The sequence below is a fragment of the Mytilus trossulus genome, chromosome 9 (genome assembly GCF_036588685.1).
Source record: "Mytilus trossulus isolate FHL-02 chromosome 9, PNRI_Mtr1.1.1.hap1, whole genome shotgun sequence".
Taxonomy (NCBI): Eukaryota; Metazoa; Mollusca; class Bivalvia; order Mytilida; family Mytilidae; genus Mytilus; species Mytilus trossulus.
In genome coordinates, this window is record NC_086381.1 from 32,574,705 (window position 1) to 32,645,449 (window position 70,745).

The 70,745-nt window shown below is 32.5% G+C and overlaps 3 protein-coding genes and 1 long non-coding RNA gene across 6 annotated transcripts; 1 reads left to right on the plus strand and 3 right to left on the minus strand.

The window, feature by feature from the left end:
• Positions 1-335: 335 nt before the first annotated feature.
• Positions 336-12,838, minus strand: LOC134683823 (peptidyl-glycine alpha-amidating monooxygenase-like). Of its 3 annotated transcripts, XM_063543128.1 has the most exons (14): positions 12,735-12,838; positions 12,164-12,267; positions 10,428-10,485; positions 9,005-9,098; positions 8,147-8,229; positions 8,021-8,041; positions 6,870-6,947; positions 6,178-6,226; positions 5,757-5,824; positions 4,793-4,873; positions 4,419-4,498; positions 1,813-1,866; positions 1,232-1,281; positions 336-625 (listed from the first exon to the last, which is right to left on the minus strand). In XM_063543128.1, exons 1-14 carry the CDS (start codon positions 12,775-12,777, stop codon positions 451-453), a joined length of 1,038 nt encoding a protein of 345 aa, XP_063399198.1. In that variant the 5' UTR covers positions 12,778-12,838; the 3' UTR covers positions 336-450. The 3 variants fall into 3 exon arrangements, with proteins under 3 accessions (XP_063399198.1, XP_063399199.1, XP_063399200.1); XM_063543129.1 differs by lacking the exon at positions 8,021-8,041 and having other exon boundaries at positions 8,126-8,229; XM_063543130.1 differs by lacking the exon at positions 12,164-12,267 and having other exon boundaries at positions 12,735-12,783.
• A 1,097-nt stretch (positions 12,839-13,935) lies between these two features.
• Positions 13,936-19,279, plus strand: LOC134685584 (plectin-like). The gene is made up of 2 exons (XM_063545402.1): positions 13,936-14,052; positions 15,515-19,279. Exons 1-2 carry the CDS (start codon positions 14,010-14,012, stop codon positions 18,904-18,906), a joined length of 3,435 nt encoding a protein of 1,144 aa, XP_063401472.1. The 5' UTR covers positions 13,936-14,009; the 3' UTR covers positions 18,907-19,279.
• Positions 19,280-23,291: 4,012 nt separating this feature from the next.
• Positions 23,292-52,648, minus strand: LOC134685585 (vitamin D3 receptor-like). The gene is made up of 7 exons (XM_063545403.1): positions 52,564-52,648; positions 49,516-50,184; positions 47,818-47,962; positions 46,690-46,922; positions 29,138-29,366; positions 27,338-27,562; positions 23,292-26,719 (listed from the first exon to the last, which is right to left on the minus strand). Exons 2-7 carry the CDS (start codon positions 50,164-50,166, stop codon positions 26,478-26,480), a joined length of 1,725 nt encoding a protein of 574 aa, XP_063401473.1. The 5' UTR covers positions 50,167-50,184; positions 52,564-52,648; the 3' UTR covers positions 23,292-26,477.
• LOC134685586 (uncharacterized) lies at positions 30,615-35,180 on the minus strand. Its single transcript, XR_010101313.1, has 3 exons — positions 35,108-35,180; positions 32,153-32,240; positions 30,615-31,456 (listed from the first exon to the last, which is right to left on the minus strand). It is a non-coding gene; the product is annotated as an uncharacterized LOC134685586 (long non-coding RNA).
• Positions 52,649-70,745: the final 18,097 nt, after the last annotated feature.

The window sequence follows — 70,745 nt, forward strand, 5'->3', positions numbered from 1 at the left end:
ATGGCTGCAGTGCAGGCGATTTGGTGTCACGATATCACAGTAGCATGGGTTCGAATCCCGGCGAGGGAAGAAATCAAATTTACAGATCTAACATTGTTGGGTTGATGTTTAGACGAGTTGTATATATATTTATATACACACATGAAGACTCCAGTGCATTTTAAACTCCATTAAGAAAAAACTACAACAGTATACGAAAACAGTTGGACAAAAACTATCATGAATATGAAATTAAAAATGCAGAAGTTGTTTCATGACCAAAGTAAGTAAACATAACCAAAGTGCTTTACAAATCATGAATATTTGTTGCATCAGAGCTAACAATAATCAAAATGTTCATAATAGATAATTTATTAATATTAAGAAAGAAATAATCATACACTTGTCAGATAAATATATTCAAACATCTACAAAAATAGTAATAAACAAAAAGAAGTTGTTATCGCATGTCTACATGTTTACTTGGCGATTGTCTCCACAAATTCCTGAGGTCGCCTCGTGGTCGCAAAATGAAAATTTGGGATGCTGAGTCATACAGGCACTTGATCGTTTAAAACTGTCTTCATGTTTCAATTCGTAACCCAATTGAATATCAACATTACACATCTCTTGACCATCAGATTCCCTGCAAAGTAAATCAAAACTAGGTTAAAACAAAAAACATTTCCGTAGAAACTCGAAAAGTAATAGGTTGCGTATTTGTTCAACAGAAATTTCACAATTTTAAAATATGGTTCACATACTTCCGAATAAAGGCTCCTGGTAAATTGAAAGAATTGTTTTTTTTTTTATTTTAGTTCGGTACAATTGGCATTAATATATTCGCAGTAATAAATGCCCGACATTGTATGATATTATGGACGCCAGCATGAATTAACTGACTATAAAAATAAAGAATATTTGTAACTCAACTGAAAACACAGAGGTTTTTTTTTGTCGCAGCAAAAGTCGTGTCTTCCTTTGCACATTCGTTAATTATCGCTTGAAAACAACGTATCACTGGATAAGACCTGTCACCAAATTGCTCTTGTTTTATCTTTATATAAAATGGAGTTGTCATTTTTATGACCTTTTATTAACATTATTGAAGAAATGGTACCATTGATTTTTATGAGAAAAAAAATCTCATTTTTTTATAGTGATGTGAACATTTTTATTTCATTCAGTTAACATTGATGATTTCGAAAAAAAAAATAATTGAGCTCTGCTTCTAAAATGTAATTAACCTCACCCGAAACGAACTTGCTTATTATCTTTTGGGATATATAAACACTTTGCAGCCTACAAATCAAAGAAGAATGTAGATTTATACTTTTGTAATATAGCTAAGTTATGCAAAAAAAGATATATTCAATCAACCTGAAATAATTTATAACTTCTAAAAATTTACATTACCTTATAAAAGTTGTCATATAGGTTGAGCGTGTCTTTGCTTTTTTTTACTTAAAAAACAAATATCATGCTTTTCTGATCAGCGTAACCACTTAGATAGTTCAGCATAAAGTAGAAGTTAATAGCACCATACATCAATCAAATAGTGCCAAACATGACAGTTATACTAATAATAAACTTTATAATAAAACTACAACTCAGATGAATCTAAAGGGAAAACAATTCAAACGCCTTGCAAAATGAAAAAAAGGTGTTTTTTTTTCAAAATGAAAATTTAATGCTTCGGGATAATTTATGTTTTAATTCTAATCTGATAATCAAGCTAAAATATATCCTCTAAGGAATTATATTGATGATAAAATTTAAGATAAATGAAGTTGAATAGCAGAATATCTTTCATTAGCATATCATATATCTTACCAGAACATCTCCCTGTCGTACATCAATAAATCCTCCAGGTACTGGTACCAATACCTGTAAAAGGTATGTCGTGTAAGAAATATTGCGGGCAATATACAACTGTGTGTAACTGTTTTAAATATTGTCTATCTGCTTTTAATCATTTAGAAAATAAACCTATGACAGGAACTTATGTTTAGTGGTTGTCGTTTGTTGATGTAGTTCATTAGTGTTTTTCGTTTCTCATTTTTAGGTCACCGGGAGTTGATTTGATAACTTGGCGTCCGCCATCGTCCGTCGTCTGTCTGCGTCAACTATCAAAAATCTTCTCATGTGAACCTAATGGACCGAATACCTTAAACCTTTAACTGAATGTCCCTTAGGGTGTCTAGTTTATAAATTATATCAGAAGTTTTGATCGATCGACGAACATGGCCGCCATGTCTAAAAATGGAACATGGTAGTCAATTTTTTTGCCTTATGTCTCAAAAACGAAAGCTTTTAGAGCAAATCTGACAGGAATAAGATTGTTTAACTAGTCAAAATCTATCAGCCCTGAAATTTTCAGACGAATCGTACAACCCATTGTTGGGTTGCTGCCACTTAATTATAAGTTTTAATGAAATTTTATTATTATCTTGAATATTCTTATATATATATATAAAACTGTAAACAGCAATAATGTTCAGCAAAGTAAGATCTACAAAAAGTTTCATGACAACAATTGTCAATTGACCCTTGCAGGAGTCATTGCCCTTTAAAGACAATTTTACACAATGTGTTTATTAAATTTGCCAACATTTGAAAATCTTCTCCTCTGAAACAATTGTGCCTAATACTTGTTTCTTTATGAATCTAGTTAATGAATTGTATGCCAATTTTATATCCATCAACAAACATGGCCACCATGGCTAAAATAGAACATATGGGTCAAATGCAGTTTTGCGATTTTATCTCAGAAAATACAGCATTTATAACAAATCTGACATGAGATAAAACTGTTCAAAAATTCAATTCCTAACAGCCCTAAAACTAACATGACAAACCCAGCAACCTATTGTTGTGTTGCTGCCACTAGATTGGTTATTGCAAGGAAATTTTGAAGTTTTTTGTTGAATATTATTGACGATAAAGATAAATTGTAAATAGCAAAACTGTTCATCAAAGTAAGATCTACAAACAAAAATTATGACCATAATTATAAATTAACCCCTTAAGAAGTAATTGCCCTCACAAGACACACGTATCTTGTTATGGTTTTTTTCAACTTTGAAGTTCTCCTCAAATGAATCTAGTATAAATTTACTTTTTCATTACCTTGTACGTGAAGGAAAATAGACACTATGGCTTGAATGGAACGTATGGGTAAAATGCATTTATTTGCTTTTGAAGAAAATATGACAGATACAATGGACATTTAAATGGCTTGTTTAAGCCACTCATTAACATATATATAAAAAACTAAATTAATTTATTGATGAAAGATTTGAGCAAACAAATAACAGGTGAGCGAGTCAGGCTCTTATGAGCCTCTTGTTTATTAGGTAGATAAGAAAATTTGGTTTTCCCGTTTGAATTGATTTTTAATAATAATTTCTGGGGCTTTTTATAGCTGCTGTTTGGTGTATGTCAATGCTCCGTGTTGAGAACAATACTTTGACCTATACTGGTCCATTTTTACAAATTGTGACTTGGATGAAGAGTTGTCTCATTTGCATCAATCCCACATCTTCTTATATCTCTATACATTAAAAGCTATGTCTTTAACTATTCTTTTTCAAGGGTTTCACATGTTGTACCAAGTATGTCTACTGTGATCACTTATTACTTTTTTTTGTAGTTAAAGAAAACATACTTTTATTTTCGAAAGCCAACATGTTCAAACTTCCCCATTCCTTTAGTATTAATTTCTGCTTATTCAAGAAAATAAGATACATGTTTGCCTTTCCTTTCTTATACTCGTAAATCGTTGTTTCAATAAATATCTAACCATGTATTTCCTTTTTAATACAATATGATTGACACACAGAGCATGTGTCCACGGTTAGAAATGGCCGCACCAAGTCATTAATAGGATAGATGTTTTCCATTCTTTTCATCTGTTTTAGTCTTTGATTTTGGCATTTCCATTTTGAATTTTTTCTGGAGTTTTTTATTCTGTTTTTCTTGTTTTCTGTTTTTGCTTGGATCTAATAACACAATTTTCTGTTCTTGTTAGTATTGTATCAGCCAATTAGATTCCTGCTTTCAATTCTTAAAAGGTGTGTCTCATAAAAAGTAAAATCACAAAAATACTGAACTCAGAGGAAAATCAATTTGGAAAGTCCATAATCACATGGCAAAATCAAAAAACAAAACGCATCAAAAACGAATGGACAAGAACTGTCATATTCCTGACTTGGTACAGGCATTTTCAAATGTAGAAAATGGTGGATTAAACCTGTTTCTATAGCGCTTACCCTCGCACTTAAATAACAGTCTCATTAAATTCTGCTACATTAGAACAGAAACAGAGGATCCCTTAAAGTCTCTAAAACAGATTGTGGTATCACCAGCTCTTTGTCAGGGATTGTGGACACCTGATATTGATATTATTTATATTGGTTTATATCTGTTAACATTAATACCTTAGTTTTGCCTTGTGTTAACTGACTAGCCAGTAAAGTCCATGTACCGTTTCGAACTCTATACGCATCAGCCATATATCCTTTAAAATATACAATTGATTAAATGAATTTAAAAAAAAAATACTATTACTATATCCTACAAATTAATAAGAACAATTCCAGCACCGTGGATCTGACCGTAGAAGAAAATAGGAACAAGTCTTGTGTTTAATGAAATTTGTGAAAACACGATTTTTATTTTAATGTTTCCTTTTGTGGTCTAACTATTGTTTAAACAGTACAAGTATCGCGTACAATTAATGATCACAACATTAAACTGACTAATTAATATCTTTCAGACTTGTAAGATCATCCATAACGCGACTTTCACTTACCAACATGATGTGTATGAACTTGAACAGCATATGCAACAACGTCAGGCTTATCCCAACGACACGCTACCTCAGCAAAATATCCTGTATTTAAAATGTATGTATGTAATAAGAAAGCGTAGTTGAGAAAGGAAATTATGTAGTTATCCATGACACAAAATCAGTACATGCACTGTACAAAAACAAAAAAAAGGTAAAAGAACAGAGCTACAACTGCGGTTATTCGTCTGATAGTCACAGTGAGGTCATCAACAGGGAGAAAGAAAAATATCACCTCATTGCAAGCTAATGACAACAAAAAAGTTTATGAACTGTTTCGAGTCCCGGTTTGTACAGAATTGTTTGCAAACTGACGATTACACCACATCTGTAAATTGAAGAACAGAGTAAAGGAATTATATCAATAAAATAAATCGGTCAAAGAAATCAAGCATCTACCTTCATTTATCTTTTATCAGTAAATCATAGTATTACTTTTATTTGAATGGAGATTTATTTGAATGAACACAAAACTAAAAACACAAGAACACAAAACTAAAAACACAAAACACAAAACATTTATCTGTGTTTGTCGACTACATCAGTAGAATATATTAGCAAACATATCATTAAATGATAATCAATGATTACTCTTCATATTTTTTATGCGTTTTATTATGCACAAATATATGGTCTACGATAACAGTTTTGAATATTTTTAAATACATTCTTTCATGCCAAAGGGTACTTTTATTGTAACGTTTATGTTCAAGTTACAGTTGAACATAATGTTCAAATACAACAAGGAAGTGCTCCGGTAGTTTATACAAGAAACTGAACTGGTTGACATTAATACGAATACAATTACATAAAAGTAAACAAAATACTGTTACAGTAGCAATAATAGACACAAATAAATGAATACTAGCAACAAAGAAAAAAATGTAATCAATAAGAAAAAGAAATTCAGATGATAAATAAAACATACCCTTTTCTTTGTTGGCGGGAATAAATCCGTCGGTCAACAGTAAATGACTTTGGAAGTTGTATTTTGTTCTAAAGGATAGAAAAAAATACGTATACATTTAAGTTATAAAATTTTAGTTAAGTTTAATGTATAACAACCCATACTGAAACTTTTTTGTTACCACTCAGAAGTTAATAGAGCCAAGAAACATTGGATTTTGCATCATGTTTGATTACTGGATTTATGATTCATCTAAACAATATACATACGAACTTATCATTTTCGTTTGGCTTCTGGTAGATAATGCGTATGGTCTATTGACAATCATATCGCATCTTTTTATTTTTATGTTATAATAATGGGATATGAAAATAAACAAATTCGACAGATGCGCGGGTTGATTATATGACTTAAACTAAAATGGGAAATTAGAAATACTTACGGAGTTTTGATGAATGTTAACGTTACATTGATTAGTGGATATTGCACATCTGAAACAAAAATGATAATTGACCAAACATTATAAATCATATATCATTCATTATACCTAAGATTTGTATTGTTATTATTCAGTTGTTCAGATTAACTGTTCACGTTTTATACAAAGTTAAAACTAGATTGATTCCCACGGAGAATTATGCGTCGTGGGAATCGGATCCAGATTTGACCTACCAACCATTTGTATGTTTTGTATTATTACTCATTGGGGTTGGGAGCCCTCTGCTGATTTTGGATAAAAAAAATAGGTGTTATAACTATTAACATCAATAGGTCTATGCCACTGCTGGTGGTGGTCGTTTCGTCCCCGAGTGTTTCACCAGCCCAGTTGTCAGCAATTAGGTGTTGACATGAATATCAAATATATATGCCATTTTTATAAATTTCCTGTTTACAAAACTTTGATTTTTTAGAAAAATTAAGGATTTTCTTATGACTATTATAAATATTTAAAATATTTAACTGGTGTCTGCGAATCAATTATTCATTATAGCTAAAGTTCTAAATAAAATATAGCATTGTTTTAGTAGGCTGGTTGCTTATTTCGTTCAATGTTTTTTATTTATAGATTTACTGCAGATATTCGAATGATTTGTTTGAAAGTCATATAGATATATCTTAAAATAATTTCCATACCAGTAACTGCTGCTTTAGTGTGCATTTCAAGATTAATATGCCTCATTATTGTGGAAAATCCGACTTTCAGTGATACGTCTAAAATAAAATCATATACTTATATTTGTGCACTATAAACTAAATTAAAAAAAGATACACATGAATTCAATTGAATTGGTAAAAATGTGTGTAAACAGAAAACAACTGAGTCAATATACAAATGTCTTGCCACCAATAACCAAAGATATCACACAAATTATGAAAAGTGAAAAAAGAGCAGTAATGTGAATACCTCTAGTGTCTGCTGAGGTTCGTGTTACTAAGTCTTTAGTTTTCTATGTTGTGTTTTGTGTACTATTATTTGTCTGTTTGTCCTTTTTTTTTTAGCCATGATGTTGTCAGTTTATTTTCGATTCATGAGTTTGACTATCCCTCTGGTATCTTTCGCTCTTTTATTCTGACATTAAAGCTATATACATTATTAGAAAAAAATCAATGATTCATCTACCCATAATGATAACAGATACATAACACCATTGTATGAATGATAACCAATTCTATAATACAAGAATTTTGATCCAATATGATTCAGTTCTTCGATTTTTTATAAATAGAATGACTTGTTTATCGAAAAAATCGTTTTTTAAAGTCTGTCTTCATGTGATTTCTTTTTTATATATCAGTCCTCGTGTGTTCCCCCTTTTAAATGTCAGTCTTAAGGTCAATGTAGCTTAGCTGAATCAGTGTCATAGCGATATAGCTCAAGAGTAAAGCATTAAATACAAGCGAGTACAACTTTTTTTTTATATTTCCCGAGAAGTACACATATTGTGTTTTTCCTGAAATATACATCAAACACTTGGAAGTCTACTTGTTAAAAATCTAAATCAATATCATTGTCTCCAATTTTTCGTAGAAATCAACATACTGTTAACGAAAATGCAATATTCAAATTACCGCTCGATCAATATGGAAGCAGAATAACCAGTACAAAAAAAGCAAAAACTTATGTATGAAGCTGTTGTACAATAGTTGGCTGATGAAAGAATAAAAGCGAATTCCTGTGTTTACGCTATGTTGACAGTTTAGCAAAGCAACGTCGTTGCTGTTTCGGAGTGAGGCTTTTACCTTTAGGATACGCAATTTTACCTGTTTCGGAGTAAGGCTTTTACCTTTAGGATACGCCATTTTACCTTTAGGATACGTCATTTTACCTTTAGGATACGCCATTTTATCTTTAGGATACACCATTTTACCTTTAGAATACACCATTTTACCTTTAGGATACTCCATTTTACCAACTTCTGATCTGTAGTATGCATCAAAAAAATAAACGCCCACTGCACCTCCTTTACAGTATTTCCTACTCCTTGAACATTCCCTGCAATAATGTGTATAACAAGTCATATGAGGGTTTGGTTTTGTAAAAGGAATTAATGTACATTCCGGAAGGCGCCGGTGATAGAATAGTAGTCTAGTCTGTGTAATATTTCATTACTTACGTCAAAAGGTTGTAGGGCAATAGATAACTAATTGATAGCGTTATGTGTTTTTCTTTTTTTCTTTCGAACAATCGAATTATCCTAATTCCATTTAAGATTATGTAAATGTCGATTATTTATATTCAAATTTTTACTTTGTATAAAGTCATAACAAAAAAGTGATATTTAAACAGTTAGCATAGTATAAAACTCCTTTATCACTTATAGTTTTATTATCGCTTGAAAAATACAACTTCTTGAATATGTTGTTTTTATTCTATTCAAAAATGTTTGTTATATGATATTGCTTACTGTTATCAAATAGCCATCGTATTGTATCAATTGTACTTCTAAGCTCGTGCAATATTTGTGCTATGTGTACAAATGTATGTACATAGCACACAATGTTTATTTTAAAAGCAAATGCATTATTTGATAAAAAAAAAAAAAAAGAAATTGATTTAGATTTTTTTTTCAGATATGAGCAATCACTGTTTAAAACAGTTTTACAATAAATGATACTGTATTGGTTCTTTAAAATCCAGTGGCAAATATTTCCCCCATGTTCAGGACGATATGTTTACTAGGAACAATATCATTTTCTCCGGTCGTCCGTTCACAGTACTTCGGAAATCCACTCATTTTTTGCATGACATTTCTATAAATTATTCTTACCATGGTTGATGACTTGCAAATTCTTCAGGTTCTTCACAAAAACTTAAATCAGCATGATGAACAAATTCGTGATTAATTTCAATTAAGGTGCTTACTGAAATTAATAAAAAAAAAAAAAAGATTAAAGAACATAAATTTAGGGTAGCATTAGCTGTCAAATTCATGTTTACGGATTGACTCGAATTCTCATATTTGAATTATAACATACAAAACGTATATTCAAATTAGAAAAAGTCTAGAATAAACAATTAACAAGGTAATGAATTTGCACGATAATAAGTATCATCGTGTTGTGTATAATTAACTCTAGAGGCAAACTATCGGGTTGACGTCCGAAGACTGTCGACGATAGTTTAGCGATATTAACATATATATAGGTATCAATAGATAGCGAACTCCCACAATTGGATTTTATAAGTCTGTTCAATTAGGTATTTTATGTTAAAAATAACTGTATATGGATGTTTTTGTGGGACGAATCAGCAAATCAAATAATTTACCTTTCTTTCACTTTCTTTAAATGTTAACATCTTATTCATTTTGATTCACGCGTAATTCATTTTTTAACCTATCTCTACCTTATGAATTTAATTGAAGGCCACATGCATGCAGAGTCAATGGGGACGAATTATTCACTTGGAGTGAAGGATTCATCATCGTTGTTTCTTAACTTATTTTAACAAAAATTGAACCATATTAGCTTCTAATGGCGAATTCTCTTTTCAACATTTCACGATCAAAATAAATCATATTCTATAAATATATACATATGTATCTCGTAGCAAGTGTCTCTTTAAAATTTGGCAGTTTATTTGAATGTCCATTGAAACTTGGTCGCATAATATTAATAAGAAAGAGGACACAGGGGCCAATATCCTCATGATTTCTAATGTAGACAAATTTATCGTATGTTTTTCAATGTTGTGATGTTATGCTATTGTTTTAGAAAAAAGGGAGAAGGTTTGGATCCATTAAAACTTTTAATCCCGCTGCAAATGTTTGCACCTGTCCTAAGTCAGGAATCTGATGTACAGTAGTTGTCGTTTGTTTATGTAATATATACGTGTTTCTCGTTTCTCGTTTTGTTTATATAGATTAGACCGTTGGTGTTCCCGTTTGAATGTAATTTTGGGGCCCTTTATAGCTTGTTGTTCGGTGTGAGCCAAGGCTCCGTGTTGAAGGCCGTACTTTAACCTATAATGGTTTACTTTTTAAATTGTTATTTGGATGGAGAGTTGTCTCATTGGCACTCACACCACATCTTCCTATATCTAAATAAGGTTGCAATCCTTTCAAGTAAAGTTGACAGGTAAACATATTTAATGGGTGGGAACTAAATACAGATTTACTCATGTCTAAAATAGGATTGTAGGACGTTTTTTATAGCAGACAATAATTTTTGTGGCATTATCAAAATACTTACAGACATATACTTCATCCAGTTCTGCCAAATATCTTGTGTAGCAAATATATTGGTCGGGCTTTAAAAGAAGATTAATGTATGCACTTACAAAATTATAATTATAAATTAAAAGCAATAAAAAAAATGAATAAGGCTTTGCCCAAATCTAAAAACATTTAAACGAATAAATTTTCCTTTCCCTAAACTATCATTAATAACAACTTGCTAAAACCAAGTTTATTTAAATGATTACATTTTTTTCAGCGACAAGTGATTTTGGAATAAGAAAACAATCAAAACTTTGTGTTACACAATATAATTGTAAAAGATGTCATGTTCACTACAAACTGTTGATGAACCACATATTTATTATGAATATGCTATTGCGTTTTTGGAATATAAATATGCCGACATATGTTACATGTTAGGTTACATTCTACCGGCAATTTCTTTCCAAAAACGTGTACTCGGAATAAAATTTTAGACGACTTCTAACTGTATGATTCAGATTAGGGATAATTTTCAATCGAAAGCTTATCTATTTATGTTTAAAAAAACCATTTAGTTCAAGTATTTAAAAAATGATGAAAATATATTCAATGCAGTTACAAAATATTCATCACAAATTTGCATCTCACATAAAATGAAAAAATAGAGGTTTGTTTTCAAATGACCAACTTATGCTTTTTTTAAATTTTGGGTCTTCAATGCTCTTTAACTTAGTACTTGTTTGGCTTTATAACTATTTTGATCTGAGCGTAACTGATGAGTCTTATGTAGATGAAACGCGCGTGTGGCGTATTAAATTGTAATCTTGGTACCTTTGATAACTAATTTTGACGCATGAGCATATACTTTTTATGGCTGTATTATAACGCTTCAAAATGTGTTCTAGTAAAGTTTAACTGCTACAATATTTTTTACTTTATTTACTCTTCAAAAAAATAAATTACGGAACACTTCTGGTACCTTAATTAAGGAAAATGCATAACAAATAATGACACTCTTGTAATCATTTACAATTTTCTATAGGCTGAAATTTATGCCTAAGTAATGCTTTTGAATAACCTCATGATAGTAATTCGTTTATTTAACTCTAACTTGTTTATTTGGAGCCATTATTTCCTTTTCCTTACCAGTTTGCAACTGGAAAATTGCAAAAATACTGAATTCTGAGGAAAATTCAAAATGGAAAGTGTCTAATCAAAATGGAAAATCAAAGATAAAACACATCAAACGAATGGATAACAACTGTTATACTACTTACTATTCCTAATCACTTGACGTATTTGATTGATTGTTCCGGTTTGTTTTTGATCATAACAGGGATTTTTGATCAGTTTTGATTAGTATTATTCTAGTTTTGTAATGGCTCGAGTAAAAGAAACCAGGCAGTAAGTTTTCTGATTCGTAATGTAATTACCAGTAAGACAAAAATGTTTAACATTTCACAGCTGCTTACGTTATTGGAAATAAGTAGAGTTAAACCATATAGATATGTTTAGATAATGGAACACTTTATAAGTTTAAAGATATATGAAAGAAAATGTGGTATGACTGCAAATGACACAAATCTCCATCCAAGTCAATTGTTAAAAGAAAAACCATTTTAGGTAAAACTATGGTCTTCAACACGGAGCCTTGGCTCACACATTAAACTGATAAATACACGAACCGCCAAAGAGATGTCAAACACATCATTCATTTGCATGACGTTAAACTATATTTCCATTATAGAAAAACACAGATGTACCTACTTTATGTATTTTGATAGTTGGAAATGATAGCTTCATTTTATAAATTTCCTGTCCGTTTTCACCACGATGAGCTGTTATATAGGGTATTTCCCTTACAGCCGTTACTAAAAAAAAAATGTATAGATACAGTTATTACATTGTCGATTTTACTAGTCAAACAACTAGGTTGAAATTTGATATTAAAATAATATCCGATTGAAAAAGCCGATATGGACCTACAAAAGCATATGATATATATGTATTGTAAGACTACGTATCAAACGTTGTACAATCTGCAACGTAGGTATAACAGACAAACATGGAAAATAAATTTTCAACAATGGTGTGAATACTTTTATCTACACTGTTCAAAAATTATATATTGAATAACTTGAAAAAATGCATATCAGCAAAATATGTCATTCAATATTAAAAAAAATATTAAAGAAAACATATCAATAGAATATCTTTAAAATAATTGTTAAAACAAGACTCCTCTATAAAAATTCATTCCTTTAGTACAACGTGGCTAAAAGATTTGCACTATATGAAACAATAGCTATTTGATTTTAACCCCACCATATATTCTTACCTGTTGAAGGGAAAACAAGTAGCCATACAACCAATTCATTCATATTTTGAATGTCTGACAATAATTCCAGTTTAACAGTTACTAGTATAAGATATATTTTTATATTTTTTCTTTAATGCTTTCTGGAAAATGGAGTTTCGAGAAAACCGCAACCTTTTTTGATGTGCATAAAACGGATGAAAAAAAACCAGAATTATAGTGTTGTTTACCTTAGATACAAATGTGATAAAAATAGAACAGGACAACGTGTTCATCAACAATAAACCAATTCATCAATGTCAAAATTAGTCAAGATTATGCCGGATTACAAATTTACAGAGATCCTTAGTCGTATTAGAAGATGTGATAGCCCTTTCATTTGTTTATGTTTTATAAAGTATCTTTTACATTAGCATGTGAGATACAACAAATTTTATCTTTTAGAAAATAAGCTGAAATTTCAGGGGGATTTTAACTACTTTCAAATTCCTGGTAGATTTTGTTTAAAAATGTCTGTGATATTATTGCAAATCGAGCCCACTTATAATAAGGTTTTTTGATAAAGTGCTGATTCACATTAATAAACATAAAAAAAACGGAACAACTAAACCGAAACAGATGATTTCCGCCAAAACTAAATCAAATCACTATACTCAAATCATTGACTAACTACATACTTTATTGTTCAACATGATACTATGAAGATTTGAAAATTAAAACAAATACACAGCTGGTAACAAAAAAGGGCTTGTTAATCATTAGTTGGGAATATTGGCAAGTTTCTGCCACCGACAGTCGCAATGATGAAAATGACATTTAATCTATTTGAACAATTTGTTCGCTAAATCTATATCAATGGGAAAATTCACAGGATTCTAAATAATTTGTATTTATGAACATAAAATTGTCAAAAACAGAGTACTTTTATATGTCCTGAAATTTACAATTAATCTTAAAATTCTTAACATCTAAGCCTAGTAACTAGGATGTCATTTTTGTTGTTGTTGTAAAAAAAGGGAAGTCGTACATGTATATGTAAACAAAAACAACTTTATGCAATAATTATATAACTCAAAGCATTAATTGCTATTCGTAGAATCATACAATCAAAATTTCACGGAAATACCAATTAGCTGCGTAAACATCATGAGTGTTATTAATCATAGTGTTTTTACAAGTATTTTTTCGGTAAAACTTTTGTATATATAGGTAAAAACTTTACCAATATTGAGCATCTACATATCAATTGATAAACATTGCACTGGTTTAACACTGTTTCTATTCTGTCTATTTACAATGAATTTCAGATTACAGCTCTGTTTGGGTGCAGTTTTAATTTGTAAGTATATTTTGACTTTCTTTTAAAAAAACTCATTCAAAGAAAGTTGGTTTAAATGTCACTTGAACAATATCAAATGATTAGAAATGATTAGAAATATACATCCTGGTTGACAGCACTGGTTTAATTCCACCATTAGTTTGACCGTTAGTCCTGAGGGAATCAATTGATATGATCAGTTCAGTAGTCAGTTCTCCATTAGCTGTTTTATATTGATAATTCTATACGCGTTTTTTGTGGTCATATAGCTCCCTAACCGACTCGGTGATTTCAATGTAGTTTGTTTGCCTCGAACTAGTAAGGTAATACGTAAGATTATTTGTTCGAACAGCGCCTGAGTCGATAAAAAGACTTGGCATTTGCAGCTTCAGCACGCGACATTAAAAGGTATAAACAAAGACGGGTATGAGTCAGAAGAATGTGTCCGGAAGAATGACATATGCATGCCTTTCTACGGACACTTTGTGCTTTTTATTTTTAGGTATTTTTTTTACATATAGCTCTTTAACGCTTTTCGGTACTTATGTATCTTCGGATTTCAAATGTATGGCTTTGAGCGTTCCAGCTGGTGAAGATAAACTCAGAAAAGCGCTCCGGACGCAATAAGTTATTAAACGAGTTGGTTTCCATTCTTTACATCACTGGGTCGATACCTCTGCTGGTAGACCATTAGTCCCCGAGGGTATCATCAGCTCAGTAGTCAGTGCTTCTGTACTCATATGATTCAACAAACTTTACCAAAACTGCCCGTTTTAGATTTGAAATTATTATAAAACTAAGGTTTCAACTCCCACTGGCAAAGTTGGCTTTAGATGAATTTGGCTATTTATTTTAGGTATTTTTGACATATAGCTCTTCAGCGATTTTCGGTACTTATTCATCTTCGGATACCAATTGTTTGGCTTTGAGGGTTCGTGATGAAGGTGAATCATGAAAAGCGCTTCGGACGGAATTAATTATTTTTTTCCATTTTTTGTGAACTATGACTATAAATTCAGGCTCAGTTTATCGATAATGCAACAAGCAGAGATCGCATTGAATTATATCTTCGTCCTGAATATTCATTTAATAAGCTTAGTTTGTTTTGTTTAATTAAGGCGTTTTTAATGAAAGGTCAATACAGAAAAACGCCTCAGACGCATGAAATCTATGAAGTGTTTCGTTTTATTTCATAAAATGAGTTCTGCTTTATTCTTTCAAGTAACATTATTATATAAATAGCTCTATTTTTATCATTTTACGTAAACCCATATTTTTATATATAGAAGATATAGAACAGTTGTAGATTTGAACTAAAGTTTGAAATGCATCTTCATTTCTCAAGTATCGTAAACTTCTTATATATTACACTTGTTAATTTTTTTTAAATATAATAAAAGTTGTGATTCATAACTTACATAGGAAAATACATTTAGGTTTATTATTCCAAACATTCATGATCAAACTATTTCATTTTTTCCAGTTGTTATACATGCTGTGAAATCTGTTCCACTGAGTCTAGACAATAGTTTGAGGAAAAAACGGGAAACTGTCCCGTCCGTTAAAGCCGTCAACGTCGACTTAGAAGATGGTTTAAGAAAGAAACGCGAAGCTGTTCCATCTGTCAAAGCCGTCAACGTCGATTTGGAAGATGGTTTGAGAAAGAAACGTGAAGCTGTACCGTCAGTCAAAGCCGTCAATGTCGACTTAGAAGATGGTTTGAGAAAGAAACGTGAAGCTGTACCGTCTGTCAAAGCCGTCAATGTCGATTTGGAAGATGGTTTGAGAAAGAAACGTGAAACTGTACCATCTGTCAAAGCCGTCAACGTCAACTTGGAAGATGGTTTGAGAAAGAAACGTGAAGCTGTACCGTCAGTCAAAGCCGTCAACGTCGACTTGGAAGATGGTTTGAGAAAGAAACGTGAAGCTGTACCGTCTGTCAAAGCCGTCAATGTCGATTTGGAAGATGGTTTGAGAAAGAAACGTGAAACTGTACCATCTGTCAAAGCCGTCAACATCGATTTGGAAGATGGTTTGAGAAAGAAACGTGAAACTGTACCATCTGTCAAAGCCGTCAACGTCAACTTGGAAGATGGTTTGAGAAAGAAACGTGAAGCTGTACCGTCAGTCAAAGCCGTCAACGTCGACTTGGAAGATGGTTTGAGAAAGAAACGTGAAGCTGTACCGTCTGTCAAAGCCGTCAACGTCGACTTAGAAGATGGTTTGAGAAAGAAACGTGAAGCTGTACCGTCTGTCAAAGCCGTCAACGTCGACTTAGAAGATGGTTTCAGGAAAAGACGTGAAGCTGTACCATCAGTAAAAGCCGTTAACGTCGATTTGGAAGATGGTTTGAGAAAGAAACGTGAAGCTGTACCGTCTGTCAAAGCCGTAAACGTCGACTTAGAGGATGGTTTGAGGAAAAGACGTGAAGCTGTACCATCAGTAAAAGCCGTTAACGTCGATTTGGAAGATGGTTTGAGAAAGAAACGTGAAGCTGTACCGTCTGTCAAAGCCGTCAACGTCGACTTGGAAGATGGTTTGAGAAAGAAACGTGAAGCTGTACCGTCTGTCAAAGCCGTCAACGTCGACTTAGAGGATGGTTTGAGGAAAAGACGTGAAGCTGTACCATCAGTAAAAGCCGTTAACGTCGATTTGGAAGATGGTTTGAGAAAGAAACATGAAGCTGTACCGTCTGTCAAAGCCGTAAACGTCGACTTAGAGGATGGTTTGAGGAAAAGACGTGAAGCTGTACCATCAGTAAAAGCCGTTAACGTCGATTTGGAAGATGGTTTGAGAAAGAAACGTGAAGCTGTACCGTCTGTCAAAGCCGTCAACGTCGACTTGGAAGATGGTTTGAGAAAGAAACGTGAAGCTGTACCGTCTGTCAAAGCCGTCAACGTCGACTTAGAGGATGGTTTGAGGAAAAGACGTGAAGCTGCACCATCAGTAAAAGCCGTTAACGTCGATTTGGAAGATGGTTTGAGAAAGAAACGTGAAGCTGTACCGTCTGTCAAAGCCGTAAACGTCGACTTAGAGGATGGTTTGAGGAAAAGACGTGAAGCTGTACCATCAGTAAAAGCCGTTAACGTCGATTTGGAAGATGGTTTGAGAAAGAAACGTGAAGCTGTACCGTCTGTCAAAGCCGTTAACGTCGATTTGGAAGATGGTTTGAGAAAGAAACGTGAAGCTGTACCGTCTGTCAAAGCCGTCAACGTCGAATTAGAGGATGGTTTGAGGAAAAGACGTGAAGCTGTACCATCAGTAAAAGCCGTTAACGTCGATTTGAAAGATGGTTTGAGAAAGAAACGTGAAGCTGTACCGTCTGTCAAAGCCGTAAACGTCGACTTAGAGGATGGTTTGAGGAAAAGACGTGAAGCTGTACCATCAGTAAAAGCCGTTAACGTCGATTTGGAAGATGGTTTGAGAAAGAAACGTGAAGCTGTACCGTCTGTTAAAGCCGTAAACGTCGACTTAGAGGATGGTTTGAGGAAAAGACGTGAAGCTGTACCATCAGTAAAAGCCGTTAACGTCGATTTGGAAGATGGTTTGAGAAAGAAACGTGAAGCTGTACCGTCTGTCAAAGCCATCAACGTCGACTTGGAAGATGGTTTGAGAAAGAAACGTGAAGCTGTACCGTCTGTCAAAGCCGTCAACGTCGACTTAGAGGATGGTTTGAGGAAAAGACGTGAAGCTGTACCATCAGTAAAAGCCGTTAACGTCGATTTGGAAGATGGTTTGAGAAAGAAACGTGAAGCTGTACCGTCTGTCAAAGCCGTAAACGTCGACTTAGAGGATGGTTTGAGGAAAAGACGTGAAGCTGTACCATCAGTAAAAGCCGTTAACGTCGATTTGGAAGATAGTTTGAGAAAGAAACGTGAAGCTGTACCGTCTGTCAAAGCCGTCAACGTCGACTTGGAAGATGGTTTGAGAAAGAAACGTGAAGCTGTACCGTCTGTCAAAGCCGTCAACGTCGACTTAGAGGATGGTTTGAGGAAAAGACGTGAAGCTGTACCATCAGTAAAAGCCGTTAACGTCGATTTGGAAGATGGTTTGAGAAAGAAACGTGAAGCTGTACCGTCTGTCAAAGCCGTAAACGTCGACTTAGAGGATGGTTTGAGGAAAAGACGTGAAGCTGTACCATCAGTAAAAGCCGTTAACGTCGATTTGGAAGATGGTTTGAGAAAGAAACGTGAAGCTGTACCGTCTGTCAAAGCCGTTAACGTCGATTTGGAAGATGGTTTGAGAAAGAAACGTGAAGCTGTACCATCTGTCAAAGCCGTCAACGTCGAATTAGAGGATGGTTTGAGGAAAAGACGTGAAGCTGTACCATCAGTAAAAGCCGTTAACGTCGATTTGAAAGATGGTTTGAGAAAGAAACGTGAAGCTGTACCGTCTGTCAAAGCCGTAAACGTCGACTTAGAGGATGGTTTGAGGAAAAGACGTGAAGCTGTACCATCAGTAAAAGCCGTTAACGTCGATTTGGAAGATGGTTTGAGAAAGAAACGTGAAGCTGTACCGTCTGTCAAAGCCGTAAACGTCGACTTAGAGGATGGTTTGAGGAAAAGACGTGAAGCTGTACCATCAGTAAAAGCCGTTAACGTCGATTTGGAAGATGGTTTGAGAAAGAAACGTGAAGCTGTACCGTCTGTCAAAGCCGTCAACGTCGATTTAGAAGATGGTTTGAGAAAAAAACGTGAAGCTGTACCGTCTGTCAAAGCCGTCAACGTTGATTTAGAAGATGGTTTGAGAAAGAAACGTGAAGCTGTACCATCTGTCAAAGCCGTCAACGTCGATTTGGAAGATGGTTTAAGAAAGAAACGTGAAGCTGTACCATCTGTCAAAGCTGTGAACGTCGACTTAGAAGATGGTTTGTGAAAAAAAGTATGAAGCCGAAATTTTTTAATCGTTTTGTGCGGAAAACAGATGAGTGTATGTGAAGCTTTTTATTACAGACATGCTAATGGATATAAATGTAATACTTGTGGTCTATTTAAATTGTTTACTATGACAGCATGCCTTTGTTTTCGCTTAGTATTGTCTTCATTTTGATTTGTTGATTGTCTTTGTTTTGTAAATGATTACTTGTTATTTAAAAATTATATTGTTTGTTTGATATGGTTTCTTGAATATTTATCTATTGTAAAAGTCAACCGTGAGAGTTGTAAAGCTTCAGCTTAAATAACAAATATGTAAAATTATTGAAAATTTAAATCAAATAAAGTCACGTTGAGAAAGTTTTAATAAATTATCTATGTGTATATTACTAAACAAAAGAGGTCCAATTTGTTATCCGATATGACTTGTTAAAAGAGGGAGGAAAGATACCAAAGGGACAGTCAAACTCATAAATCGAAAATAAACTGACAACGACTGGCTAAAAATGAAAGAAGACAAACAGACAAACAATAGAACACATGACACAACATAGAAAACTAAAGAATAAGCAACAGTAGCCCAACCAAAAACTAGGGGGGTCTCAGGTGCTCTGGAAGGGTACGCAGATCCTTCTGATAAACGACGAAACAAATAATTCAACTTTACATATACCTCATATAGGATAATGGCGTTAAATGAACATTACATCATTCAAGGTTTTTTTGTTTTCGAAATAATAAATATTTTCAATAATTGACAAGTTCCGGGGCGACAGTTCCAAACACAATTATTTTGAAATGCATAGAAAACTGTACAACCTAAATTAAGCATTAATCTATCAGATGGCAATACGAATACTAAAAATCCAGGCTAGAAATAAGGCATTGGTACTTTAGTTCTAGATCAACAATAGACGTCGTCTATATATAGCTATATGCAGTAACCGCTCAATCTCAAATTTGTCTAGACAATTTTGATGTGGAATAATAATTTAAGAATGACCTGACGTTCTGAAATAACTCCATATAGGTATATAAGATGAGGATAAGTAAGGAAGTATATCAGAAGACGCTATTTGGATTACTGTAATGTATTCATATATTTTAAAAATTCTTAAAATTTCGTTTTCAAAATAGATTATGATAAATACAATGCGCACAATAATCCTGGTACATTTGATAACTATTTACATATAACGCAACTCAATTAGTCTGTATTCCTTAATCAAATGGTCTCGAAAGGAGAATTTTTGATACGTACTCCAAGGTTTATGATATGCATACGTTCTTCGCACTCCGTTCTTAAATCAATTAAATTATGAAGAAGAATACACGCTTATAAGGGGATAAATAATATATTTCACTTTAATGAATGAATTTGCCCGACAGTTCCCTGGTTTTAAAATATAAAAAGGAAGATGTGGTATTATTGTCAATGAGACAACTATCCACACAAGACCAAAAGTTTGTTTCCTGTAGATTCGTCTTGAAGCAAGTGTTTAAAAACATCGAAATCCCTTCATAATTTTACGGACGCCTTCACGAGTTGGTTGACCGTTATGGAATAAACGTTTCACAGATGATATCAGATATGTCCCTTATGTCGTTTATACAATCCCCTTCCATTTTTCACAAGTATGACCTACCAAATCAGACTACCGGGTTTGTGATATCATGAACAATACAACGAGTGCCATATGTGGAGCGTGATCTGTTTTGTTTATCCTTCTGGAGCACCGGCGATCACCCCTATTCTTAGATAGGGTTCGTATTGCTTAGTGTTTATGTTTTTTTTATGTTAGATATGTCGTGTGTACCATTACTAATATGCATGTCTTTTTCTTGTTTGGCCATGGCGTTGTTTATTTCCGGTCTATGAGTTTGACTTTTCCTCTGGTATCATTCGCCCCTCCTTTTTCAACAAGTTAGATTTTAGAGAATTATTCTTAAACAGTTAACCTTTGTTATCATTATTTATTTATTCTTTGAATTCGACCACCGCATTATACTTATCACCGGATTATATTAATATGTCACAGATGGATTAGGATCTTCTTACCCTTCCGGGGCACTTAAGGGGGCAGACCTTTGTTCAGGGAGATAACTCTTTAAATCAGTTAAGCGTTTGTAAAAGTCAAGTTCATCAATGTATTTTAAGCATTTACCTGACACAGATTGAAAATAATCTATGTAACCTAGAAGCTTAGAATATATTAATGAAAATGGTTGACACAAACGGACTGATGATTTTGAGAGTTATTTCCCTTTACCAAGGTCTACCTCCTTAAGAGCACCCCGGTTTTTGTTTCTTACGTATACGTTTTGTAAATTGTTGCTATCTTTTTTTTTCTTTATTTGCGATTGTGCTGCCAGTTGATATATTAACTTATGAGTTTGAATTACCCTTATGGTATTTTTTGCCTCTCTTTTATGAGCTATTAAATCACAAAACTGAATGTCTGATAATAAAATTTCCATTGGAAAATGGGGTCTAAATCAGATGTTTTCCAGCAGACGAATATTAACTCTTTACTTATCACTTATAATATCGGTATCTAATTCCTTCATGAAAATCTAATAATGCTGATCTAAAAACCATTATAATATGTCAAGATTAGGTGAAGTTGGTCTCATACGTGTATTGTATTGTCAAATGATGTTATCATTCAGATGCAGAAAACCTATGTTTCATAATAACTGAAAAAATATTGTTATAAAAAAAATCATATACAGGTTTTATCCAGTCATTTACAATACATTTTGAGACAAATACAGACTTATACAAATTTTGAACTTGGAACTAAACGCACCTGCATACCACCACACATACCCTTTTAAATATAAGCTTTATACAGAAGGTTCACACAAGATCCTAATGCCTCTGAGCTAGCATCGCAACGTGTTTGACTTCAATCAAGGAATTGTATATATACAATTCCTTGCTTCAATTGAGTTACTATATCACTGATAACAATTGAAAGAAACAGAGCCATGATATATGGAAGTAACCGTCAATTATTTTTACAAAAATGAAAACATAATTTTTAAAGAAAAAGGGTTTGCAATTTATTTCGAAATGACAGTAAAACCTGTTATAAGGGATACATATGTTAAGTATAGTAACTCTATTATTTTCACAAAGCATAAATGTATAGAAACTGAATAACTCCCTTTCTTTCATACAATAATCATATATGTCAGGTTTTCTCCCAAACCACAATTATTGAACAATACACCATAGGACACCAATCAATAATCAACTATTATTTTACAATAAATAAGATGCCAAGATCAGTCAGGGGCGTAGCTAGAAATAAAACGATTTATGAATATAAAACTATTAATAAAGCTTCTGAATAGAGTAAATTGTGGTTTATTGAAAACATAAACTACACATTTTTCTGATACAGAATTTACTCAAAATTGTCCAAAATCTGCACTTCGGGTCTAGGCAGAAACGAACTGCTCTATTACTTTGTCAATATTTACACTGAAATCGCGATGCAAATGCAGTAATGCTAGCTATGATAACCTGTCGTTGTTCATTGTTGATCATATACACAGATACGGCACAAAGAAGCGATTTTCTGAAAATATCAGACGTGACTCCACTCTCCAGTTCCATTATCATATGGTCTATAAACGCAAAATATAATGACACTTGCCAATATGATTTAGTCGTGTTTGCAGGGTGATTGGCTCTGGTATTTTGTCGAACACATCACAGTGACATATTTTCAACAATATCGAAGGGTTCTGATAAATCTATTAATGCCGATTGGTACATCTCATTCCAAAAAGATAAACTGTACTCTGTAAAATGTGCTCTGAATCTACATGTCTTAGACTGAGTATAACAAATTAAAATCTTGTAAAAGAAACAAATTACTGTCCAATTTTGGCATGATCTCCAATAAAACATCTATTTTGAAACCAAGTGCCGTTATTTAACGCAATTTCATCAATTGAAATTTTGATAACATATGGGTTTCCTTTAAAAATTTAATATTTTTTTTGTTTTTGCAATTTGTTTTGCATGCCAAATCGATGTGCACACAACTGCATGTTAGCAAATAGGGAGCTACACACCTGCCAGTACATAGTATAACGTTGTCGCAGTTTTTTTCAGCAGTGTCATTTTCAAAACACTTATACAGCACTTAAAAAACATTAGCCTGAAGAAAATAAAATCAAGAGGTGTAACTGTATATTTGTTCGCCCTAACAGAAGTTTCACCGATTTATTTACAATGATATACGTTTATAAAAAAATCAAGGCAACAAATAGCACTGTACTACAAAATAATTCAACACTAAACAATATTTAAAGTATATTTATTAAGAAATTATTCAACATATAATATAAAGATTTTCAAAATCATAACAAAATAATCTAAATTGTATAAATAAATTCTAAGGTAGATTAAATCAAATTAAAGCAACATTTGATTGAGGTTAACAAATTGAGAAAAACTTTTAAGACAATAGATAAATATAAGAAGATTTGGTATGAGTGCCAATGACTCTCCATACAAGTCATAATAAGTTCTTCTGTAATATATATATTTAAACAAAGTAAAAAAATACTTTAAATATCACAGTATTCATTGAATACAAAGACTCCTTTAACAAAAAATGTCTTATTTGCATAGGTGTTTATTCTCCGGATATTTTGGAAAATTTCCTAAACTCCCCTCTGTTAAATATAGGCCTCATGCACTGCAGTAAGAATTTCCTGTCGATTTGGAGTTGTAAATCATACATTTAGATTGCATTGTGGATAACTGTTTCCCAAATTGCAAGAAATTGTTTTCTTCTGTTATATTTCAGAAGGATTTTTTTTCATACAAAACAGTGTAAGAGCGGAATACTTAAAATAAGGTGTTAAGATAATCAAACAATTGAAATGTTTGCTTTTTCATGAAGGCTAGTATTGTGAGCATGATATATTCATAGGTCATTCAGGGAGAGCTTTTTGATTTGATTTGACTATTCCTTTTGAGTCCAATAATATATCTTAATTTCTTTCAAGTATATCAAACTGATAATGTCTCTCATGAAAATACAAAATAACCCATATTTGCTGCCATTACAAAAACAGAAAACAACTACAATATCCTTGAAAATTTCAAACATCAAAGAACTATATCAAAAGAGGACAAATTAAAAGAAAACACATTAACAAAAAAATTATACATTGCACACTTTTAAGACCAATTATTGGCTCGATATCTGAAGGTGTTAATATAAAATCATTGCCGTAAAAGTTTCAAGGGACTCAGGTTTTCAAACAAAGTAAGTAAGAAATTTGTTGTTGGTGTTTTAAAACCATTTCTAAGTTCTTCTTATGGGCTATGTGGTGGCGGTCAGTTTTTATGGGTGAAGGAGGCTGGAGTGCCTAGAGAAGACTACTGACCTTCAAAAGGAAAACTTACAATCCTAGAAAATTAAGATTAGAGTTGGAGTGCAACCGCATCCAAAACCATAGTGTTGACTGGCTAGTGATTTCAGTAGTAGACCACTTGGCCACTGATACCCTATAAGTAAGTGAGAAAAGACTTGTTACTACTTCTTACCACTTTAAACAAAAATAAACATAATTATAACAAGAATAAATTTGCAACTGTACAATTAGCAATCAACAATCCACATGAAGTACTGAAAAGTCCCAATATATTTGATAATGATTGAGGTCAGGAATGGTGGACATTAGTAAGTGTATATCACCAATTACCTTTATAAAAAGAGGTCCAGATTTGGGATAAAACTTTTACCTAATTCATTACTTAACATAGTAACGGGACAATTAATACATCTGTAATGCATGCACTGCATGATTACAATTGATCTCCATTTATCAGAAAATTAATCTTTATTAAAAAAAAATAACCATTAAATGCATCATTTGTTTGTTATGTAGCAAGCCTTCTTCAACAAGGAGAATAAACAGAACCATGAAATTTACAGTTAAATTAGAATAAACTAGCACAGCCAGGAACATATATCTCTGTAGCCAAAGATCAACAATATATTTGAGCTAACATTATTGTCACTATTACTATATAACACATACTTATATTACTATCTAATAAGTAACAATAAAATAGGAGGTAAAGAAAACAAAATAATCAAACAATGAAATTTAACAATGATAATAGAAATCAAATTTATAATTTGGTCATAAATGTATGATTCAATTTAATACAACATCTGAGCAGTTTATCATTTTAATATTGCAATATATATTAACATGAAATATTCAAAAAATATATATTATATTACACATGAATCTGTCTTGTAAAAGCTATGAGAAAATGCATGAAATATGGAAAAAGGGTTCAAACTTATCTCTTTTTGATAAAAATCATCCCAGAATCTTTTTAAATACGACAATGCAAAATAGTGAATAGTTACTTCTCATAAAAATTTAAAAACTATGACTTTTGGCAGGAAGAATGTACACCTCTTTCAAAAATAAGACATGAAAAAATATTAATATAAATACTTCTCAACTTTTTACCACTGGAATGTATTACTATTAATGTATGGTTAATTTTAATATGCTTATCAATTGCATCAAAATGTTATTAAAAGGCACATATTGGACATATAAAAAAAGTACTCTAGAAATCAGACGGTTTCATTAAATGCATATAAAAAAAATATCACAGTTTAAATCGGACATATAATGCACAATAATGAATTATATGAAAAACAAGTACTAGTATGTATATTTTAATCCAGCATTTCTTTTCCTTTTGCAAAAGTTGGGAGGAAGAAAATAACCAGCAGACAATGGCAGATACATATGATGACATAATGTTTTTATATAATAATAAAATTTTAATGAAAGTTTGCATACATGTTAAGACAGTTGCCTCAAGCTCACGATAGGTGACCTATAAAATAAATTCATACTATTTTCCAGTCTTAATGCTTAACTTATTACATCACAGTAAGAACAAATTGTTTAATGATGTCAATTACTCTCATTATCATAGATTCAACCAGTGTGATTCTTTCATGAAAAGCAACTCCAGATTAGTATAAACAAAGATAAATGCACATTTAATGGGTCATTTTCTGTTATTTATTTCACAAAAAGGTTTTTAAAGACCATGTCACTATGATATAGTTAAATCACCAGCATCATTGTGTCCCAACAAGGATAGATTATAATAATTACACAATCAAGTAAAACTGTCAAGTGTCTTAATGCCAGATATGGTGAGAAGTACACTGGAGAAAAACAATACAATGGAACAAATGAGAGAACACTACTTTTGGAAAAAATGTCAATTTCCATGTTTTAATGGCCTTTACTTTTTCTTTAACCACTTGCTTTTTTTGTATGCTCACAGTAAAGAAATACTTCAACTATATCTTAAATGTTTGAGCATCCTATCTAACATCCACGACAAAGAAATAATAAATCAGTACTAGATTTTCTCCTCTCACTGGCAGTGATATTTTCGGGACACAAAGACTGACCTGATCAGACACATACTATAGCTTTATATATATATATCAACAATTTATTTTACCCTATAAATTAAAGACCAACATAAGCATATTAACCAGACATCAGTTCTACTAGTAACGGGTGGTTCTTCAAAATCGGCCATTCTAGTTTGATTGATTGTGCTCTCTTCTCATTCATTTCTGATAGCACTCTTAGACTAGCCACTCTGTCTAGTACCTTAGAAAGGTATCGTTCCTCTGGTCTATGGTTCACCTCAAATAAATATTTCATACACATCAGCAGTTTCCATTGGATCTTCTCTACAGCATCTCTGTCTTTTAAGGGACATCTATCTATTGTAAATAAATACAATTTAAATACTATGAATATTCCTTTGATATTTTTCGCCTCTCTTTTTTAATCTTATAAATTCTTACTTTTTCATTTCATGACAACATCAAGAGGTACTTTTTTTATATAGACGTTAAACCAAATTCTGGTTGAAAGTATAATCAAATTGAAATAAACTGAATCATGTAAATATTTCCAATAAAAAGATTGTTAATTTTTATCATGTATATCACCATATATTTCTGTAATCATAAATATAAAGAAAATTTGTTACTATCACTTACATATATACTTAAAGCTATAAGTAGCTATCATGAATATTAATAGGCAAATATTATTACTAGTTGAAATCACAATGGACTTTTTCTGTTGTCCATTAGTGTTATAAAAAGTTTCAAGTTGTGTGAAATTTAATAATATGGAATTAAAAGGACAACAGTTTATTATTTTCAATTTCAACAAATACCAGTCACTGAGGAAGCAGATTTTTTCTTTACATGACAGTGTCTGACACAAATATTTTTTATTTTTTTCCTTATCATATTTTAATTTTTCTTAAAACATTACATTTTGAAATGAAAAACTGAACATAAAGACCTCGATGCAACTTTTTGACCTACCTGGGGATACCACAAGGAATGACCTCAACACAGCAATATCATCACATGTCAACTTTAAACTTTGTATTTTTCTGCTGTGTTCAAAAAGTTCTTCCACAAATTCATTGCCAACAACTTTGGCTAGTTCTGTCTTATGATGACACTGTTTCATCACTCCTGTTGTTACTTCTAAGTCAGGACAAACAAACCTCTGGTAACCAATAAACCAAAACTCAAATCTGGAGACTGAAAAAAACATAATTTATATGATACACTTTAAAGAAATAAACAACAAAACTAACTTTATTGAAAGTTGAATCCAAGGTTAAAACAAACACTATCTAAATTAGTTGGAGTTGTTCCTGATATGAATGAATTATCACCATAATTAGAATCATATATTATTTTATCTGCATTAATCAAAATATTGCTAAACCACATTGGACTATACTGCAGGTATATTGTGAATACTTTTTATCACCGCCCAGTAGTCAACATTTCAGTATTGACATGAATTATCATTCTGGTGGTCATAATTATAAAGTAACTGTTTTCTAAAGCTTTTCTATTTCAGGAATAGATTACCTTAGCTGTTTTTGGTAAAACTTTTAGGAATTTTTCATCCTCAATGCTCTTCAACTTCATACGTCATTTGGCCTTTTTAATACTTTTTTTTTTTGAGAGTCATTGAAGAGTGTTTTGTAGACAAAACATGCCTCTGTCACAAAAAACAAATTTCATTCCTGGTATCTATCATGATTTTTTTACAGAGAGCTCTCACAGACCTGCCAACTTTTGAAAATCTCCATGGGGGATTTAGCGCGCGACAAGATTTTTAAGGGTTACAATTTTAGCGTCTTTTCTGTGATCATTGTTTTTTACACCTAAAATAGTATAATTTCTCTTCTTTTTTCTTTTGGTATACTAATGATGAGCTTATAGGCCTTGTTTTTTTTTTATTTGCATGATTCTTGTACTATTAAATTATAAAATTGACAAAATAACTGAAGAATAGAGAAAATGGCATAAAAAAAAAAAGAAAAAAAAAGTAGAGACCCCCCCCCTTTTCCCCTCCAAAGACCTTCTTATCTATGAACCTTGACTCAAAACATCTAAAACTGCAAGTCCTATAGTAAGAAGGATGAAGACAGATTTTGATTTAGTCTTACTCATGGTCTTATCAGTATCAATGAGAAAATGGATACAATTTGAGTTATCTTTCTTTGTATTCAGAGGTGCTCTTACCGGCGGAGGCTTATACAGTAGCACAGTAGAAGTGTATACAAAATGGCGTCGAACATTGTCTGGTTTCCAAAATTAAACAGATACCAAGATAAACGATGTTTTCTTGAGAATTCATTACAGTTCTCATCTTTCAATTAATTATTATTTTGCTGTGGAACTACGGCAAATGTTGCAAATTGTGCTTGTATGATGAATTGATTAAAAATAAAATTGAAAGGTTGTTTGACCAACTTTGTGTATACAAATTAATTTTGAGGACTATTACGACCCATAATTAATCTGATTACATACAACCACTAATTATGACACCTGTTGTGACTGTTGATTAGCGTAGGGTCATTAACTTGTCATAATATTTCCCCAGGTTAAATGATTGATTTTTAAAAATTGATCAGAAAAACTTCAAAATCGGTAAACAATATTTTTTTCGGGTATATTTGTTGAAAATCGGGATTTTGACTAATTTTACGATCCCGATATCGGGATTCGGGTTGAGGGGTAAAAATCGGGATGATACCGCGAAAATCGGGATAGTTGGCAGGTCTGCTATCACACAAACATCCACACAAATATTACCTTTAATCAAAGCTGCTTGATCTTCTAAACATAAATTAATGAACCCTGGAATGTTTTTAACAAAGTTAATGTATTTAGAGACTCCATTTTCTAAAGTAGTAGCTATTTCACTCATGAGTTCTATTCTGTTATCTATATCGATACCAGTTGTATTGTAGAAGTTCTTAAATTCATCTGTCGGGAGCTTGTGAAGGTCTCCAAATATGTCAGTTTTCGCTTTATGCTGCCTCTGAAATAACCAAAGCAGTTCAAAGCAATTTCAACAGGTTAAAGTACAACATAATATCTATAACAACGTTAGTTTAGAAAATAATGGAAGCATTAATTCAAGATTTTTTTTACAATGGCAATTGGCCTTTTTATAGTGTGTTTGTCTCAGAAGCAGGAACATGTGGGTTTAAGTCATGGCTGGATAAAAAAATGTTTATTTGCTGCTTATATAAAAAAGAAGATGTGGTATGATTGCCAATGAAACAACTATCCACAAAAAACCAAAATGACACAAACATTAACAACTATAGGTCACTGTACCACCTTCAACAATGAGCAAAGCCCATACCGCATAGTCAGCTATAAAAGGCCTCGATAAGACAATGTAAAACAATTCAAATTTTGTTGATTGTTTAAGGACAAAGTTTTGTGGACTTAAAAAAACTTATACATACATGTAATTATATGTTGTAATTTGTTGCAAATATTTCTATGGTTTTTTTTCTTATACATTTTTATATTGATTGCGCAGAGTCTTCCAAAAAAGCCAACATCAATTTTTAGAAGAATAAAAAACAGTAGCATGAGTAGGTACATAACAGTCTCCGGGACAAGTTTGCAATTCCGCTGAGTGCAAAAGTTGTCACCTTAATTTTTGAAGTTAAGTCAAAACAAAGTTGATAACTTGGTTGGTATTGGTTCCCTGATATTTGTCCTAAAATTTTTTTGCTCTAGCACCACTGTTGAAAAAGTTATGCCCCTTTTTTCAACAATTTCCTCAGAGGAAAAGTACTTTTCCTCAAGGGAAATCAAATTTCCCTGAAGGAAAAAGATTTTTCCTCAAGGGAAATTGTTTTTTCCTCAAGGGAAAAAGATTTCCCTTAGGGAATTTGTTGCATAATTATTTCCTTTGAGGAAATTCTATTTCCTTAAAGGAAATTCTATTTCCTTAAAGGAAATTCTTTTTCCTTAGAGGAAATTCTTTTTCCTTAGAGGAAATTCTTTTTCCTTTGAGGAAATTTGCAGCTTCAAATTTTCCTTTGAGGAAATACTTTTTCCTGTGAGGAAATTTGTAGCTTCACATTTTCCTTGGAGGAAATACTTTTTCCTGTGAGGAAATGTTTGACAAACACTTTTCCTTGGAGGAAAGTTCAAGTCAACAAATTTCCTCTAAGGAAATCATTGTTCGTCAAATTTCCTCCAAGGAAATTTCTGAACATCAAATTTCCCTTAAGGAAATGTTTTTCATTATTTTTACTTGTTAAACATTTCTTCACTACACCATGTATACAAACAGTATGAATATAATTATTAAAAGACTGTATAATTGATGCAAATGATATTTAAAACTTTAATAAATGTTTGACTCAACATTTTAATGACATTGAAAATAATACAGTCTGACTGTTTAGATCTAGGTATTGTTTATACTTTTTATATAAATTTAACTTTGGTTTATAATTTTTTTGGAGCAAATGCTTCTGTTTTCTTTGTAATTGTTTCAATGCGATACATTAATAAGCAACCAATTTGAATGTCATTATATCATTTGTGGTGTTCTAAAGAATTTGTTTATATATTTGCAGATTAAATAATAAAATAAACACTTTTCGTGTTATTTTAAATTAGAATTTCTTCTGTTTCAGCTTGTGTACAGTTATTCAATCCACTATGTAAGAATTCAGTGAATACATTATTCCATTCACTAAACAATTCCCTTCAATTCTAAGAGAAATCATTTTTGCAAATTGTTCTTCAATGATCTTCTTCTGTATATTTGATATGAGGGAGTGATGTAAATGAGTGGATAAAACTGGTGTTCCTTTTTTCAACAACAAAATAGTATTTGTTCTGCATTCTCCTTTCTTTTGATTAAGATATGTTGTTGCTTCTATGCAATAATGTTTTTGTGTATCTATGATAGAACTCCATTTTGTTTTATATGGTCATTATCATGTGATAATGTTGAAATTTCCTATTTCTTTTTTGCAGGAAAGCACACATTCCATTTCAAATTAATCCAATTATGCACTATGTAAATAAATTTCAACTTTAAGTTTCCTCTTCAGTAATGACCTATTGATCATGAAAACCAAGATGTCTGATCACCTATAAATACACAAAATAAACAAATAAAATGTTATAAATGGAGAGAGAAACAGCAATAAATGTTTTTCATGTGTATCTTTCCTTATTAAAATACATTAAGTAAACTTGAACTCGAGAAAAATAAATAACTGCGATGTAGACTAGAAAGTATAAAATGCCAAATAAAGTATTCACGAAAAATTAGTTGATTTACAGTAGTCAAGTCCATGTTTGCAGGAAATTTACATCATTGGTTGTCTGGTGGAGAGTTGTCTTATTGGCAATCATACCACATCTTATTTTTATATAACCTTGCCATATTCCTATTGTGCCTGTCCAAAGTTCAGAGCCTGTAGCTTTTGTCAGTTTAGTCTGACACTAAAATTTAGTGGTTGTTGTTGTTGTTGTTTCATACCGGTCATATTTATTTTTTGTAATTTATTTTGTTATAAACTAGACAATTAGCATGATTAGTTTTACAGTTTGGATTGATTCAATGTTTCATCTTTAGGTCTTTTATAGCTGCCTACTTTGACTATAGTATAGGGTATGGATTTTCTCATTATTGAAGGTCGTAACAGGCCTACAATTGCTTTCTCAAAGCCATGATAGTTTTCATATTTAATATATACCACTACTTTGAATTTTTATAGTAATCATGATACTAGTAATCATCTTTCAAGTTCAATTACTTTTTTAAATTAAAAGGTGCCTTACCATTTAGGTTTAGTTGGCTTCTGCAAATTTTACATTGCCTATCATTTCTGCTGTATATTATTTCTCTGTATCTTCTATAGTTCTTGTCCTATACATAAAAGAGTAAAAGTTGAATGACATCTTGCATCAATATTTTTTGCTGTTTAATGTACATTTATATGTATATTAATGTGTGTTTAATAAAAATCTAAACCATGAGTGCTTGATAAGCTTCTTGCCCTTATAGCTGGTCTGTAAGCTTTAAATGAATTTTATTGATCGACTAAAAAACTATGAGCACTGCGCAAATAAGACCCCTGCCCTCCAAAAAAAAAAAAACATGCACAAACAGTGGTATTCATTGACATAAAACATGTATATAATTTGGCTCAATTTATAGATCTCTCAAGTGACTATAAGTTTAAGGCTGCGATTTTTTTAACAAATACATTTCTAAAACCTTTCAAAGATTTTGAAAATGGACAAATTTTAAATAACTTTGCAACAACTAAAGTTCCTTAACTCTGCATCTTATAAAAAAAAATATACATGATAAATAGGGAATGATACTCCAGCTTGAATATTATTCAAAGTTTTAAAGGAACATAACTGAAGAACGGTAAAAGTTTTACTACCAAAATTTGAAATTGATCTGATTAAAATTGTGATGAAAAGTATTGTTTTAAAGTTTAATAAAATTTGGTTGAGGGAAACTTAAGTTAGAAGGCCGAAAAAAAAATTCCATTTTTAAAGAACATAACTATAGAATTTAGTAAAAGAGACACTACCAAAATTCAAACTTAATCTGTATTTTGTGGTGATAAGCATTGTGTATTGATTTCATAACATTTGGTTGAGACAAACTTAAAAGTTTAGAAAACAGGAAACCAAAAATTCAGCATATTTTCCCCATTTCTAAAGGGGCATAACTCTGATACTCTAGTACAGTAACACTGACATCACCAAAATTCAAACTTGATCTGAGTATTGTGATAACAAGCTTTTGTAAAAGTTTAATTGAATTTGGTTGAGGCAAACTAAAGTAATGTAAGAAAACAAAAAACAACTTTGGGACAGACTGACAAACGATCAAGTGTTAAACATTATGCCCCCTCCACTTTGGGTCATAATAATAAAAAGGGTGTTTATGTCAAGATATAAAAACAATTCACTAAAGTTTCATAAAAATTTGTGAAAGCATTCTTGAGACTATCCTAATCCCAAGTCATAATAGTACAATGACATAAATCAGATTTTTTTTTTAAATTAAAAGGAAAATTATCATGTTTATGTTATACAAAAATAATTCACCAAGTTTCATGACAATTGCTCAAAGCATTATTAATAGTATACGTACTGGAAAATCCCCCCTTTTATGAATAAAATCCCTAACTTTAAATTAAAAATTTAAAATCCCTAAAAATTAAAAAGGACCTTAATTATCATGATTATATGTGACTTGTTATTTAACATAACAAAAAAAAACAAAGGCAATGAAAATGAAACTGACAATGCCAAGGCAAAACATAAGATGCAGAAAAGAAAAACAAAACAAAACACTTAGCAACACCAACATCACCAAAAAACAAGTGTTGAATTTATGTGCTCAGTCAGTCAGTGAGAGTTCGCAGATCCTGACCTACTATATCTATGCTTAAAAACCTAAAAATCATAAAGTTCTAAACATATTTTGTAAATTTATACTTGATTAACAAGTAAAACTGCGAGCTACTGCTCACTGATGATACCCCCGACGCAAGTGGATAATATAAATAGTGTAAAAATATGCAAGTGTACGGTAAACAGGAAGTTGTCGAGTGATGAATCTGAAAACGCATCACACGGTATAGCTGTCTTATATAAATCCTGAAACCAAATTTCAGAAATCCTTGTATTGTAGTTCCTGAGAAAAATGTGACGAAAATTTACAACTTGGCTATCATGTGTAAAATCATACAAGTGTTCGATTAACAGGAAGTTGACAAGTGATCAATCTGAAAACGCATCACACGGTATAAATGACTTAGATAAACCCTGAAACCAAATTTCAGAAATCCTTGTATTGTAGTTCCTGAGAAAAATGCGACGAAAAATATTCATGGGACGGACGGACTGACTGACGGACGGGCGGACTGACAGACAGAGGTGAAACAGTATACCCCCCTTTTTTGAAAGCAGGGGTATGAAAAGTTGTCATAAATAGCATAGACACCTTTGAGTTTTGAGAACCACATGTGTTAATTGTGCGAGTATAATCATTGATAATCATGCACAAGATTGACTTTTAAAAGCCTATATATTGAAATTTTCTGAAAATATTGCATGCATTTATTAATACGACCAATTTCAAGAAATGCACAGTGATGTCATGGATGTGAGATGATTTATTTAATTGTAATTTCAGGAATTTACAGTAAAGGCTTTTATCCCCACTGCATTTTGCACTTTTTCTTATTTAGGAGCCAGAAGTTATGGCCTTTGTGACCTTTGTATGATTTTTATTTTAGTTTCTTTTTTTTGTATTGAAGAGTTTAGTATGACGTCCATTATCACTCAACTAGTATACATTTTTGTTTAATGGCAAGCTAAAGCATGACTCACAGGCACGGATCCAGGGGGGCTGAGGGTTGGACATGTTGGAAGCCCCCCTTTCTTTAATGGAAGATCAATGCATTTGAATGGGGACATGTAGTTTGACCCCCCCCCCCCCCCCCCCCCCCCCTCTGTCCTGCGCTAGGAACCCCTTTATATGACTCAGGATCCACCCCAGTCTCAGGTTTTGGGATCTTCTCGTTGCAATGAAGACCCATTGGTGACCTATGGCTGTTATCTGCTCTTTGGTCATGTTGTTCTCTTTGATTTCTCCCCATTTCCATTTCAATTTTCTTTTCAGTTCTATTATAAATATTAGAAACGAGTTTGGCGCGTTTACAAAAATATAATTGTCTGTGCTGACAGGGGAGTATGTGTGCATACCAATATTTAAATTTTCTAGGCCTTCTTTTTGAATATTTTGTGCATTTCTTGGTAAAATACTGTCAGACCTCGATCACTTATTGTGCTGTTGTTTTACAAATACGGTCAAGTAATGTACAGGGGAAAGAAACGAACTAAAAAGACCAAAATAAGCCACAACTAATGGGGGTCTCATTGGGGGTTCTGTTCACGGATCCCGCTTAGTTACTATTTATTTTTTTAGATTCCCGCATGATGCCATTACGCTTACACTATATAAGTGAACAATTCTGATATTTTTGTAATTTCCCATGTCCCGCTAAACTTCATTTCGCATTTTCACGGCACAACAATTTGAGGGAGGATATAGGACCTTTATCGGGACTCTGGGATCGGGTGTTTTTAAGCTCTGGATTTCGGGATTGACCCTTTCGGGATCCGATAATTCTTTTTTCGAATTTCGGGACCTCGGGATTTCGGGATTTCGTGTCATAATTTGACTTTCATGTGTCACGTTTACAAAAAATATGCCTCGACAATCCCGAGTCCCGCTCAGACCCCCTTATACATACATAATGAATAGTTTACTATGTAGTCAGTAGTCGGGTCAAATACACGTGTATATACTTTTAGACGACCTTAGATTCATTTCACAGTGAAAATACTCATTAATATTGAACATTTTAGATCACTTCACATTTAAATTTAATAACTTTTAAAATTAAGACCAAATAGATTTAAGATCATTTAATCGAAAGATGATAATTTGTCAATGAGCAACTGTAACCAGGTACTGCATTTTTTTGCATGCGTCAAGAAACAGTTAAAAGTTAAACTTCTCATCTGGACTTTTTAATTAGTCTGTATACCGGACCTCTTCTCTATTGTGGGATTGAAAAAGATCTAAAGTTAAAAATGCGGTTTTGAGCCTATTTCTTCTTTTTAATTTGGTAACACGTTAATCCATTAGTGACACTAATATGGTATATTACCAATAATAAGGCCATATATTTCGGTGTGTATAGAAATACCGCAAAAGATTCTTAGTGCACTAAGAAGAAAGTTTTTGCATTAAGGACACTAAAACGATGTTTTAAGATCACAGCGAGCATGAATATAAGAGGATATGATTAAAAACCTCATATCTATAAAGTTAGGTATCAATAGATTTTGTAATTTTGAAGTTAAATGACTTTTTAATAAACGCGTGCCACTCGCCACGTGACAAACGGTTTATTGCAGATTCCCGAATTATCATGTTCAATCAACCTAATCCAATAAACAATTGTCTTTTGATCGTTACTTATTGATTAATCAATGGTTGTTAACCTAACGGATTAGCGTGGTATAATTTCAAGTTTATAAAAGAAAAATAAAAAATAAATTTTGTGTTTTAAAACTTTGCCTTTGTTATATATATTTAGTTTTTAAGGAAATTGCTATGCAAGCTTTTTTATTAATTATCGAACTCTATTTTGAGATACAAATTGAGAAAATAAAGGCTTTTGATATTTCATTTCCTTACAAACAACACAAGAGTTCACATACTATCATTATTCCTTGAAAGACATTTGAGAGTATGTGGTGTCCATGGGGTTCTTCAAAATCCGATTACAGAAGTGAATGATATAGAAAAACTCCAAGAGGTAAAATTATTTTACGTTTTAAAAAGAGAATTATAGAATAAATCATAACTGTCTTCTATGAAAGATAACTTTAAACTGGTGTCAATGCTTTTTTTTAACAATTTATCTTTATTTCAACAATTGAAGATGAATACCATTTTATTTTATGATGTAATAAGCACTTTGGGCAGGCGCGGATCCAGAGCTTGAAGTGGGGGTTTGGGGGGAGGGGTTATGTGAGAAATGTTTATACCAAACCATATGTTTTTTCAATAAATGGCACACTTTTTGTTCATCCGGCATATGGTTACTATAAATAAACTTTTAAGTATTAATTCTATAAGTTTAATTATTTAATCGAAATATTGATCATACCCGTAGCCAGGGGGGGTTCGACCCCCCCCCCCCCCCCCTTGAAAACAAATTAGCACTGTTAAAGTCAATGTTCTGTTCGAATTGTGACTGTTAAAGTCGAGTTTGTGAGCCCAACGAACCCCCCTTTGGAAATTCCTGGCTACGGGCCTGTTGATAAATGGCATAGTTCCTGACATTATAAAAATGAATGAAGTATTGGCAACTGGACGTTAAGCAACCAAATATCAATCTCACTTTTCCGTGAAGAGTTCACAATTATTTGTATCTTTTAAATTAAAAGGATGAAAAAATCCCAAACTGAAAAGAGTTGAAAATACGCTATTACTTTAGAAGAAAAAATATAGCAGACAGAATAAATACTGCAGAAACAAACAAATGAAAAAAAATAGAGAACAATTTGAAATACCATATACTAGTACATGTTTAATCAGTATACTAGCAGATTATTCACGGTTCAAGGTTGAGTGAACATGAATTTCTACCGATTATACTAACGGTCGAGAAAACATTATAGAAAAGATATAAAGGAGTAGGTCCGGTTAGGACCGATTTTGGCCTCAAATTTCAGGTTCATCTGACGAAAGATTTTGACCACTTTTGAAACACTTAAGTGTCTATTTTATTTGATTCTATTGGTGTATGTGGAAGATTTTCACTGATATTGTCATTAAAAACGATCCGATTCAAGCTCAAATAAGAAAAATCCACCAAATATGCCGGAAAATTTCACTTTTCAGATGGTTTTTGCCATTTAGCATGACTTTATGGTGCCAGTACCCGATATATGTGCCATGTATTGTAAAAAAAAAGCCCATATTAATGAAGCTGAAGCATTCTACTGTCCAAAAAATAACTAAAAGTTTACTTTTAACAATTTTGTAAAACTGCTATATTTTGGGGCCAAAAAGGTGTCTTACCGGACCTTCTCCTTTTACAAAGTCTATTTCTATATGTCATATCCTTTGTGACAGTTGTATCATTCCATCAGGTCCTTAGTGCACATTCTTGTTCTAAGTGCACTAAGGAGGTCCTTTGCGGTGTTTCTACGAACCGCATATATTTGAAGCTGTTCAAAATTCTGTACATTATAGGTACGTGTATCAGATAGGACAATTATTGTCATATATATAAAAAGAATTACTGTATAAGTTATCTAGTATGAAATATGTCCACTGGACCGACCGTGCAAGTGCTATTTATATTATATCATGTATATAGCCAGTCAATATTAAAAAAAAAGATGTGGTATGATTGCCAATGAGACAACTATCCCCAACAGACCAAAATGACACAAACATCAACATCTATAGGTCACACAAGGTCGTTAAAAACTGCATTTGTTGTTGTCCACTAAAAATAAGCTCATAAAAACACGAATCCCCGTTAACTCAATTTCACCTTTATTTGTTAATATTTCTTTATCTTTTTCTTTTGATTTTATCATATCTTTTTTGTGAAATATTTTGTGTGGTCGAACATGAAATTGCCTCCGATGCTACAAAGAAAATTTGTTTAATGTCATCTGTTGCAATATATGCTAATTACTACACGTGGACAGGATGTTCCCCAGAAAATAAGTTATACACACCCCGTTATAACCCCGAGGGCACACGCTACTGTCATATGGAAAATTACTGGGTCACCTGTAAGATGATAATCAGCCATGCAACTAATTGGGTTACTGACCATGTCACTTTAATTTAAAAAGTTTATTGTTAAATAGACAATATTTTATTTGAGACAAGACAATATTTTATTTGAGTCTCACCTCTTCTAAAACATTTACATGATATTACAATTCAAATATTACAATATAAAACAAGAGCCACTCTAAAAAGAGTTATGAGAGACTATAAAAAAAGGTATATACATTTACATATATATATTTACATACATAAAACATAAAACAAATTAAAAGTATACAAATGTTAAGAATAACATAAAACAGTTTAAAAGTAAACAAATTTTAAGAATATAATAAACATTTTCTTTTCAGTAAAATATCATAGCAGATTTTGGCAGTGTAAAAATAAACATTTTCATCACTAAATAAAAATACAAATTTATCATCATCTGACATACTATTAAAATCATGACAAAAAGAATTAGCATGACTAAACAACACAGCACGAAAATCTGCATATAGTGGACATTTCAAAATTACATGTTTCTCATCTTCTATGGTTTCATTATTTTTAATTAAAAATTTAAGTAAGAACTAAAAGATTTATCATTATAATGAAGTGAAATAATTCAACCAAACTCGTATAAAGATTATATACATATATTTTTTAATCTATGCCGGAAAGAATTGAAAAACTGTATTTATAATTTTTAATTTGTTTTATAGAAATCTGTGTAGGTCTCATGAAATGGAACTCACGCATGCCTAATTAAGATTTTAAAATTTATTGAAAAAATATATAACAACAATTTAGGTTTGATATTAAATTAAAGTTACCTTTCCGCGCTGTAATTTATTTGATATGACATGAATCAAGCATTTGTTTTAGGGATTTATGGGTTTGTCCATACGGTAAACGGACAGAAAGTCACAGGACAAAAAGTCACAGGACATAAAGTCACAAATTAGATAGGACAAAAAGTCACAGGACAAAAAGTCACAATTAATCCTTGAAGTTCGACAATTGTTTGAATATATAAAAGAAAGATCTTGAAATATTATCTTTTTATTACATCTATTTATTTTGAAGTGTAGGACATTGTTCATAAGCTTTGTTAAATAAAAAAATAGTAAATTTTAATCATTCAAAAATGATATTTCTTGGCACCATGAAGCCATTTAAGTACCATGTCATGATGACATCTTGTTTTCATAACAATTATTTGATCATTATTGATATTTATTGAATAATTTTTAATTACAAAGTTGCTTTAAGTTTAACACTTCAAGAAAAAAACAAAACTTTTATTTTTTAAATTATTTTTTCTTGCTTAAAGATAAATATTCTAAAAACTAAATTGTGACTTTTTGTCCTGTGACTTTTTGTCCGTGACTTTTTGTCTGTGACTTATTGTCCTGTGACTTTCTGTCCTACATTCGTCCATACAACGTATAAAAAAGAAGTGTATGTTATTAGTATTTCACATGCCTTGTTTTCGCCTTGAAGCTCCGATTATTCAGAGGGTTTCAGACAAGATGATGAAAATAACGTGCAAGATACTTTTTTCGATTATCGTGAAGAGACAATTTTAATTCCCATTCCTCCATGCACTCTACCCCTGTTGAATATTGTATATTTATAATTCCTCGTGCTTTTAATTAGCCCCCCCCCCCCTTTTCGTGGTTACCGTTATGCCAACAAATACCCGAGGCTTGATTTACATGTAAAAATCATGGTCGGATCTAGCCATGATAAAGGGGGTTCCAACTACATGTCTCCATTAAATAAGGGGTGTCATTGCCGCTGGGTTTCTGTTACCCCACCCTTTTCATATAATTTACATTTCAAAAGTGTATACCTTATTCATATATTGTGTAGGTTAAAATGTTATCTTTTCCCATATTGTTTGCGTTTTGATTGGTGTGTAATGCAACAGTGCAATACCTAAGTGTCAAAAGAGAGTTTTTCACGACCTGTTCACATATTTTTAAGGTTCCTATATATATATTAAAACTTTAAAACTTTTCCTGATGCACAGGTAACCTATTCCAACGGAACGTCCTATCACCTTGTATATCTTTTATATATGCTTTGGATTTCAAATATTTTGGCCACGAGCATCACTGAAGAGACATGTATTGTCGAAATGCGCATCTGGTGCAACAAAATTAGTACTGTTGATTTTATTGTATATAGGAACTTGAGAGGATTCCCGAGATTATCATGTATGCAATGATTGCTCACAAAAAGCTAGGGGAGTCCAACCCCGGATTCCATCCCCTTCGACCCGCCACAGAATACAGATATAATTGATAATTGTTATTTTAAAGTCATATACTATACTATAGCCACATAGCCACTATATATATAATATAGTACTAGAACCGAACATCTGTTTTGGGTTATATATATATACACCACATCTTCCTATGTCTATACATGTATCTCAGGTCTAACGTTATATAGCTGATTTACCGTAAATAACTGCGAGAACGTGAATAAAACACAAGTTGATAATTGTCTCTTCTCTGCTAATTTTAATGTGCATGCAATATTCACTATGATTTACTTGTGATACCACCGACACTAATAATAATTACCTACAAAATAATAGGTGCTCCTTTACTGGGAAGGACATTTTGGATCCGATCAATTTATTGGTTCCATTCCCCCGTTCTACACTTCTCCTCAGAAAAAATGCCTTGCAATGCGTCATAATTATCTGGACTACTAACTTTCTTCCATATAACTTCGAAAACAGACAATAATCTATTTCATTGGATGAGATTGGGCTCACGGATTTTTTAATGGATTGGTAATTTTTATTTATAGCACAAGTTTACCAAACAAGATTAATCACATTTTTCACCCTACAAATCAAATGGTTGCCTCCTGACTGACTTACACCTACACTACTCACTAGCTAAAAACATATTCATATGAACATTTGGTATCATTTATTTTGTGTGAAAACTCTTCACCAATGACTTGAGTGAAAGGTTGACGGGCGGATCCAGAACTTTTCATTTGGGGGGGGGGGGGGGGGGGGGGGGGGGGGGGGGGGGGGGGGTTCAGATTGGGGAAGCTTGCCTCAGTCATGTTTCTGTGATTCCCTATAGGCCTATAATCAACAAAATTTTTCACACAAAAAGGGGGGCAGGGATTTCTCCTTAATAAGAAATCTCTATTTTCAGCATAAGCTCATATACATGTCATATAAATTTGCCTTTTGAAGAACTGAAATTAATATGAGACGGATAATGATTTTTGAGATGCTTTACATTAAAATACATCCACGTGACATACACAATTATATATAATTAGATTAGATCCAAATTTAAAAAGCTATTTTTTTCAATATTTCAATAATGTAGGATCAAATCTTGATACTTTTATGTCACAGGCACTTGTTTCTGTCAATATGGGGTTTACTATCCATACCAGTACAAAAAAAAACACAAGGTAGCTAACGGGAATTTTCAATGTGTTCGCATCAACCAATATTTTATTACTTTCCCTTGCCCCTTTCACGAAAAAAAGTACACCAGTCTTTCGGTAATTGAATTATCTTTACAATGAAACAACTCTCACGTACCTTGAGAATACCCCTCAAACAGTATAACACACTTGAGATGTGAATTATTGACCTTTTTCCAGACCATTGAATTTGGAAGGACTAAACTTCCGGTTTACTTAGGAAGTTAATAGAACACAGCAATCTGATTGGTCGAATTCATCTGGTTACCTGTTTATTTATACTAGTTACCAGAAACCAGAAAAATGTGACCAATGGGATTGCTCAGTTTTATTAATTTCCTAAGTAAACCGGAAGTTTAGTCCTTCCAAATTCAATGGTCTGGAAAAAGGTCAATAATTCTCATCTCAAGTGTGTTATACTGTTTGAGGGGTATTCTCAAGGTACGTGAGAGTTGTTTCAATGTAAAGATAATTCAATTACCGAAAGACTGGTGTACTTTTTTTCGTGAAAGGGGCAAGGGAAAGTAATAAAATATTGGTTGAAGCGAACACATTGAAAATTCCCGTTAGCTACCTTGTGTTTTTTTTTGTACTGGTATGGATAGTAAACCCCATATTGACAGAAACAAGTGCCTGTGTTTTATGTAGTTGAAATTGTTAGCATTAAACATTAAAAAATGAACACCCAAAATTTTAACATAAGAGTGACCATGTAGTCTTTATTAATGTATGCTATTGTTATGAAACTAGGTCATTGTAGGTAAACTGTCATCTATTCCCTTAAATCTTTGTTCCCAGTCACCCCAAGTTTGATTTAAATTAGTCAAGTATATCTACTCTATTAGCATGATTAGGTCTCTAGTTTGGATAGTTATTAACTTGCAAATTAAAATCATACTACTCCCAAATTTATATTTCTTTAAATATTATGGATGAAATAGCAAGTAATGAAGTAAGAGATGAAATTAAATTGGATGAAATGTGGCATTTATTTTTATTAAAGTAGTATGTCTGATGTTGTCAAACTTAATTGTAGACCCTTAAGGGGTGGATCCAGTCATTTTAAAAAGGGGCGGGGTGGGATTCTAACCCAGGACAAAAGGGGAAGGGGGGTCCAATTACATGTCCCCTTTCAAATGCATTGATAATCCAAAAAAGGGGGGTCCCAATCCCTTGAAACCCCCTCTGGATCTGTGCCTCCCCTTTAAAAATAAAGTGATCCTTATTTTGAGTTAAAGCTTATACATATTATAGATTTTTCTATAATGCTTCTCAGGGGCGGATCCAGCCATTTTCAAAGGGGGGTCCCAACCATGAGTAAAGAGGGGTTCCAACTATAATATCTCCCATTCAAATGCATTGATCAGTAAAAGAAAAGTATTCCAACCCTCTAATCTATGGTCAGGTTGTTGTCTCTTTGACACATTCCCTTTTTCCATTCTCAATTTTATCATGTAGTCGTCTTTGTCCCAGGACATTTAGTTTCCTCTTAATTACTTTAGTACAAGTTGATAGAAATCTGTGAAATTCAAACACAAGGTTTGTGACCAGAGTTTTTGTTCAGAGTTTATGAATTAGGGGCCAAAAGGGGCCAATATTAAACTTAGTTTGATTTTATATAAAATTGAATTTGATATATATATGCCAAATCTAACTGTGCATTTAGATTCCTAGTTTTTTGGTCTTGTTTACATTGGTCTACCTTAAGGTCCAAAGAGTCCAAAAATAAACTTATTTTGATTTTAACAATATTTAGATTCTTGGTGTTCAGATTAATATGCTGAATCTGAATATTTACTTAGATTTTTTTATTAAGGGCCCATATTTCAAGTTGGTCCAAATCGGGGTCCAACATTTTACTTTGTTTGATTTCAACAAAAATTTATTATAAGGGGCTCTTTGATATGCTGAATCTAACCATTCGTTAAGATTTTTTATATTTTGGCCCATTATCAAATTGGTCTTCATTGAGTTCTAAAGGGTCCAAAATTTAACTTTATTTGATTTCATCAAAAAATGAATTAATGGGATTCTTTGATCATGTTGATATGCTGCATCTAACCATGTATTGAGATTTTGAATATTGGACCATTTTAGAGGTTAATTGTCAATTTAAATTTTTTTAAGTACTTGGACCACATTCAGTCTGTGTCAGAAACCTATGCTGCATCAACTATTGAATCACAAAAAATATTTAAAATTCAGAGTTGTATCGAGCTTGAATGTTGTGTCCATACTTGCCCAAACTGTTCTGGGTTCAACCTATACGTTTGTATCAAGCTGAGCCATGCATAGCATTTTTATTGGTTATTTATATATTAATTTGAAATTTTGAAGAGTGAGACACATACAGATTATACTGTTAACAATATTTCAGAGTTTAACATAGTCAAGCGAAACAAATTATAGAAGAATAGTTGAATCATGTCTTTTTTGTCAAATGAAAAATTAGTACGAACACAAAGAAAAAGTATGGGAATGTTTGTTTTTTAAACTATTGACCAGGGTGAAAGTCTTTGAAAGTCATGACTGGCAAAAAGTTTGTGAAATGAAATAGCACAAATATTCCATTCTTTTTAAATATATCTGCATATAAAGAAAAACACAAACTGATGTTTAATAATAATTTTTACCCTTTTTATGTTTTATAGGACAAGAAATATAGAAAAATAATATAAAATATAAACAGTTACAATAGAAATGAGCGCAAAACAAGATAAACAGAATACAACAAGGCCTAAATGGTAAGACCACTTCTATAAATACTGTAAATTCAGATTTTTCAGGGAATGGACAACTTATTGTGATTACAAAAAAAATCTGCATAAAGATCTATATAGTTACATGATATATATATATATATATATGTTTCTGTTATCAAAATATGATTTCTTATTTCTGTGATACTCACCCAGTCACATTATTCGCATTACTAAAAAGTTTGGATAATTTCTGAATGACAGTAATAAAAGAAATTGCCTTTGAATGATGACTCATAAAAAAATAAGAAAATGTGGTATAGTAAATGAGTGACTTATCCACCAGTGTTCAATGAAGCGGATGCAAGAAATTAAAGGCCAATCATGGGCCTGCCTTCAATAATGAGAAAACACTTCCTTTATAGGTCATTCATTAAAGATCTCAACATATAAAGATTTAAACAATCCAATTTAGTTCAACATGTTCAAAGGCAATAACAATTAAATAAAAAAAAAATCAGGCCTAATATAAAATATTGTTTGTTTCTCCAATCCCGACTGACCCTGCAAAAATTGTCCTACCCATAAAATTTTATTGTCAAAACTAAGCCAAATATTATTATATTCATTTCTGATTTTCAGGCTTACTGGATCATCAGATAATATTCAGGCTTTTGTGAAAAATAAAATTATTTACCAACCTACCTACCCACACCTGCCTTGTCAGAATAGGGATTAGGGAAACAAACAATATATTAATTTAGGCCTCATGTCTGTGAGCACTCAACCTGACCATAATATAGGACAGTGGTTCAAATATTAACACAACATATGAACATTCTATAACAACTATTGCAAGTGGCTCAACTTTAAATATCACTGCAAGGCACTAAACAAAGAATATTAAATCTTGGACACAAAGCACTGAAATAAGAGAACTCATAAGCATGACAAGTAAGAATATCAAATGAAAGTTTCTCAAAATGTTCATTACACAGGCAAAATTTCACATGAATTTCACGTGAATCTCAATTCACGTGAAACTCACATGAAAAGTTTCATGTGAGAATCATGTATAAGCTCGTTTGAGGTGAATCTCACATAAAATTTTTCACGTGAATTTCATGTGAGATTCATGTGAAATTCACGTGAGCAAATTTTGCCTGTGTAGAGGAAATTTGAAGAACAATGATTTCCTCAGAGGAAATTTGTTGTCTTGAATTTTCCTCCAAGGAAAAGTGTTTGTCAAAAATTTCCTCACAGGAAAAAGTATTTCCTACAAGGAAAATTTGAAGCTACAAATTTCCTCACAGGAAAAAGTTTTTCCTCAAAGGAAAATTTGAAGCTGCAAATTTCCTCGAAGGAAAATTTGAAGCTTCAAATTTCCTCAAAGGAAAAAGAATTTCCTCCAAGGAAAAAGAATTTCCTCTAAGGAAATAGAATTTCCTCAAAGGAAATAATTATGCAGCAAATTCCCTAAGGGAAATCTTTTTCCCTTGAGGAAAAAACAATTTCCCTTGAGGAAAAATCTTTTTCCTTCAGGGAAATTTGATTTCCCTTGAGGAAAAGTACTTTTCCTCTGAGGAAATTGTTGAAAAAAGGGGCATAACTTTTTCAACAGTGGTGCTAGAGCCAAAATTTTTTAGGACAAATATCAGGGAACCAATACCTACCAAGATATCAACTTTGTTTTGACTTAACTCCAAAAATTAAGGTGACAACTTTTGCACTCAGCGGAATTGCAAACTTGTCCCGGAGACTGTTACATGTATATATCAAATTAGATTTTTATAATATCTTACGAGATAATCCTGAGCTAGTTCATAAATGGTATCATCATTGATCCAATATTCAAATTTAGGTCCATACATATCCTTCTGAGCATCAACAAGAATCATTGCCAAATCTTTTAACTCTTCCATATCTTGACATGATATAACAACAGGAACACAGTCAGGGGAACCAGTCTCAAGTTTCTTTACTTCCCGGATATCCTGAGATCTTTTTTCATGGGTGTAACGGCCAGTTTTAATTGCTAAAAAGAAAATAAGAGAACTAACGGGTTATGATTGGAATGATTGTTTAACATTGCATTGTATTAATTTATGCAGTTGGAGCCAATACGATAATAATAGGTTCAACTATGTACAATGAATTACAGCTTGCTATGTGGTATGGCTTTGGCTTATTGATGAATGCTATACATGTACAGAAACCTATAGTTGGTAAGTTCTAATTCATGTGGTCAATCATGAGGAGTTGTCTCATTAACAATCATACCACATCACTTTATCTTTTAAAGAAAGATAACTCACATTTTAGATATTACTCTGTTTATTCAAGTAGGTAGACTTTCAGTATAGATGTGATGTTGCTGGAGTCAGGCAAATAAACTGTGTGACAGAATTAAGTATGTTTTGGAGTGCTCAACCAGGGACATGTATTGCCAAATTTCTTTTACTCAAAAGCTATAACAGAAAAAAGTAGTCCCCTTTTCAAAACAAGTTTTGTGATTGTTCATTCAAAAAGGACCCAACAATTGTCAGAAAAAAATCCATCGTCATGCAGCTGTTGCCTTACCATAATCTACCAGTCATGCGGTGATGCCAGTCAAGTCTTGATGACATTATGACAATTCTTAAATAAACACAGGACAGGGCATAGAGACACAGATTTGAGAATAGAAAGGACATCAATTTGAAATGTCCTTGACACAATAATATAAATGCATGTTAGGACACAGATCTGAGGATCCAGAAAGGACCCAGATTTCAGATTGTATATATATACATGTATATTGTTTCTACTAAATTTGACTCTTACATGCAAAAATAAAACATTTTCCAGCAAGCAAGCTAACCACAGATATTACCTTTACCATGTTTTCCTACACACTCATTGCAATTGGCTGTAATATATATGAAACTCACCACTTTTGGACATGCCAACCTTTACACATTTGTCAAATCTACATTTCGGACATATATTTCTTTTCCCTGGTTCAATCACACAACTGTTGTTTGACTCTACACATTTATATGGAGTAACCCTTTTAATGCTTCTACGGAAAAAACCCTGCAACAAAAAAACATAATGTAATACAGAATTTTCATATTTTGTTATTTCAGTTACATTTTGGCAGTCCCATTTCATCAATTTCGGTGTTATCAGGTTTTATTTTTACTGTAAAAAGATGCACTCAATGAAAATCCGCTGATTCGCTTCAACAAGTTTCCTTTCTCTTTTGTGTCTTTCATCATGTTCATTATTATGATTGTCTTTATTCTTTTAAATTATTTAATAAAAAGCTGCTGAACCAACGCCTTAGTGGTGAAGTGAAGGTAGAGTCACTAAAGAGGATACCCGATAGTATGCAGGGTTGTCAATAAAAAAATAAATAAAATACCGCTGGATTGACAACATTGCTTTAACTGCAAGTTTATTATGTCGACTAGTTTCACCAATTATATCTGTGTCTTCAGGACCTGGAGACGCCAATATAATCGGTGAAACTAGTCGACATACATTAATAAACTTGCAGTTCACTAAAGCGTTGTTGTCAATCCAGCGGTATCTTAAATCATGTAAATTATTTAATTTTGTTAATATGAAATATTTGATGTGTTCATTAATTAATGTGTATATTTTTTGTTGTTTTGGAGAAGACATAACTAAGTTGTAAAACTTGTGTCTGATCCATTTGTCATTTTGACAAACATGCAACTTAAAAAAAAAAAATATAAAAAGCATAGCAAAAAATAATTGGAAAAATTCCAGTGGCAATATCTGACATGAACATGATGAATTTCCAGATTTTCCTTACATGAATCATATGTTCATGATGTTACTGAGTTTTCCCCAGGGCCTTTCAGTATCATGGTGATTTGATGCATAATCTTAAGTATAATGCTATCTGGAGTGGTTTTCTAATAGATTATGTTATGAATATATTTTTTTTTAAAACAAGATAGTATTTCCCCTTTTTACATGTTTTACCAGGATGCTAAATGAAATATCAGACATGTCAGAGGAGAAAACTGATGTTGCAGTGTATACAATGTATTAAAAATTTATATCTGTCTTTGTATCAAGAGCAGTAATTCTTATCAAATCTGACGATTCCATGTTTTATGAAATAAAATCTATACATTGTGTTGCACTTGCTTTTAAGGATGTTGGCTGCTCAGTTTCAAAATAAATACCTTTTCATAAAACTAGTATGTATTGATAGGGAATAAATTGAGGAATCAAAATAGCAAAAAAAATATTGGGGTCCATGTGCTTGTTTTATAGATATTTATATAATTAATAGCCATTGGAATTTTGGCGGGAAAATGTAGCTTTTTCATAACTTTATCATTGACCAGTTAAAGTTTTCAAATTATACTATTGACAAATAAATTAAATTTTATAAGACTTTAACAAATGACTTATAATTATACATGAAAAAGATTTATAAAAAGAAAAATGGGGGTTCATGCGGAATTTTTTTTAAGGCATTAATATATTCAAATGGATAAAACCAGAGGATTCCGAAAATATGACAAATATTCGAAAACATGACAAGCAGACATCCTTAAATCCTTATAAAATACAGTACATGTATATAAATGTACATGTATATATACCTTGCAGGCTTCACATGTATTCACACCATAATGGAAACCTGAAGCTTTCTCTCCACATATTCTACAGGGAGGCAAACAATGTGATGTTTTTGATGAGGAAGATGTAGAATTCTGTCTGGAATAATTTGTACTTATATGATTAGAATTTACTGGATTTGAAACAGGTGATAAACATGATAAAGTATCATCATTGTCTGGAGAACTATAAGATAACTGGGTTTCCTGACTGATACTAGTCGGAGAATAGTCTGAGCACAGCTGATTTGAAATGTTGATGTTTTGAACAGGCAGTGTTACAACATTCTGTGATTTTTCTAAAATGGTAGATTGATGATTGATATGAAGATGTTTTTCTGCTGCATTTAGACACGTAGGCAGATTATATAAGGATTGTGCTTGAGATTCAGCAAACGGCTGAATGTTGTCCATCCCAGAGGTACCCTCAGAAATATTTATGACATGTTCCTTCTCAATCTTTTTATCTGCTTCTTCCTCATGCTGTAAATGGAAGACTGTCCTTTTAGTGACAATATTTGGAACATCCTTCTGAGGACTGGATACTATTTCTGTATATTCTGCTACTGCTTCAGGAATGTCACATTCCACTTGCTGTAATAATTCCATTTCTTCTTCCTCTAATGTCTTCATCATTTAAAATTATATGTTTGCCTAAAATGAAATTTATATCTACATTTAATGTATCTCTCATGCATACATTTGTATGATGCACTTAAAAAATGCATACAAAGGACATGAAGGATTCTGTCCTCAATCAAATGGTTGTAGAACACATGTACTGTTTTGATGGGGTCAGACCCATAATCCGACAGTCCCATAATCCGACAGTCATGTAGTCCGACAGTCCTATAATCCGACAGACCGATAGTCCGACAGTCCTTTAATCCGACAGCCCGATAGTCCGACTCACAGTCACTTGTCTCTTAAAAACATGTCTACACAAGACATGGAACGATTGTAATTTATTTTTTTACGCAAAAAAATCATGTGTCAATTAGATCAGTAAGACGTCTTCATACCTGTGAACTGACCCATATCTTGCGGGTGTGACCTGAGAAAAATAAATAACCCGGGAATTCTGAAAATGACCCGATTTCACTAGATTCAAAGATTTCAGACTGATTTCATAAATGATTGCAATGCCGGTAAATTTGTAATTCTCCTTGGACAAGGAATTCAACTAGCTGTGTAAACTCAAATTACCTGACCCATTTCAGTGCATGGCTTCACTTGACAGCTTTGGTGTCAAACACACGTACTGTTGATTAACAGTCATTACATATGCTTTATGTCGTTAATAATTGTGTCTTTTACAACAGTTGTTTTAAAATAATAATTTGACTTTCACCTGTCACAATATACTCCTTCGCCTTATTTTAAAAAGATTAAATCTAGAAAAAATTGAATGCAAAAACATATCAGAACAAGAATGTGTCCCAAGTACACGGATGCCCCATCCGCACTATCATTTTCTATGTTCAGTGGAACGTGAAAATAGGGTAAAATATCTAATTTGGCATTAAATTTAGAAATATCCTTAAAGGCTATCATAAAGAACATGTTTCCTAAGTTTCAAATTGATTGGATTTCATCTTCCTCAAAAACTACCTCGACTAAACTTTTAACCAAAACTTTAACTTGAAGCGGGACGGACGAACGGACGGACGAACGGTACGACGAACAAACAGACGCCCAGACCAGAAAACATAAAACCATATATGGGGCATAATATTATAATACTTTCACCATTTTTCTACCTTAGAACAATTAGCAAATAAAAATATTCAAAAAATACTTTTTTCATCTATAATACATCTTTTACTAATTTAACTTTATATTTTTTTTATTATAATCTACATTAGAAAGTCAAGGTCGGTAAAAACTTCCACTTGTTGAACATTGGAAACGGACCGGCCGATTAGAACTTCAAATATAAGTTAGAGCATTTTACCGACCGTGCATGGGTTAATGTATAGGCAGTCTAGATCGTCAAAACATCCGTCAGAGACATATATACATGTAATAGTGTCTCTCCTTCAATATTATTAATTACATGGTATGTTAGTGACCTAATACGAGATATATGGGGTGAGAGCAAAGATTCCGCGCTTCAAACAAAATGTACTTCGGTCAACGCTTTTACAAAAATGTATTCAATTTATATAGGACGATATCCATACCTTTGCAGCAGAAGATCGAGCCCCCCTCCCCTCAGCAGAAGAGCTTTGTGTCGGACCATCGGACTGTCGGATTCATGGACTGTCGGAATATCGGACCGTCGGACTATCGGACTACTGGACTGTCGGAATTTAGGGTTGTCGGATTATAGCTACGCTCCCGTTTTGATACATTGATCATGTTGATTAACATAATTAAAATCGAAATGTTTCTTCATCACAAAACTTCAAAGCAAATCAAAGAACATAGTCAGGGGCGTGTCCAGGATATTTGAAAAAGGGGCGGATCCAGTCATTTTAAAAAGGGGGGTTCCCAACCCAGAGTAAAAGGGGGTTCCAACTACATGTATATATGCTCCCATTGAAATGCAGTTATCGTCCAAAAAAAGGGGAGTTCCAACCCCCGGAACAGCCCCCCCACCCCCCTTCGATCCGCCAATGATATTGATGAATATATATATACATGTACATGCAGTGCTGCAATGTATGACTTTTTCATTGTTGGGAAAACCTGAGACTACTATAACAGTATATTAGTCTCAGGGAAAACGAGATTAAATGGTGTCAAGCTTTAAATATATTAAGCAAAAAACATAATTTCTTCATATAAATTTATATCCAGCTGTGGATGTCATATCGAAAATTTAGGTAATAAAGTTTGGAAGAATAGTCCAACTTTGTAAACAATTTAAAAACACGATCGTTCTGATTTTCAACCTCGGGTTCTGATAGGGGGTAAACGTGTTACTGACAGTAATCTTAGATAACATTATTTAAACGACTTGAATCATATACATTTACATGTGTTGTTTCTGTCACTACTAAATAAACATTTTTTTTATAATAAACAAACCACCAAAAAAACTTCTAATCGACTTCATGGAATGCAAGGGAGTTAAGTAAGTAAATAAGAAACTGGTTGCCGCTTTTGGACTGGCTCACAGAAGAAATACAATCGGAACAACTCGGCCTTTCTGGTTGCACGAAGAAATTGTACTGCGTAGCGAGAATGGCCGAGTAGTTACGATTGAGAAGAAATAACCAAAAACCAAATACAAATGTACAACTATGAAGAATTGCAACTCTATATATATATAATAATATTTTTAAATGATTAAAACCACGAATATTTATTTATCCTTAATTGCAAACGACTAAATTGAAAATTAAAAAAAATATTCTTTTTTACTTATAAATTATCAAATTTGATTCAGAAATGGAATATTGTATTTCGATTTGGCAGCGTCAACATCATTTTTCTACATCTACATAATACTAATTTTTTTTTTTTTTTTTTAGTTTTTGTATATAGATAAAAATATAGTTTGATTTAGCAATACATATGTGGTTTTGCACCAGACTTAAAAGCTTCTAAGTCTGGGCTACAGGCTACTTGGTATGTTAGGGAATTCCACAACCTTATTGTTCTAGGAAAAAATGAATATAAATAATAGTTTGTGGGAGATAATGGCTGTATAAAGTATGTTCTTTGGATGGTATTAGGTATGTATTTACTGGGATGGAGACTAATTGGTGTTGAATTTTATATAGCATGGTGACGGATGCAAGATTTCTTCTTTGTTGTAATGTTGGCCATCTTAGATGTTCAAGCATGGCTGTTACACTGCTTTGATAGCTGTATTGGTTGAGTGTATACCTGGCAGCTCTTCTCTGAACCATTTCAATTTTATGTATTTGTTGTTTCTGCCAAGGGTCCCAGACGACACTACAGTATTCAATTTTTGGTCTTACGTATGTTTTGTAAGACAGTTCTTTTGTTTTTATACTGTTAGTTTTGACGTTTGTTTTAATAAATCTCAGTGATGCATTTGCTTTGTTCGTGATGTCATTTATATGAGAATTCCATGTCAGATCGTTTGTGATGGAAACGCCAAGATATTTTGCTTTGTTTGTTGATTTTAAAATATGATTATGTAATGTGTATTTATAGATGATTGGTTTATGTTTTCTTGTTATGTGGATGATTTCACATTTGTCTGGGTTAAAGGACATAATTAAGCCATCCTTTCTCCCATTGTTCCAATTTATGTAGGTCTGATTGAAAGGTGTGACAGTCATCTAATGATGAGATTGTTAGATACACAATAGTGTCATCTGCAAAGAGGCGAACATTACTTTTGTGGTTGTCTGGCATGTCATTTATGTAGATTAAGAACAGACATGGCCCGAGAACAGAGCCTTGAGGAACGCCTGACAATACAGGACAACTATTTGATGTGTGACTGTCAACCACCACTTTTTGTGATCTATGTGATAAACATGCCTTGTTTTGTTATTTATTCCCATGCGTTTCAGTTTTAGGATAAGTCTTTGGTGGTTCACCTTATCAAACGCTTTTGAGAAATCCATGACTACTACGTCAGTTTGTTTACCGTTTGCCATATAATCAAGTATTTGCTGTGTAAAAGTTAAAAGTTGTGTTTCACAGCTAACTTTTGATCTAAAACCATGCTGCAGTGGATATAGTAAATCGTGAATGTCTAGATGTTTCATTATGGATGATACAATTATATGTTCTAGTGATTTACTAAGGATACAGGTTATCTTAGGCAGCAACCATTTGATTTTCTGGGGGGGGGGGGGGGGGGGCTATGTTTTTTTTTGGAAAAAAAAGTTTGTTTCCAGGTTTGGTGAAAAAAATAATTTGTTTTGGACACTGATGTTCCGAGACTTGGTAGTGTTTTAATGTTTTGTACAAGTGAAGGCTGGTTAGGGGACGACCATTTGATATTCTGGGGGGGGGGGGGGGGGGGGGGGGGGGGGCAGGAGGATTTTGAAAATAAATAACTCAGCCTTAATTATCACAAAAATAAATGGTTTGTTCTTTGGTAGTTTGAAAATAAATTACTTGACTTGCAATGTATTGAAAATAAATAACTCAGCAGGTCTATAGCTTCTTCGGCCTTCAGCGGTTCCAAAACCCTTCAAAAAAATTTTTGCCTCGCTCCGCTCGGCGAAATATGCTTAAAACAATACTTTTGAAAGACTTTAGAAACTAGGTAAAACCAAACTTTAATGCTATGTATGTATGCAATCCATGTACTGTGTATTATCTTAAAATGTTTGTATATATTGTCCTTTTGTGCACAAATATGTGTACGAGGCTATTAATAAAATCTTGAATCTTAAAATTTCTGCAGGAGATAATGATTAATTTTGATTAAATGGTTCACAATAACTTGACTATATAAAAAAGAAGATGTGGTAGGACTGGATTGCCAATGAGACAACTTTCCACAAAAGACTAAAATGACACAGACATTAACAACTATAGGTCACAGTGTACGGCATTTAACAATTAGCAAAGCCCATACCGCATAGTCAGCTATAACAGGCCCCAATAAGACAATGTAAAACAATACATGTATTATTCATAATTAACAAATATTTTAATAAAAATTGTATGTTTTTCGAATATCATAAATATAGTTATGAAAATGAATAATCAGTCCCTTGCTTTAATGAAAATGAAAAATCTTGCTTCAATAGTGCAGAAAATGAATAATTTGTCCTCTCAGTTTACAAAAATAAATAACCGATCAAAAACAAATCCTCCTGCCCCCCCCCCCCCCCCCAGAATATCAAATGGTCGTCCCCTTAAGGTAAAACAGATCTAGTGTGTTTTCCTGTCTTGTTGGTATATGTACAACCTGTTCAAGATTATGATCATTCATGATATCAAAAACTTGGTTGGTTAAACCAGAGACATATTGTGTATATGTCTCTGATTCAACATATTATGTTATAATGATCTTCTTTTCTTACGGTATAAGCTTCCTCTGTTAGGAACACCCCTCTTTTGAGGGTAATATGGTTAAAAGTTAACTATATACACACCCTCCAAGAATACTCCAAGAATATAAACACTTGCTTAAAATCTAAAATAGACTTTAAATAAAAAGTTTTTAAAATTGAGTGATAATTGTCAACAGCCATTACACACTTATCAGTTTTAGCCTCGAGTTATGCATCTTGTAGCACATATCTATTGTGAGTATTTCTAGTTCCTCTATTTTCAGCTTACTTTCACTAAATATACCGGGTATATGAAAAGTTTGTACAGTCAATTATAAGGACTGTAATTTAATGTCTATCAAAGAATGTCTCTTTCCACTTCCTGTCTCCAATAAATTTAGTTACATAGGTTTTAATTGGGTTGAAAGTTTCTTTTCTTGTTTCACTTAATGCTGAGCAGGTAGTAAGCATATGAGTAAGGTCTTCTGGTTCTTGACTGCACATTTGACAAGTTGGAGCAATTTCATATCTGCTGAATTTGTGCCGATCAGCTTGTAGGGTGTACGTTCGTGTCATCATCCTACTTTTGATTATACCTTTTCGAACATCAAGAATTGTAGGCTGCAATGTGTGTAGGAGATATGCGGCTTTCCATTTTTAATTTGATTTATAGCTAAATATTTGAGTGATGTCTTTTGAATTGTATCAATTTGAAGAATAGTTTGACATTTTGAGATTAGTAATGTTTTCCAACTATATTTAGTAGGCAGACTGCATTGAAGTTCCCATATATTTGGAAGATTATATAATTGTAAGGTTTCCATCACACAAAAGAAGAAACTTTTTGGATTGTCAAAATTAATTGATGATTGTCTTTGAACAAGATCTTGAATAGTTTGGTTTTTGGCCGATAATAAAGAGTAGAGCATAGATAGTTGCCGCTTGTGAAGCTCTCCTTCAATTGTTATTGCACCTAAGAGTAGATATATTGCTGATGTAGCTGTTCTTTGCGGGAGAGATTGAATATGTCTCAAGGTATTTTTATGAAATTTTTCTAGTATTTCAATTTGTCCTTTGGTAAGTGGTAGTATTTCTAAACCATATAGAAGTCTCGGGAGAATGTGTGTTTTATAGATGTTATATCCAGTAATTGGGTCAACCCCGTTTGTTCCATGAAGACCGGAGCTCATTAAGGAGTATTTTGTTCTTCTCGCTAGTTTAATGCGGTCATCAATGTTAATTTCATTTTCTCTTTTGTTTGTTCTTTGAAGACCTAAATGTGTTGTGGCATCTGTTGGTTCTATAGTTTTTCCTTTTAATACCCAACTATTGTCTTTTTCTTTCGTATTACATTGTACAATTTTAGTTTTTGTTGGATGGATGCTATATTGATGCTGATCAGCATATCTACCTATAATGTCAAGCATTAATTGCATTTCCGAAGAATCTGAGCTCAATAAGGCAATGTCATCTGCACAAGTAGGTGCACCAATATAAAGGTCAAGGAAACGACCCGACTGCATGATTATTAATTTTGTTTATTTCTGGAGGCAATTCGAGTCATTATTATTCTTGTTATGAGACTGCCTCAGATATATTTTCATATTTTATTTTAAAATGTTATTCCGATAAAAGCTATGTTTTCATGAATTGTTTTTACATTGTATCGTTATGCTAGATAGCACAATCTTTACTTTAGTAAACAAATATTGTGACCTATATGATACTTTCATAAATATTTTTAGCAAAGAATCCAGTTAAATAATAGGTTTTTTGATTAAGAGTAAGGACTTGTGTAGTAAGCATGGTAAGTCTTGCTATACAAATCCTTATTTAAATAGATATAGGAAGATGTGGTGTGACGGTGCCAATGAGACAACTCTCCATCCAAATAACAATTTAAAAAAGTAAACCATTATAGGTTAATGTACGGCCTTCAACACGGATCCAAGACCGTTTCATGAGATACCATATTTGATGGGGGATAGGAGGGGTCCTGATCCCGAAATACCGGACTTAAAAAAACGAAATCCCGAGGTCCCGAATTTAAATAAAGTAAATCCCGACGTCCCGAAATCCAAAAAAAAAGATTCCCGGATCCCGAAAGCGTCAATCCCGAAATCCCGAGCTTAAAAACACCCGATCCCGGAGTCCCGATAAAGGTCCTATCCCCCCCTCATATTTGATAAATAATATTTATTTCCTATACTGATACATTTTTTCTAAACGTCGCCTTTGAGATATCATCGCAAACAAACTTATTACCTTGTCTGGTTTCATCTTTCCATCGGGCCACGGTATGATCTAAATACAGCAGGGACATTGAATAAACAAAGAACAATTATATCAAGCCATTTCATATTCACGGGGCTTAATAAATATCGCTTGGAAATATTTTTTTGGGACACAAATAATTTTATAATTGATATTTAGTATGAGTGTTCAATAGCAGAATGGGAGTCATGCCGAAAATAAATATAGAAATTTATTTTTGATCATCCAACATCCGCGTTTACAAAACTACGCTACAAACATACTCTGCATGCTTAATACTGTTGGATTGTTCATCTCTTCCAAATAGACATATTTTTTGGTAAAACATATATTTTTCATTTTCTACTTTTTTACTATTTACTATATATAAAAATATTAATTTTCGCGAACCATTTAGGTCACGGAAATTCCAAAATATGGCATCAGTAAGGAGAGTTGTGCAAATAATGTGAATACACAGAACCCCCATCCAAATTATCTTTAGCTAAAAGTATTCATCATTTTCTATTTTATATGTACCAGCAACATTCCATTTTTCTATAATTTCGATTGAAATATTCCAAAATCTGAGTAAAAATCGATCGAATGCCCCAAATAAACATTGTCTGATTGGTTGAAGTACTGTGGCGTCAATGATTAGCATAATAAGCCTCGATGTAAAGAATAAGCCTCGATGTAAAGCACACGCTTCACATGAATAAGGAGAGTTTTACAAATAATGTGAATACACAGATCCTCCATCCTATTTATATTTTGCTGGAAATGTTGCAGTGTTCATCATTTCTGTTTTGATTCTGCTCACAACATTCCATTTTTTTCTATAATTCCGATTTAAATATGTGGAACCCGCAATAAAAATAGATGGCCTTAATCATCTAATAGCAACGCAAAAAATTCCGTTACCTTGAGTTCTACGATGTTACATTAGCCTGGGATCCGGCCCAATCTAGCTGCGCGTCGTAAGATCAAGATTAGCCAGGATCCCAGTCTAAATTATGTTACATAAACCAACCAAATCTATCACACATACACACACAACTTTGCGCTCAAATGTAATTCTTGGTGAAGTATACGGGTAACTTCGTTTACGAAAATTTATACACACTTTATCATTAACATATTACCTGGCTTTTGCATATGCACGTTTTTTTATTCTGAACTGTAGTCGAATTCAATTCTATACATTTTTTTTTACATGAAGCAATAGGAGTAAGAATATTTATTTAGCGCCAATTTACCAGCATCACAACAAAATTATTTACCGGTATTTTTGTGAAATTTCAGTTCTATATGTTATCAATTAGAGAAATGTTGGTAAGTATTACTTATTTATGTTAAGGTTCTACTGATGTGCTTCTCTAGACCTTTTTGACGGTCCGTTTTATCCCATTTATCTCAATACTATCTCCGATGACAGGAATGTCAACTCGACCTATTCGTGTCGAAAGTGAAAATCCATCCTATTTGATGAAATAATTTCTTCTTCAACGGTTTATGCATTATTTTTGTATTATTTGATAACCAATCACATTCACGTTGCATGTTTGCATGAAAATGGTTATGTACATGTATTAGTGAATTGTAAGGGCGATGCAGCATGCGAGGTCAGTGCGCGATAATGTGACATTATTATTTGTAAACAAACATGCTCCCCGTGTAACACGTCACGTGTCTGAATTATCCTTTCAAAGTGTTATGAATGTTTCAATCACTATTTTATGATATTTTTGTTTTTGTTTTTAGGTTTGCATATAATATCAGTAGTCCAAGTGAATTAGAAATAGTTCCGAGTTGTGTGTGGTTTTTTTTTAATAGTCTATAGAATTAGAAGGTAAGTCTACATAAGTTATATTTACATGTAACTAAAGTCAAAAAAGATGACTCCACTTTCCCTCTATATTTAAAACCCGCTTACCAATTTAAACAGCATTTGCTCCCCTTGAGAGCTAATTTGCCCCTTCCCCGTCATTTCCCTTTAAATTTGCTCCAAAGTCATACTTAAAGTCCATTTACATTAACGGCTGATTTGTGATTTTACCATCTTAACTGAAATTTTCATATTGCACACATTTGACCATTCAGTATGAGTTCCCATGTTTTTTGTCTTATATGAAGGAGGTTTTAGGTCATGTTCTCCTAAACACCTTATTGCTATTTGTCTGTCTGGATTGTTAAAACCACAAAATCAGATAGGGATGAAAATGCAAGTTTTCAACAATCCCGGAAATTACACTTTATTTAATTATCGCTATTTAGTCCAATCTGGGAAAAACAGTCATACACTGTATGTACAACTTTCTGTTTGGGTCATGCGACTGAAAATAAAGGTTTTTTAGTGGAAGAAGACGTCAAGTCTTCTGAAGACTTAAGGGGCTGACCATTTGCATTGAGTCTCCGTATGCCGCATTCATTTCGTGTATTACAATTTCAAAACAACTTAAGATTCCTGACACCGATTTTTACACATGATTAGGCATCTGAATCATTTAATTTGTAAATTATGGTTGTAAAACAATCACTATCGTAAATATGACCCTTTTATTTATGTAAATTATTAGATTTCATCTCATCCACATGAACGTTATTGTTTACTTGTAACAGGATGTTTTAACTGTAGATATTTGTATTACGCATGCGTGAATTTGGTATCGGGACAACTCGCCCTGTTTATAAGTTCGCCCTTGAAGTTACGAATTTGCAATCCTGCAGACAAGAAGATTTTGTTTTTATATAAATAAAAGGATATATAAAGTGTTGTCGTTATTCATGGTTTTCCTTTGTCATGTGAATTAGATGCCCTTCGTTACATACATGTGAACCTCCCGACGGGAGTACAAAACTGCCGTTTTCAGGGGTCTCCTCCCGTCCTCCCGTTTAGGAGAAAAAACTCCCGTGTATGAAATATTTCATGAATGAAAATTTTCAGACGCCATATTTGATCATTTCTTACTACTGTACGGGTGTAATTAACACCTGTGTTAAATTTTACCTGAACATCAAAGAAGATGTATAATTATATGGCTTCACTTGACAGCTTGGGTGTCAAACATACTGGTAATCAACGATGTTTACCTCCGGCTAACTGCCGTTGTGTTATCAAAACGATGTGTATTGGGAATATTGAAATACTTTTTTGTTACTTCCCTTTGTTTTATCCTGTTTTCAGTTATTTTGCTTTTAAAAATGTAAATTGTAAAAAGACTATAAATGATTCATATTTTAATCAAATAATCATAAAATGATGTTGATTAAATGAATTTAAATGATTTTGGACAAATAAAAAAAATAAAATTTATAAATTATTTTAGCAATCTAGACCTCCTTTCAAGGATTAAATTGAAGTTTATATGATAAATTTGTTTATGACTGAAGTCACCATACAATATGTGCAACTATATATATTAGATTTTATTGTATAAGCTAAGAAATAGCAAGACATTTTACACTGTCTTTTTAAGCTTCCTACAAATATGACTTTTAAGAATGCTTAAAAACCATGCAGTACTGGTGTTAGTGTATGTTGTTTTTTTTAATTAATTTACGATGTTGCAAATATACATGTGGAGCTTATTTCTTTCTTATTTGTCTAAACATTTACAAATAATAAGGAGATGGAGACATGAACAAAAATATATACAGATAAGATATATAAATATAATGATTCATTTGCAAGCAGTGAACAATCATTTGTCAAAAACAAAACAAACAAGAAACAGATTCTTCTTATTATTATATTTTTTTTCAAATAGAGAGGCAATAAGGGAACTATAAACATTACAATTTGATGGAAATTTGAAGAAAAAACACAATTTCTACATCATTTGGTTACATTTACGACAAAATTTATGTCGATAAAAAAACATGATGTTTTGACCATTCAGTACTTAATAGATGCATAGTTCTTGGGGAAAAGTTTCATCAAATAATATGAATATAAATGACTTTTTTGTGCTCATTTTTTACAGTGGGTTGTGATGATCTTCCAGTTAGGTTACCCTCATTTGGAGTGTTGTTCCCAACCTGTTAAAGGTCCATCTTTGTGCATAATTCAAAATTGGAAATTTCAACAAGCATCTAATATTCTTAATCTGGAAAATAAACCCTGGTCTGCTAGCTTCACGTATATTTTTTCTACCGATTTAGTATATAACTAGAATCATGCAAACAGACTTAAGGAAAAGGCATGTAAGTTCATCATACAAATATGACACTTTTTCTAGACAATATAGATCTTGCAAAATACGTCGCTAAAAATTGTAACCTTTAAAATTGTCGTTGTGCAGTAAAAACCCATATATGGGAACTTTCAAAAGTTGGCGGGTATGTAACAAGTCTTACTTTTTTTATGCTCCATTTATGGGCAATATGTTTTCTAGTCTGTCCGTCCGTCCTGCTTCTGGTTATAAAGTTTATGGTCGAGGTAGTTTTTGATGAAGTTGAAATCCAATCAACTTGAAACTTAGTACACATGTGTTCCTCTTGATATGATCTTCTTAATTTTAATGCCAAATTAAAGATTTTACCTTATTTTCATAGTCAACTGAACATAGAAAATGATTGTACGGATGGGAAATCCATGTACTTGTGACCTTTTCTTGTTTGAAGAAAAAAAATACATTTTAACGATAATGGAACAAAGCAGCCTGGGTAAGTGGGGCTGCTTTTATGGTAATTCAAGTTACCTTTTATTCACCTTCTTCCACTTCAGAGCTATCAGCTCTTTGATTTACTAGAGAGCTGAGGGAGGAAAAACTTTAGAAAGCGATCATCAAGAAACTTTAATAGAGTATGATCCACTATTTTTCGAAATTGAAAATTGAAGTAAAAAATTATTTTGTTTAAAGTATTTACAATAAGTTAAAACGGGTCTCATTAAAAAGTATTGTGCATGGTGAATTGTTTCAACGGCCCCAGATAGCTTCAACTGGATGAAAAAGTTGTGTAATTTTAGAATTTATCCGTTATGGAATATATAGCGATTAGGTGTATTGACATCCACGAAAAAATATAGGAAGTAAGATACATGTAACTCCCCTTTAGGTTTTGATAAATATTGGATATGACATTAAGAAGTTATAAAACTTTATTCTTTGAATATGTTTCTAGCGTAACATGCACTGCTTTTTATACGTCCGTCAAAGACGGGACGTATTATGGTATACAAATGTCAGGTGTCCGTCTGTCTGTCCAGCGTAAACATGTGGCACCATAACTTGAGAACGACTTATCCAAATTTCATGAAACTTAATATAGTTGTTTCTTATGATGGTCACATGATCTGTATACTTTTTGGTGAAAATAAGATTAAAACTTTTTGAGTTACGGCACATTGTAACTTAAACAGGGGGGTGTTTTTTTCACATGTCACACCGTATCTCAAAAACAATTCTTGATAATGGCTTAAAACTTTAAACACTTCTTAGTTACATTAATCTTAATATCTGTATACTTTTTGGTGATGATTCAAAATTTCTTATTTGAGTTATTGAGTATTTATCATGTTTTTTCCAAGTCCGGATCCATAATTAGTTTCAAAAACGGGAAGTGTGCCATTTGGCCACAGACCACAATTAATTTCTCTATCATTTCTTTAGAACATTTTGTATCATTAAAAAAATTGCACCATGCACTTTTGTCAAATTTTTTGTGTGTCTTATGTATAGCACTAGTCCAAAAATATATCCAATATTCAGAAAGATTGAAGCAATCACTTTTACAAATTTAGCCAATATACATCCATATCCCTATGGACAAGTCAAGAGATGTTCCGAAAACTGTCCGTCTATGAACTTTTTGCACTTGGCCTAATCACTCATTCCATATCAAAATGAGTTTAAATACAACATCCAAAAAATTATTTTACCTCTCATCTTTCATTTCCACGGAATAAAATCTTAAGAAATGAGTGGGGAAGGGAAAGAAAAAAAATTAAGGAAAAATTCACTCTAATTAAAAGGAACTACATTCGTGAACAAACGAAAAGCGGGGTCATTAATTGTGGTCTTGGGCCATTTGCAATGTTTTTGAAGCACCTGCTGTGCAAATTTCTTGGATTTTAACCTATTTGGGAATACCTTTTGACATTAATAAAATGTTTTACTGGCTTTCTATGCAAGAGGAAGCAAGAGAGAAAAAATATTATGTCATTTATCAGAAGCTTGTGTCAAAAACAGGGTCGGTTGATAATTATTATTTTTTTTTTTTTGAAAGATCCAATAAAAAAGTTAGGGTCGGGGCTAAAACACAGGGTCGGTCAGGTTACCTGAAACACAGATCTTTTTTTTCTCGGCCCAAGGAGAGTTGTTCAAATAATGTGAATACACAGAACCCCCATCCAATTACGGTTATTTTTGGAAAACAAATAGTGTGATTTGTCAAATTCAGCTGATTTTTTAATCGTCTTCAAAAAAGTGTACATTTTATGAGGGGGGATAATCCCGAGGTTAAAAACACCCGATCCCGGAGTCCCGATAAAGGTCCTATCCCCCTCTTTTATGGTCATGTCTAAGAATTACTGTTTAATCTTCATTTGGCAAGAATACTTCAATAAGATACCCCCATTTCTACCCTCATACATGTATATGGACAGATCATATGTTATCCTATGTCATTTGAAATTGTGACGCCAGAATGCATTCCCCCCCCCCCCTTTCTTCATAACCACCATCTTGACCATCTTAAATGAAAAAGTTGAGAAGTAAAACTTGCTTGAAACACGCGTGTCACTCAAACGACTTTATAGTAGTCTCCCTGATCAATTACTTACATCAAAGTCAAAGGATAATTCAAGTTTTAAATCGTAGATTTTTCTTGCCCTTTAACATTTATTGTCACAACAACAGCTTTCTTTTCTAAACTATCTTTACATGGAGAGGAGACGTCAAAAGAGTTCTTCAAACAGGTGAGTCGAAAAGTGGTAAATAACTCCTGTATGTGACATTTAGTGGAAGCCATTCAACCATATCATTTTGTCAAACAATTCAATCAACCAACCTTTATTAATTAGTCCTTGGTTGTCGATAGCTGTCAGAAGGAGGAAAATAAATCTTTCTATATATTTCTTTAACCAAATTCTTCAGCAAATGACGAATTTTTATCGCCACAAGTATTATTTTTTCGCAAATTGGGAAAATGGGGACCGCCAGCGGAAACCCTGTGTGAGGACACCTTATCAAGCTTGTGCTCGTGTTGTGTTAAAACATTTTTAGTATGCTGAAAAATACCAACATTAGAAAAATAAACAAATAATCGATATTGTAAAATATCATTGGTTGAAGAGCCAATGATTTACATACATGTATATACATAAATATATCATCCATAAAATACAACTAATTTAATTTACACCACAACTGTTGGAAAAAACCTTTATGTCTATCATGTATGTAACTTATCTCATTCTAGTCCATTCAACTGACAGAATCAGTGTAAATTTCATGAATTCTTTAATATCATGTACATGTATAATCAAGGACTTTTCTTTTATATAGCAATATCTGTTAGCCATTTAGAGGTCTTTTGCATTTAAAGTTCAGTTTAAGTGGGCTTATTTTGGGAAAACGAAGTCAATTTCCAGATCATAATTTACATTTTCTTTATATTTTGCTGTGTCAAAATAACCTCAATATCAAGGACAATATATAGACCAAAAAACCGTTTATCACATTCTACACATGAGATTTTAGCAGGAAAGACTGTGATTGGAGTATTTAACCATTGCAACTTTTTAATTTGATCTCCTCCACTAATTGAATTAGAATATTTAATGATGGTGTGTCCACAATTTAGAATATGTTTATATATGTATAGAAATGATGTTGAACCTGTTTTATAAATTGAAAAGGTTACATTTTCCGCCTTATTTCAAAATCTAAGCTTGAACCTCTGCGGTCTTACAAAGTTGCCCGCTGTCGGGAATCTGGTTGTAACATGTACAACAATCAAAGATCAACCCACACTAAACTGAATGTAATTGAAAGACATCTAGAGGTTGATATCAGAGGCGGATTTAGGGGGGGGGCTGCTTTTTGAGAAAAAAATTGGTTGCTTATATAGGGAATCACTGAATCATGACTTGAGCGAGCCCCCTCTTAGGTCATTCAGTGGGCCCCCACTTAAGAAAATTTCTGGATCCGCCACTGGATATACAGTATCTAACAGAAGATGAAAAAGAGAACAATATGGTGAATTTTAGAGATTTATATTATTTCATGTACATGCATTTGAAATATATCAGATATATTGTTTGATTTTTTTTAGTTCTAAGTTCCATGGTGACCTAGCTTCCATTTTAGAAATCGGATTTAAATGCTAGTCTATCAGAGGGATTTTTCCTTTTAATTGGTTGTAGATATGGAATCTTATTTTACCATGAAGTCAGATTTGAAAATGACTTTGGGAATGAAGATATTGTAAAGACTGAATGTCAGTTTTAGTCTTATATACAAACATGTATGTACTTTATAATTTTAGTCTTGCATGTATATAATTATGTGTACAATACATATATCACTGATTCAGTGGCAATGGTAAATAGACACTGACAAGTCTTAGATCTATAATATTTTATAGTTTTGAATGTTTTGTCCATTGACTAAAAGTAGGTGGAGGTTTGTGTGTTCTTATTTCCAACAGAGGTACACTCAACATATATCAATATGTGCATTAAGCAAATTGATAGTTGCTAGATACGGAATGATTATACAACAAGAAAGTTTTAACTTGCGTATATATATACTTAAAATATGTTAAAAAAAATCATGTCTTTTTCAGGACTTCCGAATCCAACCATGTAGTATGGAATGTCGTTGAGATATGGTTTTGGTCAATGAATGTTAATGAAGGACCTGTAGTATATCACTGGATTTAGCTCTTTGTCTAAGTGTATTATTAAAGTACTTTGCTTTGAGCTCAGTTCATTGTTATGCAATTCATTCTTTGTGAAATAAAGATTTGACAGAAAACTCTCATGTACAAGGATTTGTCAAAGTAGTACCACCTCTATTTACAATGTAAGTATTGGGGAGATAAAAGCATTCTATTTTGATTTGAACCAAACATATTAGAAAAAAAAAGAACAAATTTACCCGAGAATGCTACTCCCACTACTAGCAATATGATGCTAGGTTGTTTTAATACATCTGTAGACTGTACTGCCTACTTATGACTCGGTCCTGAGTGTAAATGGTCCTTCAACTATGTGGGAAAAAAATTATAAGGCCTATCTAGGCTTATCAATTTTGAAACTATATTTCATTGTACATATTTGAAATTTTTATACAACCACAGAAATTTTTGCAATTGAAATACATGTAGGTATCCTGTCGTCGTCTTCCCAAGACGGATGGTTTCCAGATAATAACTTCAGTATAAGTAAAAAGGAAGCCATTAAATTATAACATAATATTTATAATCATAAAAGGAAGCTTGGGATTGTTTTGGGGCGGTTATATATATATAGTCCTTAAGGTTTATGAATAAGGGTTCTAAAGGTGCCCAAAACAAGCATTAATCTTGTGTCAGTACAAAAAGTTGTGTATAAGTATTTCAATTGTTCTGAAACTGTACCATAATATTTAATACCATAAGTAGAAGTTTGGGGTCTATTTTGTGGGTTATGGGGCAAACAGTCGAGGAATTGAGGGCCAAAAACAAACATTTTTGTAGATTCAAGACAATAAATTGGAGTTATCTTTCTTTGTCCAGAATGGTTGTTGAATTAATATTACCTAAAACCATTGCTTTATGAAATCTTCTTTGAAAATTGGAATTATCTTTCTCTGTCCAGAATAGTAGTTGAATCGACTTAAAATAATGCTATATATACAATATATACAATGCAAAATTCACTTTACTACCAACTGATAAATTTAAGCAGTCTTTAATAGCCATTCAGTGATTACAAGCACTTTGATTATCATTCTAGGGTTATCCCCTTTCACAAATGGAAAAATTTCTCAAGTTTGTCTCAACTAAATTTAGTGAAATGTGTATACAATGCTTATTACCGGTACCTCTAAACTTGGTTTAAGTTCAATTTTTAGCAGCTTCACTTTTACAGTTCTTGATTTATGTACCTTTATACATTATATGCTAGCGGAGGCATCATCACCATGACTGTATGACATTTACACTTTAATACTTTATGATGTATTAAAATGAGTAGTTGAATAATTACTGTTGCAAACCCCATTAAAAATTTGATTTGACATCATTTTTATACAACCGCAAAAGTTGAAAACTTTTTGGTTGTACATTGGTATCATCCAAAGATATTCGGTTTTCGCACTCTAACTTCAGTAAAAGTAAAATGGAAATATATGAAATTTAGACAAAAGATTTATGACCATGAAAGGAAGGGTGGGATTGATTTGGGGTATTTTGGTCTCAACAGTTTAGGAATAAGGGGCCAAATTAGCATTGTTTTTGGTTTTTGCTCTATAACTTAAGTATTGGTAAACAGAAATCTATGATATTTTAACATAAGGTCTATGGCCACATAAGGAGGGATGGGATAGATTTTGGTAATTTTAGTTCCAACAGTGTAGGATTTAGGGGCCAAAAACAGGCCCCAAATAAGCATTTTTCTTGGTTTTTGAACAATAACTTTAGTATAAGTTAATAGAAATCTATAAAGGTTTATGACCACAAAAGGTAGGTTTGGATTAATTTTGGAGTTTTGGTCCCAAGGAATAAGGGGCCAAAATTAAACTTTGTTTGATTTCATTAAAAAAATGAATTACGGTATTGTGCTTCTTTGATATGCCAAATCTAACCATGTCCAAATTCTTAATTTTAGGTCCTGTTTTCTTATTGGTCTACATTAAAGTCCAAAGGGTCAAAAATTAAAATAAGCTTGATTTTATTAAAAATTGAATTCTTGGGGTTCTTTGATATGGTGAGTCTTAACATGTACTTAGATTTTGATAATGGGCCCAGTTTTCAAGTTGGTCCAAATCGGGGTCAAAAATTATTATACTAAGTATTGTGCAATAGCAAGAAATTTTCAATTGTGCAGTATTCTGCAATAGCAAGAAATCTTCAATTGCACAGTATTGTTCAATAGCAAGAAATGTTCAATTGCACAGTATTGCACAATAGCAAGAAATCTCCAATTGCACAGTATTGTGCAATAGCAAGAAATTTTTAATTGCACAGTATTGCACAATAGCAAGAAATATTCAGTTGCACAGGATTGTCCCTTTTTCAAATTGGTCTACATTAAGATCCAAAGGGTCAAAAATTGAACTTTGTTTCATTTCAACAAAAATTGAATTCTTCGGATTCAAACGCATTGATCTCAGGAATTCTTCACTGTTGTTCCCTCAATAACTGCATAAACAGTTTCTAATCATTATTCATTCGAAACCATTTTATTATACCAATGTCTCACACACAACATAATATAGTATACTGTTGTCTATCAGTCCATCATCCACACTTCAGACAATAACTAGAAAACACTTCCCCCTACTTTCAAAAACATTTGTTGAAATGTTTATATCTATTGACATAAGCTCCACATCGATTTTATAAATTTTCGAATTTTCATTTCCATGTTATGAAGAGAGATTTTATCCTTAAAAAAGAGACAATTTTCCAATTTTGAACAATAACACAAAAATGCATCCATCACCTTTAATTAAACTTTGGTGAATTGTTTACACTATTGACCTTAGGTCCCTTTTGATTGTAATAAATTTCAGATTATACATTTTCGTGTTATGAATTTTTATATATGCTAAAAAAAAGAAGGGATTTTATAGTTTTTGGACACCTATAAGTGCAGGAGTTTCTGGCTACATTGGAGGCCTTCAGCTGTTGTCTACTCTATGGTTGGGTTGTTGTCACTTTGACACTTTCCTCATTTCCCATCTCAATTATTCACATAAACACTTCCACATCATTTTATAAAACTTGGGTGAATTGTCTAAGTCTGTTGACTTCAGCTACATTCCAAAATTTAAAACAAGATTAACAACTACAGGTCCCCAAATAGCCTTCAACAATGACAAAAGCTCATACAGCACAGTCAGCTATAAAAGACCTTAAAATGACAAATATAAAACAAATGAAATGAGAAAACAAATAGACTAATAATTGTACAAAACAAAATAGTTCAACCTTTAAGCAAGCTTAAAAGGAATCAAGACATATCATGCGCTTACAGTGCAGCTATTTATTAACAAACTCCATATTCAAACACTCAAACAACTAATCCACAGAGAGGGGTGGTAGTTGAAGCCCCCCCCTTTTATCAGTCAATGCATTTGAATGAAGACATGTACACATCAACTCAATTTGTTAATACACATTTCCAGTCTAGCTTTCAATACATTTGTAACGACCTTTAACCCCACTGACAATTTGCGTCTGTGTCCATACTTGTTTTATATTTGAAATATGTTTTTTAGACATTTTTAGTTCGATGGAAGTTTTTATAAAGTACTGCAGTTTCCAATGTTCTCGAACAGCAAAAAAACCTTGGCAAAACGGGAGGATACATAGTTACACAGCTCATGCAGAAAATAACCCAAAACATCGTATAGAAGGTAAAAACATGGATAGACATATTGCTGGCATTGGACTGTTGTCTGCTCTTTGTTCGGGTTGTTTTCTCTTTGGCACATTCCTCGTTTGGTTTCCATTCCAAATTTTTACGACTGCATCTTCGCTGGGAACAGAAATCAGAACCCTCAAGAATGTCTAACGTTTTTTGGAAAAAGCCCTTCGCAATTCCATCTTTCTATATTGTGTTTAAAGTCAAATAGTTTTAATTTAACCATAATTTTCTTTTTGAATGTAACCAGCTTTCATATTTCAAATGGACACAGAAAAGGAATCTTATTTTATATATGTATAGGATTGGTCTGAAGTCGGAATTAGTTATTAAAAGAAACTTAACTATCTAGAGAAAAACGTAGAAATATTAAATATGGCGTACAAATGCTTTGTAAAAGATTGTCCTCTATAGCCAGAAGCGAGTTTTAGCGCATTTAAAGGGAA

Excerpts from the sequence above, each read along its gene's own strand:
- LOC134683823 (XM_063543128.1), bottom strand. The coding sequence starts at position 12,777 with ATGAATGAATTGGTTGTATGGCTACTTGTTTTCCCTTCAACAG. Across the intron at positions 8,042-8,146 it reads ATACTACAGATCAGAAGTTG|GTAAAATGGCGTATCCTAAA; the intron begins GTAAAATGGAGT and ends CGTATCCTAAAG. Across the intron at positions 626-1,231 it reads AATAAGCAAGTTCGTTTCGG|GGAATCTGATGGTCAAGAGA; the intron begins GTGAGGTTAATT and ends TTTACTTTGCAG.
- LOC134685584 (XM_063545402.1), top strand. The coding sequence starts at position 14,010 with ATGAATTTCAGATTACAGCTCTGTTTGGGTGCAGTTTTAATTT. Across the intron at positions 14,053-15,514 it reads TTTGGGTGCAGTTTTAATTT|TTGTTATACATGCTGTGAAA; the intron begins GTAAGTATATTT and ends CATTTTTTCCAG.
- LOC134685585 (XM_063545403.1), bottom strand. The coding sequence starts at position 50,166 with ATGATGAAGACATTAGAGGAAGAAGAAATGGAATTATTACAGCAAGTG. Across the intron at positions 47,963-49,515 it reads ATACATGTGAAGCCTGCAAG|GGTTTTTTCCGTAGAAGCAT; the intron begins GTATATATACAT and ends TTTTTGTTGCAG. Across the intron at positions 26,720-27,337 it reads ATTCCTTGTGGTATCCCCAG|ATAGATGTCCCTTAAAAGAC; the intron begins GTAGGTCAAAAA and ends TATTTACAATAG.